This window comes from Cydia amplana, chromosome 2 (genome assembly GCF_948474715.1).
Source record: "Cydia amplana chromosome 2, ilCydAmpl1.1, whole genome shotgun sequence".
Lineage (NCBI taxonomy): Eukaryota > Metazoa > Arthropoda > Insecta > Lepidoptera > Tortricidae > Cydia > Cydia amplana.
Genome location: NC_086070.1, coordinates 3,661,449 through 3,733,537, shown reverse-complemented (window position 1 = coordinate 3,733,537; position 72,089 = coordinate 3,661,449). Strand labels below are relative to the sequence as shown.

Below are 72,089 nucleotides of genomic sequence, written 5' to 3'. Positions count from 1 at the left end.
TTATTACTGGTCAGCTTAATTCCACGGTAGAAAAGAAATATACCTAGTAGAATAAAACAAATTCAAACAATCGTAGATATTAAAGGCGTAAAAGTAACATTAAGGTAACATTTTTTTGAAGAAAGTTAAACCAGATTTTATGATTTCAGTACAAATCGTCCGCACCCATTTGGGAAAGGAGCTAGTTATATACAACGGTCACACATATTACTGCAACGACACCAGCGCTAACGGTTGGAAGAAGCATTGGAGATGTACCCGCTGCGGCGGTTCCAGGGGGTGCACTGCTAGACTGCATTTGTTGCCCGATTATAGTGTCCTCAAGATCGTTCATGAGCATAGTCATCCACCCCCACGCTTTATCGTTAGGAATGGAGTTTATACTAAAATAGGATAAAATTGCTTAAATACTTTAATTTAGTTCCATAGAAAATGGGATTATTAGTCCACCATGTTTTGTTACATGAGCTACAACTCTGTTACCTGTGTGTGTAGTTACTTATTAAAAAAACTGTTGTTCTATTTCCGTTAACGTATGTTTTTTGAAATTGGTAATGCTAGTAAGTAAGTGCTTGTAATAAATAGTTTACACTTAATATATTAACATATTACTGGAGATACAGACTCCGTACGGGTGCCATTTAAATATTATTTGAAATATTATTGGTCTTATTTTATTTATCACTATCACTACATAGTATAAAACAAAGTCGCTTCCCGCTGTCTGTGTGTCCCTATGTATGCTTAGATCTTTAAAACTACGCAACGGATTTTGATGCTGTTTTTAAAAAAGAGTGATTCAAGAGGAAAGTTTACGTATAATTTGTTAACCCGTGCGAAGCCGGTGCGGGTCGCTAGTTGGTTATAAAATTAAAAACAATTAGGGTGTGGTAGATCTATACTTTGCAATTTTACGAGTATGTAGGTGTTACACTGATTTAAACTTTCACGATTTTTACACATTATTCAATTGTACACCGGGACTTAATCGCGTATCAAAGTTTTCCGATTTACCTCCTCCGGAAAAAAAAATTTGGGGGTTCCCTATACTTAGAACTGAAACTCAAAAATTTTTTTTTCATCAAACCCATACTTGTGGGGTATCTATGGATAGGTCTTCAAAAATGATATTGAGGTTTCTAATATCATTTTTTTCTAAACTAAATAGTTTGCGCGAGAGAACTTCCAAAGTGGTAAAATGTGTGTGTCCCCCCCCCCCCCCCCCTGTAACTTCTAAAATAAGAAATTGATAAAACTAAAAAAAATATATGTTGTACATTACCATGTAAACTTATACCGAAAATTGGTTTGAACGAGATCTAGTAAGTAGTTTTTTTTAATACGTCATAAATCGCCTAAATACGGAACCCTTCATGGGCGAATCCGACTCGCACTTTGCCGCTTTTTATCTATATTGTTTTTTTTATTTATTAGTGACAGTAGTACAAACGCCGCTGGAAAGCAAATTTTGCTGTACAGACCAGGGATGTTGCGGATGCAGATTTTTTGACATCCGCGGATGCGGATGCGGATGCGGATATTTAAAGGCTCACATCCGCGGATGCGGATGCGGATGCGGATGTCAAGATTAGGTACTTAGAAAACGTCAAATATTACATTTTTAGTAATTTTTTATTAAAAAAACCGAAACGTTTAGTATTTGAGCAAGAATATAGGTGCGTTATATTTAATAAACAGTAACTTCGCCGACTTTTCTGGATCTAGACGATTTCGTTATAGGTAATGACGAAATTACCTAGCACTTACGCCGCCGCTAAGACGTTCCTGTACCGACTTGTTCGACATCCGCATCCGCATAAGCTCCGCATCGATTTTATGCGGATGCGGATGCGGATGCGGATGTTGAAAATAATGCGGATGTTCCGCGGTTGCGGATGCGGATGCGGATGTTCGCAACATCCCTGGTACAGACGCTTCACATATTACTGGAACTCGCCCAAGCCCAGTGACTGGATAAGATTTGGCGCTGCACCAGCGGCAAAACTTGCAGAGGACGCGTGTATTTCTCCCCTGAGGGTCTGTGTTGTGATGTTCAAGTCTTAGCTAACTCATAACCATAACTCCACCGAAATTTGGGATTCAGGATAGTACTTTAATAAATAAATAAAATAAAATAAAAATAGCCTTTATTTCCCTGGAAAGTAGGTAGGTACATAGTTTTTTTACTTATTAAACGTATTTTTAAAAACTAAATAAAACAAAATTAAAATACTAAAAAAATTAGGTGGTAACAATTGGTTTAGGTATTACGCGGTTACGCGGGAATCATCCATTTTTGGACGAAGGCCTCCTCCATCTCATGCCAGTCGTTCCTGTTTTGGGCCAAGCGGGTCCAGTGGTTTCCGGCCACTGACACGATGTCATCTTTCCAGCGGCGAAAAGGATGTCCGTGTTTCTGTTTGCCCTCTGCTCGTCTGGTGAACCAGTGCACAACACGTTGACTCCATCGGTTGTCGTTTAGTCTTGCGACGTGTCCGGCCCATTTCCATTTAAGTTTCGCAGTCATTTCTAGTGCGTCGATGATTTTTGTTTTAGACCTTATGTCGCTGCTCCTGATGCGGTCCTTCAGCTTGTAACCTAGCATACTGCGCTCCATTGCTCTTTGGAAAGTCCTTACCTTTTTTCTACAGGATGCTGTTGGAGCCCATGTCTGACAACCGTATGTGAGAGTTGGTAGTACGTTCGAGTCCATTATTTTCTTTTTTATACAGAGCGGAAATTTGCCTTTAAATATACTTTTTAGTGACCAGTATTTCTTCCAACTTAGGGTGATTCGTCTTTTTACTTCTTTTTCGGTCCTGTCTGACAGACAGGATAGTACTTTATAAACTTTAATGAGTTGAATCTTTCAAAGCCTAGACAAGGTGACAATCGCTATCGCTTCGACAACGAAATGCTTTGTGTCTCTATAACTCTTCCATATTAGTGCGACAGTGACAGTTGCGTTTCGATCGCTACGGAGCGTTAGCGATTGGCATGTTGGCTACGCGGCTAGGCCTCAACGGATACGTATGGAACACATCAGCTCCGGTTCTCTGCGTAGGTTTTAATACATTTACGAGTTTACAAGCACCTCTGAAGCAAGCAATGTTAGTGTAACTGTAAAGGGAGTTGGAGACGTGCCGCTGCCGCATATGCCTTCAGTAGGTAACTAGGTACGCAGTATACCTTAAGACAGTGTCGAGTTTGATAAAAAGTACCCATAATCCATGAGCCACAAATGAATATAAAGAATATCTGTAGAACTTTGTCATTATCATAAATACATACATAACATAATATCATTAGTTTCTAATAAAAAAGTACATTTAATGTTTTACTGGATTTTTGAATTGCTTATACAAATATGGTGATGGAATTGATAACATTGGGATTTCTATCAAATACTTCAAAACTCTAAAAATGCAATTCAATTTCAGTGATAATGGTTCACAACACTTCGGGAAAGCAGCTGCTAGTATACAAGGGTTACACCTATTACCACACTACGACTGACTCGAAGATCTGGCGTTGCACCAGTGGATGTAAAGCCCGCATACATCTCACACAAGAGGGGATCGTACTTAAATATCTCCTTACTCACGATCATATGCCGCCAAAGTTCATAATACGAGATGGTTTGCTCATTAGAATGAAAAACAGCTCATAGGCAATGGAAAATGATTGAAAATTTGAAATTATCTTAGTAATGCAACCTAAATATTATGAGATCCCAACAAATTAAAAGTTTATGTATATATTATATAGCTTTAAATTATTGTTTAATTATTTCTGAAGATGATTCAGTAAATATTACAAATAATTCATTTAACAATTTTGATAATCAACAAGTATTTGTTCTGATTATTCTCTTTTAGTTGTACCTTTCGTTTCTTGTTAGGTGGTAAATCTGTTCAATAATAAACAGGGCCCTTATTCGACATGTACAACTGTCAGATTTCGCGTCATTTGAAATTCAACTGCTGAAGTTCATTTGAAGTTCATCAAGTGCTGAAGTTCATTTGGTACAAACAATAATTTAACAAAAAACAACTTTGTTTTATTATTACTTTAAGGTTTATAATGGTTTGGTTTGGTTGTCACCTAACTGTGGATTGCTAATGTCAAATTTTGACAAGTAATGATTCCAAAGGTAGACTTGGTTCTCTATGACCTTCGGCACCATCTTGGAGTTTTTGACGTGCGAAAGGGTAATTTATAGCAAAGAGTAAAACTTTTTTTTTTCAGTACGTAAGTTTACATGAATTAATGACATCTTGTGAGCGATAGACCAACGAATGCGCTGTAGGCGATGCGGCGGCGAGTAGTGGAACTTACGTGACAATTTCCATCAATCAAAAAGGGACTACATTGCTGATGGTCGATAAAGGCTATTAATAATTGAATTTTAACAGCAAGAATGCCTTATTGACAAGCGATCTTTTTGTTGAACCCACACCTACACGTCAAATAATGCTTGCTCCACACATTCTCTTATAAACGCTCAAAATTGTAAAAAAAAATAAACAATTTACTCATCACCTCTCTCAACTCAAGCTGCCTATTTCTAATCCACGTTAACAAACCACAAGTTGTACCTTAACACATTTCGTAAACCATATATTCAGAAAAGTCCGTATTTTATTTCTAAGTGGAACATGAATATAGCTGGTCAAGCAGATCTTGACAGTAAAAAAGGCGCGAAATTCAAATTTTCTATGGGACGATATCCCTTCGCGCCTACATTTTTCAAATTTGCCGCCTTTTCTACTGACAAGATCTGCTTGACCAGCTATAGCTTGTATTACCTTTTTGGCATAAAAATAATCTAAATTAGTCAAAATATTTTGACTAAATATTGCACTAAAGTCTATTTTTTTATTCGGTAGACTGAAATGACAGTTAATAGTATGAAATGACATTTCATGTTCATACTATTAACTGTCATTTCAGTCTACGGAATTAAAAAATAGACTTTACTACTACCTACTATATAGGTACCTACCTTAGTAACTTGGTAACTTTGTGTCACCAACTATTTTGATGCTACCTACAAAGAGCATCAAAATAGTTGGTGACTGACAGGTCAGGCTCCGGTCTTAGTAAGTAATGTAGCAAAATACTGGTAAGTAATATAGTCATAAGACCTACTGTATTTGGCTATATTACTTACCAAGACCTAAAAGTACCTATTGTTTAATATGTATCTACACAGAGATGATTTTTAATTAAAGGAAATTAAATACATATATGTTATTCAACTACAAATAAAAAAATTAGATCTATACTTGGTCAACCAGAACTTGACAGTAGAAAAAGGCGGCAAATTTGAAAAATGTAGTTGTAGGCGCGAAGGGATATCGTCCCATAGAAAATTTGAATTTCGCGCCTTTTTTGACTGACAAGATTTGGTTGACCAGCTATATTTCAGTTTACACATTTTTTTTTCGTTTAATTTTAATAAAACATTAAAGTTTTTAAGCATTAAACTTTATTTAATTTTCTTCACTATAGATTATTTTCTGATATTCAAGTAGGTATGGTGTTTCAGGTTGGTAACAGGAAATAAGAAAACCACGCTGGTGGTCCACATCTGTAAGTTTAAATATGAAACATGATAAAAACACTTAAATTAAAAACTTAATGTCTTCCCAGCTTTGCTCGAAAACATATAAAAACTCAAAAATGCGCGTTTTCCCAGATATAAAACCTAGCTAGATCGATTTTGCGCCCCCGAAAACCCCCATATAGCAAATTTCATCTAAATCGTTAGAGTCGTTCCCGAGATCCCCGAAATATATATATGTCGGCGACGGATGGTCCTAATGGCGGTGGGCGCGTGGGGGGAGTACCTAGATGTATTACTTCACAGCCAAAGTAGTAGGTATGCTACAAACGCATGAAATAAACATTCGGACTTGTTAACCATACTAGTGCCTACCATATTTTAGGACTAAGCGATAAAAATAACTAATTGCTATTTAGTTTTAAAAGGTGTGATTTGAAAATAAAAAAAGATCGCATAAATCCGTTCAAATCTTTATTCAAGTGAAACTACACCGGCTCCAACCCTACACCTCTGACTCGAGAAGATTTAACCCGGCAACAAACTCGGCGGGACACATCTTTTCAAAACAACACATAGTTTCTTTATTTTACAAAAGTAAGCTTATAATGGCACATGAGAAATCAAAATAACACTTGGAATAAAACACTTAGCTAAACGGTTAAAGAACGTAAGAATCTATAAGCTTTCAGAATAATCCTTCAGGTGTAAGCCTTCAGGAACGTAGCGAATTAGGCACGAGCTTGGCTAACGTCCGATCTCTAGCGCGGTCCGATCAAGAAGAAGGAAGCCAGTCCCAGCGGCGGAGCCAACTGCTCCCGCCTCAAATTCAAGTTGGTAAACCTGCCTGACCAGTCTACCAACATAACGACAAAAATGCCTGCTCGTGCCTACGTTCACTCAAGATACGCCTCTTGACGTTCCAAAGCCTTCTACCTGTCATTTTCGTTCGACAATACACCATTAGATGGCGTTATACTCTCTGCGCAACTTTATTATTTAGTTACAAGCAAGTATTACGTAGCCAAACATTGCTAATGGATTTTATACAGGCGTCTAACTATGAACTGTAATGCTGCAATACGTCTTTCTGGTGTCTCGCTCCGACACGGCCGTCCTGCGTTGCACACGTCCTCGTGTGTGGGTGTATGCATTTGATACTGAAACAAAACATACAGCACAGTATCTCATCGCTCGGTCATTCCTGACCAACAATTTGGGTCTCACTCAAATTACTATTAAAATCAAACTTTATCATCAATCAAACCAGAAAAATAATTGTTCAAAATTACTTTAACAATCCTCAATTCTCTAGTCAAAAATAGTCCATCGAGCAACGACTAAATAAAAATACTCGTCGGTAATCATCGCCGCTATCTAACGGATACACTCCAATAATCATCGCTTCCATCTGGCGGATACTCTCAAATTTATGTGAAAACAGAACAATCCCAAACATCAAAAACACAAATCACAACAGCTCTAATTCATTGCTCGACAGTATCACTACTATTGTCGTCAATATCAATTTACGGGGAAATTATCTGGCATAAAAAAAAAAAATTGGTCATATGTGATCTAAATTTCTGTAAGACATCTTAAAATAAATAACATTCTGAATTGATAGTTCCAATTTTACTCATATGAACACAGTACATAAACGGGAATTCATTTTTAACAAAACACACCAGTCCTTCGGTGCATTGCCAGTCCTTCGGCAGATACCAGACCCTCGTCAGAAGTAACCATCTCAGCTGCGTAAGTGCTACTCCTCGCAAAGAGCATTCTGCACATAAAAAGCAGACCACGTGCACCTCTTACATGCTCCGGCACTTCTGATGCGGTCACAAAACAATATGCAGTCCATCGAAAGCAAAACAGTAGTGCCCAGTCCATCGGGCGTGCCTTCAGTCCATCGAAAGCAAAACAGTAGTGCCCAGTCCATCGGGCGTAATTTCAGTCCTACAAAAGTACAAGCTTTCAGTCCGTCGAAAGCAAAACAATGTTAACAGTGAATTCCAAAAAAAAAAAAGAAATTAAAAACAGGTCTTTAAATCATGCTACTCAGAACCATTGGCACTATCAGCGTCAACTGATCAACTGAAACTGAACATTACTGATCAAAATCACTAAAGATAGCTTTCTTCTTTAGCTTTAACAACAGAAACTCGCTCAAAGACTTCCATGCAGAAGTAAAACATCTCAAAATAATCCCAACGAAATGGGAACTGCTCACCAGCTTAATAAAGTATGATGCACGCGACCACGTCAAAGGTGGTGGTGGTGAGGTCCAACCCATGCACGGAGGCCGATCCCTTCCGCTTGCCGTTGCCGTTGCTGCGGCAGATTGCGAGAGACACGATGTGGTTCAACATAGCTGGCTGTTACTGAAATCATTTGCACGGTATCAGGTTTATCATGTATGCAGGCTAAACTCAAAAGGTTTATGAAATGCAAGGTGGCAGACACAAAAAAAACATGTTTCCAATGTATACGGGACTTCAAAAATCTCAGAATAAAATTTAAACTTCAATGAGTGCGTTTTCTTTCATTCTATGAACAAACAAACACGTGTTCCAAAAATAAGTAACACGGTAAAATGGGCCAATACGAAAAGTGACAGCTTATTAGTTACGTTCGACTGTTATGCTTCGCCATTACACTCAAAATAAAATTCACTAATAAACAATTAGAACGAAACCTGTCCTTTTATTTCCAAATCTCCAGCACAGAAGATACTGCACAGCCGCCTCTGTATCACGGGCGCAATGGCGTCCGCAAGCTCGCTCGGCTCCGGCTGCAGGACACTGTAACATTAATTTTCATATGCGTAGCTCATGTTTCCATAGTATACACGATTTGTGATCTATCACGGCATTACGAGCAATAATTTGTCGCAATTTTATTAATTACTAAACGTTACAGGGTAAAGATTACATAATCCTATGCATTGGCAAATCAGCAGGATCAATTTCTAACGGTGCATTGTATTTTCATGAAAAAAAAAATATTTTTTGAGGGTAGATGCACAAGTAAGCGATGAAATAATATCACGTCGCGACAGCCAATATTTGATTTTAATTAACAATATGGATTTCATACCAAAATAACTTAAGATCACTTAGATTTAAATGGATTTTAAAAATTAATTGTATGTTCAAATCAATTATTGAGGGTAGATTCACAAATGAGCGATGAAATAATATCACGTCGCGACAGCCAATATTTGATTTTAGTTAACAATATGGATTTCATACCAAAATAACTTAAGATCACTTAGATTTAAATGGATTTTAAAAATTAATTGTATTTTCATGAAAAATCAATTATTGAGGGTAGATTCACAAGTGAGCGATGAATAATATCACGTCGTGATAGCTAATACTTGGTTTTAATTAACAGTATGGATTTCCAATCAAAATAACTCAAGATCGCTTCGATTTAAATGGATTACAAAAATTAATTACAAAGAAACATAACGATCCCAGACATGACGTCACGTAACGACCGCTATGCTCGACTGCCTCAATCATAATTCACAATTTCACAATAATTCTCACCAAATAACAATGAATTACACTCACCATTCAATCAAGGTTAGACACGTGAGCTTACCTTACCACGTGTTCAGATTATGGAATGTAGGTCACCAGAAATACAAACCGGAAATACACCTGCGCTCCCACGTGGCTGTGTAAGCAATACATGAAACTCCGCATCGATCCCACTTGCTGATGTCGGCGACGGATGGTCCTAATGGCGGTGGGCGCGTGGGGGGAGTACCTAGATGTATTACTTCACAGCCAAAGTAGTAGGTATGCTACAAACGCATGAAATAAACATTCGGACTTGTTAACCATACTAGTGCCTACCATATTTTAGGACTAAGCGATAAAAATAACTAATTGCTATTTAGTTTTAAAAGGTGTGATTTGAAAATAAAAAAAGATCGCATAAATCCGTTCAAATCTTTATTCAAGTGAAACTACACCGGCTCCAACCCTACACCTCTGACTCGAGAAGATTTAACCCGGCAACAAACTCGGCGGGACACATCTTTTCAAAACAACACATAGTTTCTTTATTTTACAAAAGTAAGCTTATAATGGCACATGAGAAATCAAAATAACACTTGGAATAAAACACTTAGCTAAACGGTTAAAGAACGTAAGAATCTATAAGCTTTCAGAATAATCCTTCAGGTGTAAGCCTTCAGGAACGTAGCGAATTAGGCACGAGCTTGGCTAACGTCCGATCTCTAGCGCGGTCCGATCAAGAAGAAGGAAGCCAGTCCCAGCGGCGGAGCCAACTGCTCCCGCCTCAAATTCAAGTTGGTAAACCTGCCTGACCAGTCTACCAACATAACGACAAAAATGCCTGCTCGTGCCTACGTTCACTCAAGATACGCCTCTTGACGTTCCAAAGCCTTCTACCTGTCATTTTCGTTCGACAATACACCATTAGATGGCGTTATACTCTCTGCGCAACTTTATTATTTAGTTACAAGCAAGTATTACGTAGCCAAACATTGCTAATGGATTTTATACAGGCGTCTAACTATGAACTGTAATGCTGTAATACGTCTTTCTGGTGTCTCGCTCCGACATATACATATAAATAAATAAATAAATATACAAGAATTGCTCGTTTAAAGGTATAAGATATATATTATTAAAAACTTATAAATAAATTATTTGCCCTAAATCGTGGTAGTGACCTACCAAGTGCGGTAGGGTGCCCAGAAAGGCTGCAGGCTGACCGCTTGCCCCGCTGGATAACAATGCTGATCCGCATCATCAGAAGCATATAGATATAAAGCGCTTTGACAGCTCCTCATAGAGGCAACGCGCGCTAGGCCGCACGCCATAAATCTAAGCTAAAGTCTTAAATTCGAGATCATGAACATGAAATATTTGTTCGCTATAATAGTAAAATCATAGGTCTAATACCTATGACTTTAATATTATAGCGAAAAGTTAGCAGGAGACGGCCGTGCCGTGGTCGTGGTAGGTACAGCATGCGTGGACCAGACAAGCAAACCCTGAATTATTTACCTACCTATTTTACTATACCTTTGGGTCAGACTGCATATATAGAATATGCAGGTTTTTTAAGTAACAATCGTAAGGGCGTTTGGACAGCGAGAAGCATGTGCCTTTGCGCGTAATTGCATTGATCGACTGACCGCTGAGAGCCAATAGCATAAATCCGTTTGTCCCCCTCCCCTGGCCGTTCCCCTCGGTCGCCCAGAACCGGCACATACCACTCAGACTTCCAGGCACCCTCCTTTTAATAAAATATAAAAAAATACAAAAACAAATTCGCGTCGCTTACATACCCCACCCCAGTGCTGCATCAGCACTTACTCAACCTCAGTAGGTACATATGCGACGCGTGCAGCTGATCGACGTAGTGTTCCGGATTTGGTTTTTATCTGCACGACTCTTATGCGTCCGTCCCTCCCCGGAATTACTTCCTGTATTATTCCCTTAGGCCAAACGTTACGGGGTGACGCAGGATCCACAACCAATACCAGATCTCCCACTTGTAAGGGTCGTTGGTCTTGGTGCCACTTCTGGCGAGGGATCATCTGTGGCAGTACTTCTCGTACCCACCGCTTCCAGAATAGGTCTGCAAGTCGTTGAGAGGTTCGCCATTGTTTACGAAGATACATGTCGGAGTGATCAAATGAACCGAGAGTAGGTAAGTTGGAAGAACTGCCAAGTAAAAAATGATTTGGCGTAAGGGCTTCATCACTTTTCGGTTCAACTGTGACGTGTGTAAGCGGGCGGCTGTTTACCATCTGTTCGACTTCTGCCATGAGCGTGCTCAAAACTTCATCTCGCGGAGCCTGTTCTTTTAATACCACCTTAAGTGATGCCTTTATTGATCGGATAAGTCGCTCCCACGCGCCAGCCCAGTGGGGGCTGACTGGTGGCAAAAAATTCCAAGTGGTGCCATATTTCAAGGCTAAATCTTTTAATGAGGCGTCATTCAATTCACTGATACACTTCTTAAGTTCATTATCAGCTCCTCTTAAATTGGTGCCATTATCCGAGAAAATCTGCTGAGGCCAACCACGACGCGCCGCCATCCTTCGCAGAGCCATAATTAGTGCGTCGGCCGTGAGCCTCGTGACTATTTCTATGTGAACAGCTCGCATGGAAAGACACGTAAATAAAACTCCGTACCGCTTCTCTCGGCGTCTCAATACTGTTACTTCCATTGGTCCGTACAAATCAATACCACAGAACGTAAACGGGCGCTGGTGATGGGCCATGCGAGCAGGAGGTAAGTCACCCATTCTAGGTGGTTGCGGTTGCGCTTTTTTTATTTTACAGAACATGCACTTGCTGCTCACATGTTTCACAGTTGGCCGAATTCGAATAATCCAGTATTTCTGTTTCAGGTTGTTTACCACTGTTTCTCGATTCCCATGTGCGGCCGTCACGTGATAGTGTTTTACAATCTACTTAGTGACGTGATTACTTCCATCGAGGATTACGGGTTGTTTTGTCTCCGGTAGTACCTCCTGGGCCGCTCCAATTCGTCCGTCAACGCGCAGAATACCGTGTTCATCGAGAAATGGTGTCAAGGTAAGTAATCTGCTTTTCCGATCTAAATTTCTTTTATTTTTCAGGTTCTCCAGGTCTTCAGGAAAGGACTGCGCTTGAGAATATTGGATTAGTAAGCGCTCCGCTTTCTCTTTCAGGTCTCCATTAATCTCGCAGGTAAGTTTTTTACATTTATTTATAAACATAAGTATAGCGCAGGTAGCTCCAACTAATCTTAACCACGACGAAAACCTTTCAGGTTCAGGAACCGCTGGTAAGTTTTCAGGAAATACATTTACAATCATTGTATATTCTAGATCCATAGGGTTAGGTTTCGTCAGCTGTTTATTTGAAGGCCAAGTTTCCTCATTGCTATACAAAAAGTCGGGACCGTGAAACCATTCATTTTCCAGCATTCTGAGTTCACAGGTGTCTCGTGTAGCAATATCAGCTACGTTCATTTTCGTAGGTACGTATCTCCATTGAGTAGATTGAGTTAATTCGTCTAATTCCCCGAGCCGATGCGCCACGAACGCTTTATAGGTACGTGCATCGTTATAAATCCAGTGAAGCACGCAGGTCGAATCAGTCCAGTAATAAATTTTCTCTGTGGTCATTTTGTGCTCTTTGATAATGCTATGTGCCAGTCTCGCTGCTAGGCATGCACTTTCTAGTTCTAATCGTGGAATACTTCTATGTTTATTAGGTGAAATTCGACATTTACTAGAAACAAATGCTAATTGCCAGCTGTTATTGTTATCTAACCAGCGCCAGTACGCTACAGCGCATAAGGCTTGCGATGACGCATCGCACATCAAATGCAGTTGTAGGTTAGTATACATAGCCGGCGGGCGGCCTTCACTATTCGGTGCATTCGGTGCATCGTCTGTCTCACTCGCGCGCACGGCGGCTTGATAATATCGGGGCAGGCGCACTGAACTTACACGTTTCAATAGCTCGAGGAATTCAATCCACTTTTTAAATAATTCTTCCGGAATTATGTCATCCCAAAGTAATCCTTGTTTCCAGGTATCACGGATTATTATTTTTCCTCTTATTGTTATCGGTGATAGGAACCCGTAGACATCGAATATCGACATAACAACTCTCAGCATTTCTCGCTTTGTAGGTATCTTTTCTCCAGAAATGATTGCCTCCGGTATGCGTTTGAAAGAGACATCAAACCCAAGTAAGTCTTCCTTTGGAAACCAAACTAATCCGAGTGTACGTTCGCCATCATCTTGTTGATCGATTTTGAACCTTATGGCCGTTGAACCTAAGTTCTCTTTTGGTAAACTGTTTATTAATGTTCCACTGTTGCTCGTCCAGTTACGAATGTTAAAGCCGCCTTGTTTATGTATATAAGCCACTTCTTTAACCACTTTTATTGCAGTTTCTTCGTCCTCAAAACTATCGATATAATCGTCTACATAATGTTGTTTACATATTGCAGATACAGCGGCCGGCATCGATGACTCATAGCGCACGGCGTTCTTGTTTTTTATGAACTGGGAAATAAATGGTGCACAATTTGCTCCAAATATTAAAGATGTCATCTTATATGTTTTTATAGGGCCGTCAGGGGTAGCGGAGCCTTCAGATGTGTTTCTCCACAGGAAACGAAAAGCGTCTTGATCTTCAGGGATGATTTTCACTCTTAGGAACATATCTTGGATATCTCCAGTTATTCCGATTTTATTTTCGCGAAATCGAAGCATTATTCCGTATAATGATACGAGCAGGTCAGGTCCTTTATACAGGTAATCATTTAAACAAACCCCATTATTTTTGGATGCGCAATCAAATACGAGCCTTAATTTTTGTTTGTTAGGGTTGTCAACCCCGAAATGCGGCAGAAACCATGTTTTTGGCGTGAGCTTAGGGTTGCTGACCTCCATTGCGTAATCGTTATCGAACAGGTGATTTATTCTTTCAGTGTACCTTGATGCATAACCAGCATCCCGTTTCATTTTTCTTTCCACTCCCTTAAGTCTAGAAAGTGCATTACCATAGGATTCAGTCATGTTGCAATTAAGATCTTTCCATGGAAGCCCAACGTGCCACCTGCCTTCTAACAATTTAGCAGTTTGTTCCAGTCGCTCCTGTGCACGCAGGTCCTCGGAGTTCTGGCGTGGATTACATGAGACGCCCATGGATTCAACGGTAAAAGAGCGGCGTACTTCTTCGTGTATTTCCCGTAGCGCACGCTCATTTTCAACTTGCAGGTCCTCAGTTATGAATAAGGTCGAATCTAGCCGCTGGCCCTTGTCGCGCGGCGCTGTGGTGCGACCGTGGATACACCAGCCTAAGACAGTCTGAGTTATGTAAGATCCTTCGGACTTGCCCTTTATTATTTGCAGTGGCATCATTAGATGATAGTGATCCTGCCCTATTAACAGCTGAGGCTTCTCGTAACGAGTGTTACATAACTGATCTTTAATTTCAACCTTAAGGTCATAGTGCATAAGGTTCACTTTAGATGCATTTTGCGAAGGTAAGTCTAAGTCTGTAACACTGCGAGCACGTAGCGTAAACATCTGTCCATCCTTGTTTGACACATCAAAGTCCACTACCTCACTTTCGCACTTAAGTTCGGTATTTCTCCATGCCCCACTAACGCACATTTTTTGTTTGGTCCCATGCAATCCGGCGCGGGCGGCGAGGTCGGCGCTTATCAGTGATATCGTTGAGCAATTGTCCAATAATGCAGTGACACTAATTATACCGTTAGGTCCGTGTATGTAAATAGGTACAGCTTGTAACAAAACTTTGCAGCTTGTCGAGTTAATGTTTGTAACAGTCTCAGATCGCGTTTCACATACATCGGTGTCTGTTATTTCCGTAATGTTCACACTAGATTGAAGATTTGAATTATTATTAGCGCGCGAAATGTAATGTAACAAGCGGTGATGAGATTGTCCACAGTTTTCCTTATCGCAACAGGGCGCAGGACAGGTTTCTTTGTTATGGCGCGACACTAAACATTTATAGCACAATCCATGACGTTTCACATAAGCCCACCTGTCTTTGCGAAGCGATTTTTTGAACATTTTACAGTCTGTTAGGTCGTGTTTAGACGTACGACAAAATTTACACAAATCGTCACTTAGTTCATTCTGCACTAGCACGGTTTGAGAGCGGTAAAAGTCACTTTGTTTACGTTTAGTATCACCGTAAGTGTTCGCGAGGATAACAGCTGTTTTTGATGTTTTGAGAGCTTCGTCATTTAAAAATTCTGACAAAATAGCGAGCCGTGGTTTCTTGCCCTCGTTGATAAGCGGGTAACTGTAGTCGACCCATTTGGATATTAACACAGTTGGCAATTTTGACAGAATTACAGATATGATTTTCATCCCCCTCAGGTACTCATCATGGCCAATAGCTGTTACTGCTGCAACGTAATTCTTAACCTTCACGGAGAATGACACTATGTCCTTATGATACTCTTGAGACATCACCGGCAGTTTGTTGATGCTTTGCACAATTTTTGATATAATAATATCGGGATTCCCAAACTGTAGCTCTAGAGTAGACATCACCAGATCTGGTGCGGTGGCTCCAATTAACAAAGAGGTTACTGCTTCCTTAGCTGGTCCCTGAAGGCATTTTCGTAGCCTCCACAGGTTTTCTTTGTCGTTGAAGTTGCACACTTCAGTTGATTCGTCATACGCCTGCTTGAATTGGAGCCACTCCATTGGGTCACCGGAAAACGAGGGTAAATCTCGCGGCGTGCAGAGGCGGCTCAACATTCGAGCGTTAGGTCCGTTAGTAGAGGAGACTGCGGCTATGTCCTTGAGTGCAGTTGCCAGTAGGTGAACTGTATCTTCGGTGCCGTCGCGCGCTGGTGCAGCCGGCGGCGCGGGCGGCGGGTGCAGCTTGTCCAATGTATTTTCCGTTGGTGGCACAGGCTGCCCTTTCAGTTCTAGTTGACTACGTTCTAACCATTTCTCCACTTCTTTATTAGTTTGAATTTCACTAGCTTCCGATTGTGAACTGTATTCTTCGTTTTCTTCATCCAATTGTGCTAGGTCCGCCGCTAGCTTTTTGTCGATTAATTCCATTTGTATACGCGCTTTCGCTTCTGCCGCTTCTAATTCTAGCAACTTCTTTCGGGCCACGACTGAAGAACGCGCAGAACCTGATGCTTTCGACTTTCGAGTAGATTTTATAGATTTAACATCCATTTTGCACTTTCCACTTGCACTACCCACATCGACAGTCATTGTTTTATCGAGTAGCTCCTTTTTCTTTAATTTTGCAGGTTCGTCGCTTTGAGTCGCTTGGCAAACTGGTTCCTGTTTCGGCGTAGGTATTTCCTTGTCAGCCTTAAGCTCTTTTTGCTTTTCTTCTTGTTTCTTAGCACTGCTTCGTGTGTTCACCATTGTTCGTTTCGGAGTCCGGATCATTCAGAATTCAGAATCCGGTTCGAAGGACCAGCTTGTAGATGACGTGGTGAAATAATATGCAGGTTTTTTAAGTAACAATCGTAAGGGCGTTTGGACAGCGAGAAGCATGTGCCTTTGCGCGTAATTGCATTGATCGACTGACCGCTGAGAGCCAATAGCATAAATCCGTTTGTCCCCCTCCCCTGGCCGTTCCCCTCGGTCGCCCAGAACCGGCACATACCACTCAGACTTCCAGGCACCCTCCTTTTAATAAAATATAAAAAAATACAAAAACAAATTCGCGTCGCTTACATGTACGAAAGGGGGGGCTGGGACTTAGAATTTTTTTTGACAAAGTGGTATCATTATGACACTATTTTTAAATGATTGTAATGTGTATATCACGTCAAAATAAGCATCTTTTATTGGAAAAACTTTTCTCTAAAATAAAAAATGGCCGAGTTAGACGCGACCAAAGATTGATGTTTTTAAAGGGAGCTGGGACTTGTAAAATTGTATTATTATAAAAACGTCGGTTCTGGCGCTTCGCCGGCCGCTGCCGCGGCACGCTCGCTTCGCTCGCTCGGCTCGCGCGCTGTATGGTCGCAGTTCTACCTAACACTCCTCCTCGCTTCGCTCGTCGTCGTACCTACTCCGACCTGCCTTAAAAGCCTGGCCTGCCTTAAGCTCTATCTCCGCCATTTTCAGTTTTAGTAAAAAGTTTTCCAAGTAAAAGTTGCTTATTTCGATGTGTTCTATACATTAAAATCATTTAAAATATATGTCATAATGACACCACTCTCAATGAAAATTTTCTAAGTCCCAGCTCCCTTTAAAAATATCAATCTTTGGAGGCGTCTAACTCGGCCATTTTTTATTTTAGAGAAAAGTTTTTCCAATAAAAGATGCTTATTTTGACGTGATATACACATTACAATCATTTAAAAATAGTGTCATAATGACACCACTTAAAAAAAAAATCTAAGTCCCAGCCCCCCCTTTGCTACAGTCCAACCTACCTTTGTTCACCATTGTGTTCACCTATGTATATTTACTCTTCTTTCCAAGATAATCATTTTTTTTTTCAAGATGTAACCCGTATAATCGGGCTGTATAATTTGCCTCAATTTTTTTACACAATGTTGTATGTAATTTTAATTCGATAATTAATGATGTTTTACATATTTATCATATACTATTTTTCCAATTTTTCTTGTATATTACGTTGTTTATTTCGATTGACGTGTTTATTATTTTCGTTACTATGACAGCGGTTTTTTTTTGGCATTTAGCCAGTATCATGTCGATATAAAAACACATTAAAAATGCAACGGAAAGGTTGAGTCCTCCATACAATGACATTATTATAACTCAAACAAGAACCATCCAAAGGGGAATGGGGGAAATTGCGATAGGTATTTGCTTCTCTATCACTCTTGTATATCCGAGCGAAATTTAATGGTGGCACATAACGAAATTGGTTTCGCGGAAGGAAACCGCCTTTATTCATCAATGTTATATTTATTAGGAACAAACGTTGACTGCCGACTGTCCTATATATTACACTACTCTTTGCTGCCGACTTCTAGCGCTGGCGGTACACCGCGAAAATCAGTAAAATGCTGCAAATGGTGTTAAAGGTCTGAAAATCGGTACGATTGATCTTTAGGACATTTGAAACAATTTGACCCGAAGCGCCAACAAATAAAAAAAAACGAGAGGAGTTATGACGTCATGTTTCTTTTGTATGAAAAAAAATAATTAGAAACCTATCGTGTGTGGTATTCAACGAAAGGGCTTTCTGAGCCAATGCTAAAAATATATCACATCGTTACATTTCAGTCATTTTGTTTAAATTATAATAAAAATAGTTTTCAAAACATACCAAGTTTGGGCTTCTCCAGATACAATCCCGTTAATTTTTTTTTTGTAAAATATACCTCAAATTATCCGTAATATCCTCATATCTAACCGTAATAAAGCAATTTTGAAATTATTTACATTTAATTTTTTTTTTAATTTTTCAATTTTACAAAGTGTAATAATAGCCCTGCCGAATATAATGTCCGAATATTATGTCCGAATGAATAAATACGAGTAATAATGTCATTCGGGTAAAATAAGAGTATTGAAACTTGGTTTTTCTACTCCCGTACTTTTATTTGTCATTTAAAGGGTCGTGCACACACCTTTAAACCCCCTATAGTTCTTATCTTATAGTTAGCAGTATCTTTTTGGCACTTTTACGATACTTCGTGTAATCACCACTTAAAAAATATTGTATGGAATACATTGTTGCCAACCTAATTTTAATTGTCATTTCTGACAGACGAGTGAACCATAGACATGTTTTGGTTACTGGTACGATTTTTTTTTTCATCTTTATAGGGCTGTATCTCCTAAACCGTGCGTCGTAGAGCAAAAATAATCAAATTTTCGTTCCCCTTTAAGAAATCCCTAAGTAAGTCTCAGTATGTCTAACCAACAAAGTGAAGTGTTTTTGAAGAAGTGTAAGGAAACCCTCAGTGCACTAAAGAAAGAACACGTAAATACGACTTCTATGGTCCAGGATCTCACAAAGAAACTCACCGAACAGCAAAAGCTTATCGACCTATTATCCGACCAAATGACGAAGCTCGAAGGCTCGAAGAAGTCGTCTAAGCCTAGTCCAATGACGTCTGTCTCTACGAGAGCAAAAACAAAAGCTCTGGCCAATAACAACAGTGTCACTACTCCAACAGCCAATGACAAGTCGCCGCGGCACCAAACACCAATCAGTGACAGCGCGCGACCTACGGACAAGGCGACAACTGAAAATAACTCTCCGGCGCTACCTATAATTACCGACATAACATCGCCGTTAAAAGATCTTCAAACTGGAAATCAAACTATGCCCTCTGATGACGGTAAGTGTGAGCATCACAAACAAAAAAAGTCAACTTACAAAGGCAAAAAAACAACAAATCTGCTTATAAAAGGCTGCGCCAAAAACACCACTGTAAGCGGAGCGGTAGCAATGAAGTTTGTCCATGGATGCTTCTTCAGCACAGAATCTTGCCCTGAGAGTGTCATAGAGCACCTCAATAATATTCAGCCCGCCAATTACGCTGTCGAACTTATCCCCTCAAAACGCAATGACTATAAATCATACAAAATCGGTATACCAGAACCAGTTTATGACCTTTTTATGAACCCCTCATCATGGCCCATGCACGTTACGATCAACCAGTGGCAGCCCTTTCTTTTCAACAAAAAAACAAGGACAAAACCTAAGTCACCAACCAACCTCAGCGAACCCTGCGGCAAAGAAGATATGTAAAAGTCTAACCATCTGTCACCAAAACGTCAGAAGTCTCACAAACAAAACACAACAGCTGGAGCTCCTACTTGTTAACGAACTACAGTGCGATATACTTTGCCTAACTGAACATTGGCTCAAAGCGCCAGAAATTTCTGTAATTAATTTTCCAAGCTACCAACTAGGCTCTAGTTTCTGCAGGACAACTATGGACCACGGCGGCTCGGTTATCTACATAAAAAATGATATAGTATTCAAAGAACGCCTAGATATCTGCAATCTTTCAATCGAACATGTCTGTGAAATCTCATGTATAGAAATCTTAAAGTCAAACATGATTGTAATTTGCATATACCATTCAAACTTGAGTAGTTTCGAATGCTTTATCACTTGTCTTGAGAGCTTGTTACAAAAATTATTCGAACAGAATAGAAAATGTATTATAATGGGTGATTTTAACATTGATTATCTCACTGACTCCAAACAGAAACGCACATTGGATGACTTAGTCGGATCGTTCAGCTTCACGCAAGTAGTTACTTTCCCCACGCGCCAAATAGGTACGTCAAGTACTTGTTTAGACCACATTTACATTAACTGCCTAATCGCACCACAAGATTCAAACACATCAATAGTTACAACACATTTGTCAGATCATTATGCACAAAAAATTACAGTAGAACTTAAAGTCGACCGTACAGTAAACACACTCACCCGTAATTTCTCCGATCAGAGTCTAATTTCCTTTAAACACGCAATCTCCTCCATTGACTGGACTAGTGTGTCAAATAAACACAACGACGATCCAATTGCACTTCTTTCACACATAATCCAGATCTTAAATAGCAAATCTAACACTTGTTTTCCACTTAAAAATAACTCACGCACTCGCACTAATCTCTGCCCTTGGCTAACGAATGATATAATTATGCAAAAACAACTACTAAACGACCTGTTAAAGTTAGACGGCCCAGCCACAAAAGATAAACACTTCATTTTAGTAATACTATCATTAACCTTAAAACTAGAAGAAACCATGAAGCGTGCAGAGCAATCGTACTATACCAACACTTTAAAAAAGAGTACCAACCAACAAAAAACACTTTGGCAAATAGTTAATCAATGCACGGGCCGAGCTCCATCAAAACATCAATGCAGTCTCAGTGCATTGCGCGACAGTGAAGGTGTGTATTATGAGTCATTAGGCCGGTTAGCAAACGATGTAAACACATTTTTTCTATCTGCGGCCGCCGCCGTTCACGCGCCTACCGCAAATCCAATCGAAACAAATCGTTTATTACTACTTACCGTAAATCCTAGCAACGTCTCAATTTACCTACAACCTGTTACTGGGAAGGAACTACATGACGTCGTAATGAAAAAAATTGCTTGTAAAAATACTCTCGACATTTATAATATCTCGACAAAACTTTTAAAAATCGCATTGCCGTTCATATTACAACAATTAATATATATTTTCAACTTCTTAATTAAAAACGGCATTTATCCACAAGTTTTAAAAAACGTAAAAGTGGTACCAATTTATAAAGGAAAAGGGCAAATCGATGACATAAAAAACTATAGACCAATTAGTATAATACCAGCGATTGGAAAACTTTTCGAATACTGTATATGCCAACGATTATCCCTTTTCTTCGAACGTTTTAATATACTAAGCGATAAACAATACGCGTACAGGAAAAACAGGTCGTGCATTAACGTGATCCGCGAAATAATAAATAAAATTATGATGTCAAAAGAGAACTCGTCTCACGTCGCTATTTTACTGTGCGATATGACACGCGCATTCGATTTATGTAACCACGACGTCTTAGCGGGAAAACTCCACCACGCCGGCATTCGCGGTACAGCACATAAACTTACGATTGATTTCCTAAAACAGCGAAAGCAGGTGGTGGCCTTGAAAGGCGGCCAGGTGCAATCGGAATACGGGGGGGTAGACATCGGTGTACCTCAAGGATCGTCGCTAGCCAACCTGTGCTTTCTATTACAGGTTAACGACCTTCCTGCTAACGTCCAAGGTGATATGTACCTATTCGCTGATGACTCCTGTGACATTTTGACAGCACCCTCCATACAAAACCTAGAGGAACTCATAACTCAGGACATCAAGCGAATGCAAAACTGGTTCACCCTCAATGGCCTAGTACTTAACCTAGGAAAAACACAAGTAATGCATATTAATTTAGGTGGTAGACCACCTAGGCCCTTATCAATTCACATTAACAATACACAAATAGAACAAATTAAACACGCAAAATTCCTCGGGCTAACCCTAGACTCCGCCCTCAAATGGAACCAACACATAGACATTCTTTGTAAAAAGCTCTCCGGTGCATGCTTTGCTTTGGGAAGGCTCACTCATGTGCTACCGTATAAAGAACTACGCTCAACCTACTTCTCACTCTTCCATTCCATAATGTGCTATGGCCTGGAACTATGGGGCACAGCGGCAGAGTGGCATCGCGTTTTTGTACTACAGAAACGTGCCCTAAGAATAATAGCCAGAGCCCCACCAGGTACGTCAGCCAAACACCTATTCGCAGACATGAAAATACTCACATTACCCTCACAATACATATACAGCATAGCTAAACACGTACACACACACAAACACACATTTGCTACCAACAAACTTACTCGCACCCGTTTAGGAAGCAAGGAACGACTAATGTCAGCACCCCACAAACTAAGCAAGTCTTCAAAGACTATGCATGTCCTAGGCCCTAGGATCTACAATAAACTGCCGAATGACATTAAAATATCAGATAGTGCCAATATGTTCAATAAGAAACTAAAAAAATGGCTTAATGATAAGACCTTTTATACTGTTACGGAGTTCTTTGACCATGACAAAAATAATAACTAATCAATTTATTACCATTGTAATTTTAATTTAATGATTTAACAATATAAATGTATTTTCTGATGTTGACATGTAATATTTTAAGAATATTATCAATAAATGAGTATGAGTATGAGTATGAGTAAGATTTAAAAAACAAAAAAAGAAAAAAGGAAGAGAAATATTTACAGGGCTGTATCTCCTAAACCGTGCGTCGTAGCGCAAAAGTAATAAAATTTTCGTTCCCCTTAAAAGTCCCACCCACTGAACAACCTATCACATTAGGACATGAAACAATCATCATCATCCATTTTTATTATTATTTCATTGCATTTCAAAGTAAGCGCTTGGTCGTAGAAAAAGTATTGTATGCAACGTTGTTTAACTTTCAAAAAATACTCGTGGCGTCTTTATTAAATTTACTTACTCACGCCACTCGCCTTTTTTGACCTCTCTTAAACAACGGTTGCATAAAATACTACTGCATGTTCCTTTGGTAATATCTAAGCTTTAAGTAAGAAAAAGTTCTAATGAGTGGGGGTGGAGAACTCGGGAGAGGGGGGGGCGTTAAAGGTGAGTTTTTTCAGTTAATTCTTTCTTAATTCTTACATAGACAATTTTTACTACGACTTATAGATTCCGAGATATAAGCGACTTTCTGAAAAAAAACGTTATATATTAATTTTATGCTTTCTTTTTAAATATTTAATTGAGAGATTCATAATCACACTTTGTAAAACTGAAAAATTAAAAAAAACCTAAATGTAAATAATTTCAAAATTGCTTTATTAGGATTAGATATGAGGATATTAAGTATAAAATTTGAGGTATATTTTACAAAACATTTTTTAACGGTATTGTATCTGGAGAAACCCAAACTTGGTATGTTTTGAAAATTATTTATTGTATTATTAAAAAAAAAAATACTGAAATGTAATGATGTGATATATTTTTGGAATCGGCTCAGAAAGCCCTTTCGTTTAATACCACACACGATAGGTACAATATTTTTTTAAATTCCATAAAAAAAAAAGATGACGTCATAACTCCTCTCGTTTTTTTTATTTGTTGGTGCTTCAGGTCAAATTGTTTCAAATGTTCGTACCGATTTTCATACCTTTAACATCATTTGCAGCATTTTACTGAATTTCTCGGTGTACCGCCAGCGCTATATATATTATACTACTCTTTGCCTTTTCTTTAAACTTTTTTTTGACAAGTTTTCACAGACAATTAAAAATTTGACATTGATACATCAAGGCGGTTTGTTTACAAAGGGGCCTACCGGGAAGTGCGAAAATCGAAACTCAGCTATTTGCCTCTTTATCGCTCGAATATGCAAGAGTGATTGAGAGGTTAGATAACAAAATTTCGAATTTCTGACTGTATTTTTCTTTAAATATTTTCAAATACAATTAAGTTGCGTTGTTTTATCACAAAGTTAAAAAGACTTAAAAGACTACTGTCTGTATCATCACCATCAGATCAGCTCGATGGTACCATAAAAATATTGTATTGTCACCCATATTCATGAATCTAGTATTAAACTGGATTGGGCATGAGTGGTGGGGATAACTGACAGAACGGGATAGACTTATGTATCTTTCAGTAGGAGTAGCAGCGAAAGCGCTATTATTGTTTGTCCTTGTCACAGTCTCACATTTTTTTTTATTCCTCACCGTAAATTAGCATGGATGATTGGTCGAATTTATTTGTTGCCCACCATAACAAATAAATTCTACCTATCATAGCGTCGCATTGCGTATGTTTTGTCCCTCACGGAGGCACGCGTAGACCACTTCTATAGGATGCTACCTTCTATGCCCATATTACATATTATGTACTTATGTAAATTTTCAGCTTCATTGAACACCCGGGAAGTGGGTCAAATTTAATTTGCATGATTTGATTGGAACCGGGACAGATGAAACTAACTAAAAGCTTGTAAAAATGTGGCTTTCCAATTTCTATTGCAACTTCAGATGAAAACGTCCTTATTGAAGCATAAGGACCCTTAATTTATGGAAAGCCACATACAACAACCAATTCGAGGCTACTATGCGGCAAAATACGACTCAATACGAGTAGGTAGGTCAAATATGAGTAATAAAATACGGATTTATATTTGGCCAAATATTCTTTATTGTGACAAAGTTATTCTTCCTCGCGTTATCCCGATTTTGCCACGGATCATGAGAACCTATGGTTCGCTTGACAATTAATCCCAAGAATTGGCGTAGGCACTAGTTTTTCCGAAAGCAACTGCCATCTGACCTTCCAACCCAGAGGGTAAACTAGGCCTTATTGGGATCTGTTAGGCTGTTAAAGTTTAAAGTTAGCTACTCGTAAGTCTCGTAACACAACATATAAGTTTCACATTATAACAAAAATTACTTACATATATATTATGTACCTAAACATATTACTTTTCTAAAAAAAGGACTGAAATCTAGTGCTGCGAAGAAACGGTATTTTTGTTCGGCTTTTTTGTTGCTATTTTGGCATATGGATACATGGTAGAAGAAGTAAGTGTATGGAATCCTCCTCCATTTTGCGTGGTCCGACGCACCTGGCCGGGTTTTCGCGATTTTCCGTCAATGTTCAATACCTTATTTCTTACGAACACCTAAAATAATAAGTTTAAAATTAATCTCAATGTCTCCAGTTTGCTGTTCATTCAAACTGACAAAATCCAAATTTCTGAGGCAATATACGACCGCTGTCTTATATAAGCCATTAAATATCAACATGAATAACCCCACGTTGCGTTGTTACAAATTTAATTAAATAAATAATTATTTTATTATTTAATTTATATCAACTAATTAGGCATAGCGTCCAATTTAGAATATGGCACAGGCACTAGTTCTTACGAATTTTACCTTAATTTATTAATCAAAGGACCTGAGGTAAAAGTGAGACGAGGTTGATATGCAGATGCAACCAGCTAGTCGCCGACGCTCCGCTTCCCCCGGGATTAGCCCTTAAGCCTGCACCTAACAGACTGGCTCATAGGGGGCTATGAGCTCGCCGTTGCGTCAATTTTCATTTTTAGAAAAAAAAACTAGTCTACTAACTACTAACAACACAATAAATGCTTATTTTGCCGCATTCTTCACTATCTCTCCCTGTTTCACTGCCATCTAACCCAGAGGACAAAAATATAGCTTATTGTGGCTACTCCGTCTTCCTCATGACTCATGATATTTTACTTCACCATAAAGTAATTGGTGTAATATCAAATAATATTTTTCGCACAAGTTACAAGAAGTTCATTGCTAAGAACCACGACGATTGGTTTAAAATTTAAACTTTATATATAATTTGTTACCTAGTAATTATAATAAATCTGTTTTCTTTTTGACATTTAGTGGTATATGTATTGCTGTATGTTTATTGTCAAGTTTTTTTTAATTCTGGACAATTGTCATATATTCGTTTTCATGATAGATCTACACCAACGCAACTGCATGTCATGTTCTTGCGGTTTATTTTTATAACGCCAAGATCAAAATTTGACTGTTAACTCCATCTTGCGTCGAGTAGAGGAATCAAAAAACTATAGAAAATAGAAATGCAGTTTACTCTATGCCATAGAATCCCCTTTTAAATGTCATAAATCCAAACATGGCGGCCATACCAATAGACAATCAAGTCTAGCGATGAAATGATTTGTTTACATGAGATTCACTGACAGATAATGATCTTTACCTATTCGACAACCCACGATAGTTCAGATTCAAATGAACTTCAACATGCGACGTCAAAATTGGCATGTCGAATAAGGCCCCAGATCTAACACTGTCAGTAGGATAAAACGCGTCTATGTAATAAAAAGGTAAATCATCTAGTACCTAAATATTTTTACAAAATCCGCTGTGTCTATCAAAAATGACCCAAACCCATGTTGTTTTTTCTAAATTATTTAACCTACTGTTGTTGTACATTTTAAATTGATTTACACGTGATTTTCAACAGCCATTTTTGAAGACCTGTGTAAAACTTGTACCTGTGTAAATAAGAACTATTTACCATTCTAAAAACTACAGACTCAGAATCTTACATAAATGTATAGGTACTACATATATAGCTTATAGCTTAACCATCGATGGTGCAGGCCGGGGTTCAGGCAGCCCGAAATGGAGATGGCGATGGCGGGACGACTTGGACGCATTTTATCCGGATTGGCGGCAAAGTACAAACGACAGGGTTGAGTGGAGGAAAGGAGGGGAGGCCTTTGCCGAGCAGTGGGACACTAAAACAAAAAAAAAAGCTTAACATCTTTTTTACTTTGTTTTAGTTGTCCAAAACAGAGCAGGGAAGCCTCTTGTCATAATCGGGGGCTACAGTTTTTACAGTCAAGGTGGAGGAATTCACAATCCTAAGAGCATCTGGAGATGCACTAACAGTAAGCGGTGTCGCAGCGGCTTCCACATGATAGACGGTCATTTGTATAAAACCAACTTGGAGCACAATCACAAACCGCCTTTATTTTCTATACGGAACGGAGTGTATGTCAAACATTGACATTGTGCGGAATAAAATGTTTGTCTAAAGATAAAGATTATTAATTATGTCTAGTGGGTAGTATTTAAATTTATTGTAATGAATATTTAAATAAATTGTTATGAATATACAACACCGCTTTGTATATTTTTTTAGTTTCTAGTGTAGTTTTGTAAATTGTAACTTGTAGCTGTATTAATTAGGCCACTGTCCACTGTGGTCAGAGCTTGGAGATGCACGAACAGTAAGCGGTGCCGAAATGCATTCCGCACGATGGATGGTAATATGTATAAAGCAAACTTGGAACACTCAGCACGGTAATTATTGGAAACGGGTACCGAACACGTGTACTCGAAACCCGGACACGACTCCGAGCCGTACTTCCAACTCACGAAGGACCTGCACATGTTGTGCAATGTGCAATGCTGGAGCACGGGCATGCGGCGCCTTCTTTTGTTATAAATAATGGCGTTTTTATTAAACTATAGCAAGATGGTAGTGGCAATGGTCTTTTATTGTAACAATATTTATAAGTACGCTTTTCTTCTCTCCCACCTCGGAGCTGACAAAAGATGAAGAAGACTTGGTCACATTTTATTTATTGCCTCGACAAGTTTTGCATTATTAGAGAGCTACTTGCACACTCAGCCTTATTTTTATATATCTTGTCCTATGGATCTGTCATTTTTGTATTAATGGAAAATTTGAACTGTTATTTTAGCGTGAGGGATGTGATGTGTGCTATAACACAGCTTAACAAAATGGGACAGCGTGAATATTACCTAACTTGACATTTCCTTAAATTTCAGTGCAAATAGTGCGCAACAACTACGGCAAACACCTGGCTATCGTCAATGGATACACGTTCTACTGCAACGTCACAGGCGAGGCGAGGAATATATATAGGTGCACCAAAGGGCGTCCGTGTAAGGCAAGATTCCACCTCACAAGAGATTTGATGATGCTGCGAGCGATGTTGGACCACGTGCACTTGCCGCCATCTTTTATCATCAGGGATGGAGTTTTCATCAAAGTTTAACTACAAGACTAATAAAACGTTAGACCCGGTTGCACTAAGAGGTCGTTCGCAAAAAAAATAGAATTTTATACTTAAAGTTGTGATTGTCGTGAAATGTATGGAATCCAGTACATTCTACGACTCTTCTCTTTCCGCACAGACTCTATCTGCTGAGTAACTTTAGTGGTTGGAACAACAGGACTAATCTTAAACCCACAGACTTAAGTCTGTGCTTAAACCTTTAATTTGATTACCTATATACAAATAACCCAATACCAAACTATCCCTATTGTTTCCCAATCAGAATCATTATGACTGTTGAACGCTAAGGAAACTTAAAGGTTCCGGGCGGGGCGTGAGCGGGCCGCGTCGCTTTTACATATAAAACGCTCACGCCCCGCCCGGAAAACGCGCCTGTGTGACGGAACCTTAAAATAAATACCTGTCCTTTTTTGGGTCAAACGGTTAACTCCAACCAAATCGCTTAAAACGTAGCATAAGAAACTGACTATAAATTTGTCCTATGAATACTCTTATAATTTGGCTTTATGAGTTAAGACTATTAAAATCTCTGTGAAATAAATATTGATGAATTTAATATGCGCCTTACTTTTTTTTTTAAGTCTTAAATTATATATAGTAACTACGATATAGTGGAACCAAAGATACCTAACTGCACCGACTTTGACGTTATAAAGTGTGTTTATGTATGCATAAACGTCATATTTTTATATAGATTTGACGTTTATGCCGACACCTCCATACTTTGTCATTGTAAAGTCTCAAGACTCACGACTCTTCCATGATTTCCAGTGCAATTGGTCCGCAACTCCTCGGGGAAGCAATTGGCTCTAGTCAACGGATATTCGTACTACTGCATCATCCCGGGCAAGACGAAAGATATCTGGGCCTGCACTAAAGGTCGACCGTGCAAAGCAAGATTCCATATGACAAAAGATTTGGTGATGCTGCGTGCGACGCTCGATCATATGCACAAGCCGCCTTCTCATGTCTTCAGGGATGGGGTTTACCACAAAGTTTGATTAAAAGACCAATGAATGAAGGTTAATTTTGATGTAACTGATTTGCTAGTAATTAGAGGACAGCTGTAACGTAGTGCTAAGTAATCATAATAAAATGTATAGGAAAATAATGTAAGATATGATATGATATAATTACCTATATTAAAATTTGATAAGTCGTACTTGCATTAGTTGCATAAAATTTAAGGTTTGAATGTCATTTTATATTTCCACAGTAAAAATGTGATTTATCTGATACATTGTTCTTTGTTTAGTGAAATTACATCTTTTGTTCGCTTCAGAGCTTTGAGCGGATCACAAGTAAATAGGATTCCTCGGGGTCTGAACCAATAGTGTATTACTGCCGGATAAAAGCACCCTCTTTTCCTTCTACGCATCCGTATCCTGTGACGTTTCTCACTAGATTTTTTCAAAGCTTGTCACCTGTTTTATTCTTCCATTTATTTGGTGACAACCCTCCCCGACAGCCGTGGCAAGGAACTCGCGATATACGAAGGCTGCTCATTATACTGCGAGTCCCGAGTCCCGCTCAGAGACCAAGGTCGTCTGGCGTTGTCGCACCTGACTCTGCAGGGCGAGTTTACTCTGGAATCAGGACCGGCGCATGATTCTCGCATGACCAATTGACCAGTATGCTTGCATGACCAATTGACCAGTATGACCACGCGCCTGACGCGCCTCCGGTACATATTATCAGAAATGGGATTTCGAAAGGATCTAGGGTTTGAACTGAACTGAATATCCTTATAGGATAAGGATTTTCCATTTTGCAGTTTCGTCTTTGGCCTTTCGTGATCCGTGATATCGGGCCAAAGTCTCTTAGGCTTTTCTTGCGGTCTTGTGCGGTCCAGTTGAAAATTGTTTTGCCACCTCAGCCTTTGTGACTAGCAGCGTAACTGCTGCTAGTCACAAAGGCTCAGGTGGGCACACAGAAGTTACCTAGAACCCCTTTATTAATCTGATACCCTTTATTTTTCAGTTCAAATGGTCCGCAATTCACAAGGCAAGGATATCATCATACACGGAGGGTTCACATATTACTGCGAAGCTAAGAGACGGTACAAGGAGGTTTGGCGTTGCACGGCCGGAAAGAAGTGCAAGGCTCGCTTCCATCTCACCACGGACCGGACGGAGATTATCAGATCTAATTTGGAACATGATCATCTGCCGCCTAAGTTTAATGTAATTGATGGGATCATATACAGATCATATCATGTAGAGTCTGTGCGGAAATAGAAGAGTCGTGGCAGAAACGGGAACTAACATTTTCAATTTCATATGGCAATCAAACCTTTGACACCTGTCTTGTAAAAAGTAAACAAACTTCTGTCATTGTATATTTTTATTAACAAAAATCGCAAGTTTTATGTATAAAATATTTACAAAACACGATAAAACCGTACATAAAACCACAAGGAAAATTATATTTAACATTGTTCGGTTTTGTCAGCGGGAAGAAAACGGCTAAAAGCCGACTATCGACTTACAAAAAGTTGCGGAATGTGTTTCCGCTATTGACGGGTATTGATGTTGTATTTAATATTAAATAATTACCTATATAATAAAAGCCCCCTAAGTAACTTGTCTCCGGTACATAATCGGTAAGTATATTCATTCAAAATATATTCATTTTCATAAATATGCAGGTTATTCATGATCTTTAAAATAACTGGTAAATAGTCTTGATACTTGCCATTTTATGCATATTTATATGTAATTGAAGTGAAGTTCTTTAGCGGTGCTGGGCACTTTTTGAGGTGGGGAAAATGATAAACTCGAGACAGCGTAAGGCGATCACGTGACCGTGAGGACCGTAAGGACCGTAAGGGGCGTAAGGTTTAGATGGCCACTCACACTCTAAAAAATGAAGACCAACTAAGAGCAGTTTTCTCTTAGTTGACGTTAAGTTAATTATAACAATAACGATCTTATATAAATCAAAGAAACCTGATTACTTAAAACAATAAGTGTATCTGTGATTGAACTAATAAAGTAGGTATGTTATTAATCCTAACAATTGTATACTTTGCATCTATCATTAACTTGTTGGCATAATTATGTAACGTAGGTTGATTCAATCCTTAACAAATTAATTAAAACAGATAAATATGTTAATAGTTATGAACATTTTAATAGTTTATGTGATTATTTTCTCTTTGTTGATTTACATAAGACTTGGTATTTTAATCAACTAAACATATAATATTTAGAACAACGAAGATAAAACATTCAATCCTATTATGATCAAGTTATTGTATTAATTACGAAACTAATATTCCATTCTATTAAGAATTATTTGTTAAATCGATTTTCTTCATAATTAAATTAAATAATCAGTTAATCCGTTCAATCAAGAGATAAGTAGGGGGGCGCCGGTGCACCCGCGGTCCTCCCCGCCCGCGCCCCTGCGGCGCCTGTGACCGTGCGAGTGGGGAGTCAGTCTCAGCCTCGACGTTCAACATTCAACTACTTAGTCATTCAAGTACGCGTCAACGAAATAAATTTTACTTGTGCCTTTATTTCACGGCAAGCCTGGAACAGTGAACGTGTTACCTTTGCTTTGTGTACCTAATGTATAATAGTGTATGTGCAACATGGAGCAAGTGCTAATCGCGGCGACGGGAATAAAAGGCGCGGGGACGGGCCGGGATGGTTATGTGGGAATCCCTGTTGTGGACTAATGAGACCCCAGGTCTACCCAGTAAAACCCCTGTTGGCCGCCTCAAGGCTTTAAGGCGAGGCACGGGAAACGATCGGGACCATGCTTCCGAAACCCCGCCAGCGGCTGTCCGAACTGCGGCCTCGACTTCGGAGGAACTGTTTCCCTTTACTTCTCTAAGAGTGCGCCATTTTTTGCGCATTTGCCATCCCAGGGACCCTCGTGTAGGCGACAGACGTCCCCGAGCCTGCCGCCAACGGGTACCCATAAGGGGGAAATCGACGGTTGTACGCCAAACGGTTATTATATTTGTAGCCCGTTTTAAATGTTAATTATAATATATATGTAAGGTATGTAAAAGAAAGTTCGATTTTTAAATTTAAAACGTTTAGTTTTCTAAATGTTTAGATGAATAAATAACATCTTATTATATATATTTTTTGTTTTATTCATTTACCCCCTTTTCATAAAACTTTACTTTGTTAAATTTGAATCTCAATTGTTTAATCAGTTCAACTATGAAGCTTGTTGTTTGTTGTTGTGTTTTATTGTACTAGTACAATTGATGAAGAATGGTATATTGTACTAGACAAGCTTCATAGTTGAACTGATTAAACAATTCAGATTCAAATTTAACAATTTCTTAGTTCTGGCTAATAAGATGCATAAGTCGATGCAATCATGTTCTTAGTTGAACTTATTAGGGTCAAATAGTTGATACAGTAATTCTTCATGTTAACATTGATTTACATCTTAGTTGAAATGATTAAACTATTGAGATTCAAATTTAACAATATCTTAGTTCAGGCTAATAAGGTGCATTAGTCGAGGTAATCATGTTCTTAGTTGAACTTATTTGGGTCAAATAGTTAATACAGTAATTCTTCATGTTAATATTGACCTACATCTTAGTTAAACTGACTTGTTTGTATTAGTTGGTACAGTAACTTATCATGATAATAATTATCAAGCCCTTAGTTGATCTTGCTAGGATCAATTAGTTAGCATAATTATTTTTCGTGTAAATATTGAACAAGATCTTAATTGGTTCAGTTACATAGATATAGTAATAGCCATCAGAATTACCTTATTTGATATGTCTAAGTTCTTGTTAGGCTCGTATGGAATCAAGATGCTTGTTTACGACTATCAAGATATTGATAGGGCCAACCAAATTTTTTTTAGAGTGCATAATCAGGGAGCGGTGCTCGGGCCCGGCGCCCCGGCGCAGAGGCGGGCAGACTCGCGCGCTGTGGTAGGGTGCCGCGCTTCAATAGGATAGGTTTGGTTAGGTTAGGTTAATTTAGATGGCATTTAAATCAATAAAGAAAAACTCACTGTTATTTGACATTTATGTTGCGGACTCCTTTTCAAGACTGTTTACCTATGTTCAAATAATTTGACGTTGTCATGGCAGTATGTAAATAAACATGTCAATGAAAAAGTGTGATCTTATTTGAGAATGACAATAATATATAATAAATAAATAGAATACCTCCGCTAAACGTATGTATCGTGTTACCGGGCGTCAGTAACATAGTGAGGTGAGTTTTCACTTCTATCGGCACTCCCGGAGTGCAACCGTTGTTGCTTGTTTTTTGTTTTTTTCAGGATGAGTATAAGTACCTACGGTATCTCTAATAAATGACCGCTATGTAGGTGATATGCAAGAATTTGTAATCTACGTGCTGGATTCAAGCAAATCCAATACAGATGAAGATAGTTCTATGAGTGTCTCTGATTGTTCTGAAGCTAGCTCAAACATAAGTGATATTGAATATTTTAAATCAGACTTCGATTACAAAGAATAAAACTTTTTCTAATAAAATATTTCTTTATTTATCAGTTCGTTTACTAGTTTCTGTTAGTTACGAAATTATATTTCATATTGAGTGACTTTTCGGTGAAGTAAAATATCGTGAGATGAGAGAACCGGACATATCCCAATAAGGCCTACCTACTTATGCAGTATTTTTATATCCCAGATAGTAAAATTACAGTATTATTGCCCCATTTCTACCCGATCTACCCGGTTTTGTATTAAAATAACAGTTGGACTGCACAGATTAGGCAGTACATAAATGAGACTCTATCTTGTTTGGTACTAAAATGACAGTTGTATTGGGCAGATTCTTAACTAGTTTTAGCAGTATTGTCAATCGCTTTAGTATCTGAGACATAAAAACAAGTGTGTTTTAAAAAGAAAATTAGTGCCTGCGCTAAATTCAAGTATCATTTAGTGTCGTACTATAATCACAGCATAGCAAAAACCATAAAATAGCACTGGCGCGCCCTCAAATCCCACGACTCTTCTCTTTCCGCACAGACTCTATAAATATAGTGCCTGTTGAGATGACGTTCGAATGACAACTACAGCAATACTGTTGCAACATTACTGGTGCGGCATCAACACCTATATCTGTCAATTTCCCCGAGAAAATGTATTAAAATATAAAATTAATATAAAATATAAAACGTATCTGTCAATTTCCCTGATAAAAATGTGTGTCTTTCGCCGCCGCATTCAATTAATTACTTATGATTGTGTTGTTGTTTCAAACTATTGTATACCTAAGTATCTTTCTGCGAAATTGCATGGAAAAATTATGAATGATATCATTGATTAATTCACCACGCACTTTTGCGGCTGATTGTACCTAAATGTGATCGACTGATCGATATGAGGTAGTTTTCTAAATATGGTTTTATTCTCTATTACCTATGTATAATTTTCTATTTTGTGTTTGTGCTCACGAATAAAATACTATTATTCTATTCTATTCTATTTACAAATATTATAGATATTGGTAATTTATTTTCGCTCATTGTATTTGTCTCATTTTGCGACAAATAACCATAGATGTTTATGTTCAATGGCTCTAAAGTTAATAGAGTTAGACCAATACAAGTCTGCAACGATTTTGATAGCACACGCAGACTTATCTTGGTTTAACTCTAGTACAATAAATATATTTACTTCAGGTCAAATAACAAAGCGTACGTCTGTTCCAGTGTCAATCGTCACGGACAACCGCGGCCGCAGCAGACTTATAATGAACGGCTTTAGATTTTGTTATCATGGCAAATCTAAGTACTCGGGAAAGGTGCGTTGGCGATGTGTTGTGAGGAAATGCTCGGCGAGGGTACACACGTTGGATGATATGCCGGTTTTCGTCTATATGGAACATAATCACAGCAGACGCTGTGGAGCGCTGTGGAGACCCACAGCGCTGTAGTAGTAAAATTAATCGATATGATGTATGAGTAAAGATTAACAAACATGGTGATGGTATGATATGGAAATGTAACAGTAGCAATTACCTTTTAGTGTAAATTCATAACGTAGTACTTACTTAAAAAGCATTCTTTCACTTTCTGTAATAATTTCATTTAAACTTGTTATTATTGTTAAAGGTCGGAAAAACGCCCGTCATTTTGAAAATACAACCATAATTTAAGACCCATTTATGAGTCGAAAATGATCGTTAACAGTTTACGGACGTCATTGGGGCATATCGTTTACATTGGTAGAAGGTTAAGTCTCTGTTGTACAGAACGTGGGTTATATTTTCAAAATGACGGGCGTTTTTCCAAGCCTTGATTATTTATTATATTACCTACTAGATATTTAAGATTATCAGTCTCTCCTTCACTCACTGCCTCCACGGGACAGCTAGGCATAGTACACGTATACGTACTTATAGCCTATTGTGGAGGTCAGTAATAAGTGTCCAAGTGAATATTTTTCGGAAATAAACATTTTTTTTAAAACACTTTGGGACATTAAGTTTCTTATGTATGATACTTATATTTTTAATATATATCGTCGGGTGACAAGTAAAAGTCACTAACTAACATCATTGAAATTATTGGACAATAAACCGTGTTACAAGTGTAATAAAGTGCATTGTTACTTAAATTTTTTGATAGTACTTAGTGACTTTTACTTGTCACCCGACGATATACGAGTACATGATCGTGGCCAAGTATGCACATGACGCGAATATTACCCTTAAGATGAATGGGCACGATCGATTCACCATACAAACGTAATCCTAATTGTCCATCTTCTCTCTCTCTCTCTCTCTCTCTCTCTCTCTCAATATTGACATTATGGAGAATATTTTAGTAACAATAGATTCTTTTATCGAATATGAGTATATGATTGTGTCGGTATTCTGTCATCTTTGTTTGACGTATGTGTTGTCACTCGTTTAGTTTTAGTTTATTTGTAGCTTAGTTTTAAGTCACGTACCCACTGAAAATCAGCGTCATGGCTTGCCGTGGCATTATGCTGAGTGGGGATCCTGTTTAGCATCTAAGGTTGTGTTGTATGTGTTATTTTAAAGAATTGTTCAATGTTTTTTTAGATGTTAAATAAATGTATTTTCTTTCTTCTTTCTTTGGAATAATTATTTATTTTATCAATAAACTCTTTCCAAAGGTTAGGTTAGGTTAGTACACACTTTCTGACTTGACTTTAATAGCGCTTGGGAATAAAAAAGTACCGCTTTAAAAACTACGCCTTCCGAGGATGCTTTTCTCGCTAGTCTGTCTGCAGCCTCGTCGCCGTCGATGCCTAGTACAGTCAGCAGCAGAAGTTGCTAAGCGGGCGAGGTGTTCAAAATGACTTTCACACGCTCTTATTTTCTTAACAATAAAGATCAAGATCATTTTGAACACCTCGCCCGCATAGCAACTTCTGCTGCTGACTGTATGTGCTGGAATCCATTGAAGCGTAACGATTTTATTTTTGGACTTATATGCTTTTGCATTAGGTACGAAATTTTTACTAAGTATATTTTTTGATTCTTAAGTAGTTATCTTATCAAATCATAAAAAATTAAGTCACTGGTCGCTTATAGAAGGTTTAACAGCACAATTCGTCAAAGGCCGATGCGGAGCTCTAGTCCTAGTAATGGGGGGCTTCAGATTCCGGAAGAACTACGAGTCGAACCAACGGGTGAGGTGGAGGTGTACCACGCACGCTAAATACAACTGTAAGGCGGTTGTTTATACGGAGGGGGCTATCTTTTCATATAATATACTTACAACATACGATTCCCTTGAAAGTGTTTAGAAGCCAAGTAGGTACATAATGTAATATGGTAGGACCCATCCAACGTTTGTGATGGTGCATGCTCATGCCAAGTACCTACTAGAGATGTAGAGTATAATTATTTTCCATCGTAAATTCTCGGAAACGTTCAGAGACTGATTGAAATAGCAAGACACGTTCGTAAGTTTCCGTGAAAATACGATGGAAAATAATTAAGCACTACACTACCTGTAGTCTGTAGTAATCTCTCTGATCTGTTCGTCCGCTCAAATTATTTACACTCAGCTTCCAACAGGTACTTATTTTTTCGGTTCTGAACGATACAATGTTGACGTTGTATGTGATTACCAATAACATTTGGGAATAATAAGAATATTCTTTATAATATTTAAAAAATAACCCTTTGGCTTGTGTGGGGAGGTAAATCATGTCATTTAAAAGTTAGATTCAAGTGCAATAAATGAAAGTAATGTTTCTAGTCAGTATCTGTAATACGAGAATAGATGTCTGTTTATGAGTTTTATTTACGTCTGATATTTATTTTGTATTTCGAGTATAATATTCTAGTCATTCATTAGATTTGTCAAGTGCAATATATTTAATAAATGGAAGTTTGTATAGCGCTGTTTTGATTAAATTGAAAATAAAGTGCAAACATTTTTTTATCTTATGATATTTTTTTAGTTACTAAAATTTACACAAATGTAACGTAACCTTAGACCTAACTAAGTTAAGTATAACTTTAACAAAACATAATTATTTGACTTTGAACGTCTTAACACACAACACGCTCCACAAATGACCTCTACCTAATCCTTTACTTCTTTTCAGTATCCTTCGTGACGTCACAAAAAGGGAACAGAATGCTGAAGCTCAACGGATACACGTACTACAAGCACTCGGCGTCGTCGCGCCGTGACACGACCCGCTGGGCGTGCTCGACCCACTACGCTAAGGGATGCAAAGCGAGAGTTGTCATGGTGTATAACAACGTTATATCAGTTAGGGATGAACACACGCACCCGCCGTGCGTGGTCAACCCTTATAGCATCAAGTATCCATACTTGAATTAAATTGCCAAGCGTCCAGTAGACTACGTAAAAGTGATGCTCGGATAAAACATAACGGAACGTCGTAATCGTGGCAGTAATGACGCGAACGTCCCTCATTCTATCCAGGAAATTGACAAATACAACGGCAGTAATGAAGCTGCATTTGACATCTAAACACAAGGTGCCAATTGGCGATTTCAGTTACTTTCATTTCGATGATAAATAGTTATGATACAACACTAAGATAAAGATAAAATCGTCTAAGTATAATATGTCCAAGACAGGGAGTTATGATACGACACTAAGACAAATTTAAAATCGTCTAAGTATAATATGTCCAAGACAGGCTAAAAACCTCTGGAAGTTTCATAAACGTTAATTTCAACTCTGTTATTTCTGGTAAAGACAGAAAACAAGTTTTGTGAAATAAATACGACTTTACTTTTTATTGTAACACACAGAAAATATTGAAAGTTTGGTAAAATTCTGGTTTTTATAATATTAAATTGAAATATTTGATTTGATTGGTTATTAAAAATATTCGAATATCTTTCGTTATTAAGTTATTAATATGTGAACAATAAAGGTCTATTGAATAGAGCAGCTATTTATAACTTAAGATTAATAATTATACTACAGTGGCTTAGGATGTTAGTAATAAAATATCGAAAAAAACTTTTTTTGATTTAAAAAATATTAGAAAAAATAGATGCCATGATTATTATTACTTTTTAAATGTTTAACTTAAAGAAACTACGCATTTAAATGTGCTTTATATACCTATTTGATTTAATTTATAATAAGTATGTATTGTAACTTAATATTTTGTAGTTATATACTAAAACCTGTGTTCTAGTAAATAACTACATGTATTTTAACATTTTGTAGTTTTAGCCTAAAAGGTTTTTCTGTGATATATTGCTTTCTTTTCACTAAATAAATGTATTCTTCAATAATTGTACTGTTTCACGGCCTAAACAAGCATTTCGTTTATGTTGTAGTCAACCCCCGAAACTAACACGTTTACCTATTGTTTCTTTGACTACTCAATCCTTGTATTACTCTGTCATCGTTAAAGTCAAAACCTAGAACGATGTAATCTGTTTCTACCTTTAGGTACCGATGCAGGTCCGATAGTGACTCTTGGGTAGGTATGGCTCAGTAGCTAAATACGAAAATATACAAAAACCAGTAATAACATATACCTAGTGTCTGTCTTTTATCTCAATGAACAGTTAAAATGATACATATAGGTATATTAAATCGGGTCCCTCACGTATTTTTAAGAGGAAGACTTGTTTTTCTTCAAAGAGGATCTTCAACGATTTAAATTATTTAAGAGGCTCGGGAGAGGATTTAAGAGATCTTGGAATATGGGTTAAATGTTTAAGGGCCACTTGCACGAACCCACTAACCCAGTGTTAAGCGGTTAAACCGTTAATTCAACGTTAACCCAGTGTCAAATAGTACTAGTAACCATGGTTACTCCAGGTTTCACGGCTTAACCCCGGGTTAGTGGAATGGTGCAGGTGGCGCTAAGGCTCCTCCTTTGACCAAATCTAACCCTCCTCTTTCTTCCAGAATGCACCGCTACGTTCAGCACTTCCAGCAGAGGCCGGAAGATCCTCATCGTAGACGGCTGCAGGTTCCGTATGAACGGCAACGAGGATCCGAAGGCCAGGGTGAGGTGGAGGTGTTCCAGCCACGAGAGGTACGGGTGCAGGGCGTTGGTGCATACTATAGGCGACACGATAGTGTATTATAGGAATGAGCATACTACGTTCGCGCGGTAAAAGTCGCGTCGAATGATGGACCCTATTACAGTTCAGTTTTATATAAGGAAGACTTATCCCTAGTTATACAGAAATTTAGCGAGATCGGCCTGAAACTTAACTTCGACAAATGTGAATTGTACATTTCCGAAAACTTAGAACCTTCTTTAGCACCCCAGGTACTTCAAAGTTTTTCGAGTTTAGCCCCAAACATTAAAATCTTAGCAAAGGATAATCTCCACCTTCTCGGCTCCCCCATTTTCGATGAAGCTATTCCGTCTGTTTTGGCCAAATCTATTTCTAAATTTCGTGTTAATTCAGATCGCTTAATCAAAATTAGTAGTCATTCGGCCTTATTTATTTTAAAATTTTGTTTGTTGGTTCCCAAATTCACGTACTTGCTCCGTTGCTGCCCTATCTGGAAAGTCGCTAGTTTAGTCCAACCTATCGATAGTCTCCTTAAATCACAACTAGAATCGATTTTAAATGTCCGTTTTAACGAACCGGCCTGGACCCAAGCTTCTTTGCCCATTAGGTTTGGCGGTTTAGGAACACGTACAATATCGAGTGTTGCTCTGCCGGCATTCTTGTCCTCAATCCATAGCACGTCTGATCTCGCAGGTAAAATCCTTAAAACAACAAACTGCGAGATCGCGTGCTTGGATGAGGCCAAGAATGCCTGGCTAGCTAAACTGCCAGATGTTCCACCTAGACCCGAGATGCAAAGGGCCTGGGACAACTTAGCTTGCACCGCCGTTATGAAATCCCTAGTTGACACTTCGTCGGGAAGGGACCGCGCAAGGCTCTTAGCTGTGTCCAGACCAGAGTCTGGACAATGGCTACACGCCTACCCATCACCCAATACCGGCACTTTCATCGAGCCAAACACTTTAAGAATTGCTATTGGACTCCGGGTCGGAGCCGATGTATGTGTAGACCACAGCTGCGCCTCTTGTGGGGCCCCTGTTGATCGCCTTGGCCACCACGGACTCGCCTGCTCCTGGGGCGCCGGCCGCCTATCCCGTCATGCCGCCCTCAACGACATCCTGAGGAGAGCGCTCGTCAGCGCCGAAGTCCCTGCGGCTCTGGAGCCCCAGATCGCAAGGGATGACGGCAAGCGCCCCGACGGGATGTCGTTGATCCCCTGGCGGATGGGCCGCGCGCTGGTGTGGGACGCCACCTGCGCAGATACGCTGGCGGCGTCCTACATTTCAGCCACCAGCAAACAGGCCGGGGCGGCGGCTGACGCCCGAGAACGCTTCAAGGCGAATAAATATAGTTGTCTCGGCGCACACTACGAATTTGTAGCCTTTGGCGTCGAGACACTAGGTCCGTGGGGAAGGGGGGCTCGGGGGCTCCACAAGGCGCTCAGCAAACGCCTAAGGCAGGCCACAGGTGACCCTCGCGCAGGCAGCTTTCTCGCGCAAAGATTGGCCATAGCAATCCAGCGCGGGAACGCTGCCTGCGTGATGGGCACCTTACCAAAGGCGCAAAATTTTGATAGGTATTTTTAATTTTTTAGCTTTAGTATTAGTTGTACTTAATTCTAGTTTTATATTCATTTTATAACACTTATTGTGCAATAAATGAGTTTTCTGGTAAAAAAAAAAAAAAAAAAAATGAATAGCTGTCAAGTTAAATGTACTGAATTAATATAGGAATCGTTACACTGTTTGAAGTTCGAATATATATAATTATTTTTCTCAATAAATGAAATGAGTGAACACAAGAAAATATTTTGTTACTATGTACGCGTTGTACCGAAAATTATTATGATGGAATTTTGATGATACTCATACTCATACTCATTTCGGAATTATCCAAAATACGAAGTTCCCCGAATACACCCTAATTATTTTCGGCCGTAGCTCGTTTGGACTGTTTGTGCTGTTCGCGAAAACGTATTCCGTTTTATATTATAGCCTGACCAGTAATATATGATAATTGTCAAGAGGGCGCTGTTATTCTCATGTATAGGGTGACAATTCAGTGTAGTATGAAAAAATTAGTTCCAGTGAAATTCCGCAACATGGCGCACCCTCAATAGATCCTGGTTCACCTATAGATATGTCAGTGTCAAAAGTCCATATCGTATCTAGCCTCCTGAGTCCCCCTTGTCATTATTGCAGTTTTGAATTTGGAACCTTCTTCTATTACTTAATTCAAAATTCGATTTGAATTAAATCCTTTGTAAAGATCTCAGGGACTCAGGAGGCTAGGCGTAATATTTGACGTATCTTAAAGTTAAGTTAATTGGTATATTTATTTCATTTTCAGATACTTTCTACTTCGAAAACCATAGGAAAGGCGGGCAAGTGATGCACATGGGCGGGTATAAGTACTACCTCTTCAACAAATATAAGAACAAAATCAAGAAGATATGGAGATGCTCTCTTTATAAAAAAGGCTGTAAAGCGGTAGTGCATACTATTGAAAACTCACCGGTGGCAATTAAAAAAACCATACACACAATACCAATACCGGAACATGACTACTTCGTTAGATATTTACTGTTGACTACTTGTTACTACTTAGGGCGGCACGTATTGCAACCCTATAAGGTACAGAACATTACGGCCCAAAGAATCTGTAATTTTCTGGATGCAACGGGCATTAGTAATGAACTTTAAACGGCCGGTTACAATAGATGATCAATGCCTGATCGATGCGACACTCAAAGGCCCATTACAGCCCCATAAATAAAAAGATAATTTAAAAAAGTGTAAAAATGCAATTTATCCGATCGGCATTAAAATTATCTTTATATGAGCCACTGGGAGCTGACAGATTAATAAACAATTAAGCGAAATGAAATGAAAGTATTTTACTTTGCTTAGGTTAGAGGAATCCCATGTAGATTATTACGTAGCCTGATAGTATACTCATTTAAATTTAGACTTTTAAGACTCAGTTTTTACCTAGTACGAATAATTTTAGTCCAATTGTATCTACCCCTGACATGATATTTAACAATTTTGCAACTATTTCAGGTCGCAATTTGTGCAAGTTCAAAGTGTCTAGAACTGGCGGCATTGTCATGAGCCTGAACGGGTATAAATATTACGTCCACGGCGACTACAAGAACAAGAAGAACAAAAGATGGAGGTGCCCCAAGTATGGCTGCAAGGCTGTGGTCCATACCATCGATAACGTACCGGTATCTTCGAAAAATATACATTCGCATCGGCCAAATGATATGGATTCTCTAATTTCACATAAAATCAACCCAACATCAATAATAAAGCCAAGAAAGTAAAGATCGTGAAGCCATTTGGCCTTTTTAAACGGCCTTCCATTGTGTTGTCTCTTGTATAACTATAGTCAAATCAAAAATGTTGTCTTGGTACTCGTATGTTTTGGTTTGTGTTACTTAGGCACTCTGGCTGATTATCCAGGACCTAGCTAGGGACTATATGTTTATAAGGAGAAGTCCAATCCACTAATTTAACCCAATTTTTTTGTGTGTTTGTATTTTTATTTGTTTTGTAGTTCGCAGTGCCAATTAATAGTACTATATGATGCTGTGTAACTAATTGTATCATAAAATATAAAAAAAACCTAAATTGTCTTTATGTCCGCAACATTTTCGAAAAAGTAATTTATAATCCTGACATTAATTGATTTTGGGCTTGGATGCCTAAAATAAAATTACTGCTGCTGAATGTGTGTTGTGGTATTCGGTGAAAAAATTAAAGCACACCATTCTCCCACAGCACGAGTGTCGTTCGTAATCTCCAACCGCAGCAGCAAAAACCTGATCATCGACGGGTTCAAGTTCTACGAGAAACGCGACTCCAGACGAAGATCCCCATACGTGAAGACCAAGTGGGTGTGTTCCACCAACCGCGACTGCAAGGCTAAAGTCACCACCATTGGAGAAACTATCGTGTCCTACGATGGGAAGCATGACCATGGTATAAAGAAAGATGGATGGCCGTATGGTTAAGATACCATCGCAGAAAGTTACTATCTTGTTTGAAGAAGAGAAAGAAAGATTTGAAGATAGTGAATAGGTGTTATTGTCCGGCTTTCGGCTAAACAGTGTTAAAGGATGTTCTGAGGGGTTTCAATTTCAATATTTTTTAAAAGCTCTTGATGAATTATTACTCCAAATTAACTTGCATGAATATTATTATGTAAATTTTGACGTCACTTCTACACCCGGCCGTATGATAACGGAATATGGTTTTTTAATAAATATTTGGCATAAGTAGTGATGTTTAATGAAGTGAATATGGTCTTATTATTAACCTTTATTTGTTTTAAGCTTTTAACATTATTATAAAATATAGACAGTTATAATAACTGTCTATATTTTAACCCTCTAATCGTGGCATGTGGCAAAATTGTTATTACTTAAAAGCACAAAATAAACTTTACCATGGACGGCGAATAAAGGATGATTCACGCTAGACCAGGCCGGTGCTTCGTTTTCTATGGAAAGAACCACGTGATCACCGTTTCTCCCTATCAAGTTTAACTTCTCGCCTTAGTTAAGTGTAACCTTATGTTATCTTTCAGCGACCTTCGTGACGTCACAGCGTGGTAATACCCTGATAAGTTTAGGTGGTTTCACCTTTTACCACAAGAAGCGTGAGCAGACCATAGGGCCGCCATCTTTGAAGAAGAGATGGGTGTGTTCGACCAACTTCTGCCGTGGGTGTAAAGCTGTTATCTATACCGTGGATGACACTATAGTGTCGGTCAGGAACGACCATAACCATGATCCGACTTTTAACAATTTGAGAAATGACCTGTTTCCCTGGTGATTTGTATCATTGTGGCCTTTATGTAAATAAATAAATGGTATTGGAAAAAAATATGATTGTAACTATTGTTACTAACTGCGAAGTTACCTAATTTATTTTAATTAAAAATCAAGCTGTTGAATTTAAGTATAAGTAAATGTTCTTTATTGCTCCAATAATAATACATTGTATAATGTAAAGTTACAATGAAAATTTCGAAGCCCTTCCTTCCCTCAGTATCCTAACACACCATTCCAGAGGTTCTAGCGTGAAATACAAAAATCGTTTCTGTTTAACTGCTTCTCTATCGCATGCAAAGGCAGATACCGAATTTTTCCGCGGTAGGCCCTCAGGATATACATACAAGAACGCTCAGACAATCGAAGAGTCACCAATAATTATTATTATTTCACTTATGTGTGAAATTATTATACCAGACGAAATGAAAACCATTTTCATATTTTACATCCTTTTTAATAATTTTTCTGTATTGTTACAGTTTTCGAAATGGCGAAAAAAGCTGCGACAATATCTCTCAGTGAGCGAATAAGGTTCACTGAATTAAAAGCAGACCCGGTGAAGTACACCGAATATTTGGATAAACTTAGAAAATGGAGCGTGCAGTGTCGACAGGTCAATCACATGAAGAAACAGCTGGAAACGGAACTAGATACTAATAACTAGAACTCTTTACAGAAATATCATTCGGGTGCTTAAATATAAATCACTGGCAATTCAGATTGTGTCATTAGCGCGTGAAATGTTTTATGTTCTCAGAATTGTACTTTTTTTTAGTATGCAGTATGTTTTATTTATTACTCACACATTGACAGTTAGCCGATTAAGTACATACATTTTTAGTAGTCTCAACTTTAGGAAAAAACAAAATGTTGTAATTTATAAATAGGTGTAGGAAATTTACATCCTTAGATATGCTTCGTCTTCTTATCCTTATATGTATCGACTACTTATTTACAATGCCAAAAGCTGGTAAATGGTTTACCAAACATTAGATCGATCCCTCCATTTATTAATAAGCCACCATAATTAACCACCTCATCTCATCTCTTCCAGAATCGTCAGCACCTCAATTCGTGACGTCACGCCGAGGCCGCAAGCTCATCCAGCTCGGCCGCTACACGTTCGGGTTCCAGAGGCTGGGGGGCGCCAAGTCGCGGTGGATGTGCTCCACACACAACTCGAGGGGGTGCAGAGCTGTCTTACACATGGTCGAGGATGAAATCATCTTTATTAAGAATCAGCATAACCATTGATTGTGTGATTGTCTTTGGGAACAGATGGAAAATTTGAAGTATTATGAAGCTTTGATTTTATTTTTAAGAAGAAATTTTATGTTAGCGTTAAATAATTAGCGCTTTGTGATAAAAGAGATTATAATTGAAGAAAGGGAACACTTGTCGTTTTGGGGGGGAAATATGTTACCTTAATAATCTTAATATCCCATTAGACAGGTAAACTAAAGTAAGTGCCTAACCGCTTCACTCGTTAGTGACTGAATATTTTTCAACATAATATAGACTTTATAAAAAAACTTTGTAGATACTTGTGTTTGTTTTTCCTAATTAACATGCATCAACTTTATAGAGTTCTATTTTTTACATATATAATTAAATTACCTAATAAAGTTAATTGTTCAGAAAATAAAAGCATGTGCAGGTCCTTTTCAAACGCCGGCTTAACCATTTTAGCAACTGCTACTGATTGTACCTTATTTGGCCATATTCTCCAGTATTCTTCTCTTAGATCTTCAAAGTGAAACTTTATGCAATGAAAAAACATACTTAAAAAGCTATAGATATATGGCGTTATTCATAAACGGCTTCCAACTTAATCAGTTGATGATCGTCGTTTGTCCCTATCTGTCGTTATGCCATAGAGACGGACAAACGATGATCATCAACTGATTAACTAAGATATTTTTTTGTGGGAAAATGCTAGCTTAAAGTGGATTATATATGTCTTAGGGCCATAGGCATGCCACAAAAAAGTCTTCGTACTTTGTCGGGGACGTGACGCGTTTTCAGCTATTTTAATATCCTACATAAATCTGTATTTTATAAATGTATACCTACCGCTGAATTATAATTTTAAACACCGGTATGTGATGGCACATTTTTTGTTTTTATTTTAAGTAGTCTTACACCTGTGTGATTTATGTTTAAGTAACTACGTACATATGTGTAAGTAAAGGTTGATAATAGTACTGACACGGTATGTTTCTTCACAGGTACTTAATCAACAGAAAGGTGAGAATGCGAGTTAAGGTATTTATTGACTTTAATATCTTAGTTATTCCAATAATATCGCCTTGAAAGCAAAAAGTAAAGTCCAGTCACGTAATAACGTTTAAATTATCCCACTAACCAACCAACAATGGTGCTGTATTAGTCACCATGGGGTCCGCGGTCTTACAAATGACAGGTGCAAGCGACCCTACCTCGAAATTCCTATGAAGGGATCCTTTTGTATACCTGCCCTTGCACGCTGCCAGTTTTTGTGACTGTTACCCTCTCTGTTTACCTTACCTACTCGCAGTGGGTAAAAATATGACAGCGGGTAAACATATCAGTCAGTGGGTATTCGATATAAATATGACGCTTACGTCTCTCTCAGTAATATCAGGGTACGCGTAAGAGTGAGCCAGATAGTCGCTCGCGATATCGGGAGATGTGTTATTTTGACAGATAAATTCCTGATATTTCATAGTGTTACTATTTACTTTAATGGGACTTAATCTCGTATACTTGAGCTTTAAAATTACTACCGATATTTCAACAATAGCAACAAACCACACACTAGGCTACCAACAACAACCACAAACAACACCAAGGCCAAATGCGGGTAGTTTTAAATGATAGTAGTAGTTGTATGGTAGTTCAGTTGATGTGAACTTTAGCCAGTCTTTCGCCGAGACCACGGGGACAATGCTGTCCTTGAAACGTCGGAGGTATTTTCAAAGCTTACTTATGTGTGAAAATCGTGAAAGTTTAAACCGCTATTTCATAGTGTTATTTTGATAAATAAGTTTTTTGAAATGGTGCCTATTTCATTTAAGAAACGGTAGGTACGTTATAAGAAAGTGAATGCTAGAATTTATAGGGGCAGTTTAATGGTGAGTTTAGACTGTAATTTTGCAAGCGATAATAGATTTATGTAAGTAACTATTTGCTCGGTTTTGTGTTTGGAAAATGATTATTTGTTGTTGTTCTTATAGGTACCTACCTCGAGATAGTGAGCTTAATGGAATTTATATTAATTTGCTTTGTTTTTTACTACTATATGATTACCTTAATGTTGACGTATAAGTTAATATTTTTTTTATATTTCGTTATCTCTGATCTGGTTGTGCCTTTTTTTTCAGTTTAAGGAAACATACTCGTCCTAACCTAAATTACAAGTTTCTATGAATGGATGGGGGGTCAGTTTAGTTAGTTCTGGACTTACTGTAGCCTGTAAGTTCCAAACTAAACGCGCGCTTTCTGACCTGCATCCAGTGAGTGCGGGTGTTCCTCAGGGCTCCGTTCTTGCCCCCACCCTCTTCAATCTAAAAAGATTGAAGAGGGTGGGGACAAGAACGGAGCAATTGACAAAAGTCAACGACGTTCCCAAAATTCCTGGAGTAAATCATGCTGTGGTGTAGTATATACTTAGTACGTAAGCATTGCATATAAAAACATGTATCTTGCCCAATCGAGGCTGTTGTTTGATTGACGCCGTCCGTACAATGCCCTGTTTGTGTATGACACGGCGATTTTCGCGTCGTCTCCGCACCCGTTGAGGTTGGCCAAACTCCTCCAGCGTGCAATCGATTCCCTTGGGGATTGGTTTCGTCGCTGGTGGATTGAGGTCAATCCTGGGAAAAGCCAGGCCATAATCTTCTCCAGGAGAGGAAAATATCAGGAGCTGGTGGACAGACACCCACTCATTAAACTATTAGGACAACCCATTCTCTGGGTAGCCTCTGCCAAGTACCTTGGGGTCCACTTGGACCGCAAGCTAAACTTTTTCAAGCACATAAAGATAGTGCGCGAACGTGCTGCCTTTATCTCTGGTAGATAAAATATTCTCACGAACAGCAAAAGTAAGATGTCCCTGAAAAATAAACTCACTTTATTCAAAACCTGCATACGACCAGTTTTCACTTATGCGTCCTCTGTTTTTGCTCATGCCTCAAGGAAGAGACTAAAGTCGTTGCAAATAGTCTAAAACAAATTCTTACGCTTCCGCTGGCTGCCCTGGTTATATCAGGAATTTGGATCTACACAGGGATCTAAAGATACCCTCTGTGCGTCCTGTCGTGGCATCACCGAATGGGCATTATGCTGAGTTGGGTCCATTTCGTGATGCACACGTATTGATTTCTTCTTTTCTTGCTGTTGTTGTTGTCTGTACATGTCCGTACCTATATGTTATGTGATCGTCAGGATTAAAAATCTTTTATCTTATCTTTAATATAATTGTTAATAATTTATTTTTTTAATTTTGGGTAGATTAAAAAGATAATAGCATTAATAACTGCAAATAATAATTGATTATTATTTTTCAGCTGCCGTATTCGTCACATCACGCAAGGGCCTCCAACAGATCCTGTACGATGGCTACAAGTTCTCCACGCGCACCAAACGCGGGAACACACCAGTCGTCTACTGGTTTTGTTCGTCGCACCACTCGCGAGGCTGTCGCGCCTCTCTGCGCACTATAGATGGCTCTATCATCTTTGTTAATTCTGAACATATACATTGACGAAATATATATATCAATAATTTAATATTAAAAATGTAGAAAACTCCTTTATTCTTATAATATTATTTATTTAGCAGTTAAGGCGAGGTATGCCCGGGGAAAATTTTCAGATTCTGTCAAATTACCCCATTTCACACACAAGCACACTTCACGCACACTACCTCACTTTACTGGGACAGGTCAGTGACCCAAGCTGTTTTTTTTAAGATGCAGATGAGAGCATTTTGAGTTTAGTTTGGCCTTTTTAGAGGAACATGAACTGTAAAAGCGTTCCATTGAAAGAAGAAAGAGAAAGTGTTGTATATATAGAGCTGGCAACTCAGCAGCAGTCTCCCGCCATTATGGACAGCAGCTGTCAATGTCAGGTTCTGTTCCTAAGTGACTCGCATGTAACTCCTGCAGTAAACAATTTCTAATGGTCTGTGGTATAATTACTCGGTAACCCCAAAGTAAACAGTCTTTTTCCATAGAAATCTCATCTTTCTTTTTAAAATAAGGTTCATATTCTTCACCTAGATCATTTTTTTGTGGCCAGCCATCCCTACAAAATCTCAATACATCACATAACATTTTATCCTTTTTTGTTTCACTTTGAACACTTTTCCAATTTAGTGTGTTGATATTTGCATTATTTATGTAATTAATAGTGTTACACTGGTAATCTTTTTGAATTAAATCAAAATTTTTAAAACTTTCATCCTGACAATTTGTAACTCGGGATAAATAATCTGCAGGATTATTTTGTGACTTTACATGCTGAATTTCATAATCAAATGCACTCAAAAATATTGACCAGTATTGCAAACGCCGTGCTGCCATTCTTGGTATGCCATACTTTGGACCCAGTATTTTTGTTAATGCCTCATTATCCGTTTGAAGTATAAATTTTTTCCCAAATAGGTAGTCATAGAATTTGTTCACACCAAAAATCACAGCATAAGCTTCTTTTTCGAGAATGGGATACCAAGAATGACAACAGAAACAATACATTTTATCTTGCTTTCCTTGTCTGTTAATGTCAAACGTGACGTACTTAAATGTAAATAATCTAATTCATTTGATTGTTGTTGAGATGCGCATTGCGCATACTAAATAAACCGAATAAATACGGAAGTCTTCAGATGTAGGTAATACGTTATTTAGGTACCAACTGTATTCTGTCCGGCTTTCGATAAGGCGCAAAATCAATTCAATGACAATTTCAATGAACTCATAATTATGTGTATTCCGATGATGTTATTAGTATATAACTTACCTTAGCTTCAAATTGTATACACTATTATTTAGTTATTAATACAGTCACCTGCAATAATATGTTACACAACGAAAGACCTCAATAATATCTGACACGACCTTATTTGTAGAGCCATAAGAGCGTGTCACATATTCTTGCGGCCTTCAAAGAGATAGATATCTACACCTTTGGGTTCAATTGGCGTAAAGGACAGTTTGACGAAAATGAGTTATACAGTTTTTTTCAGAATTCTAAGCGTTCTGCATAGTTAAAATTTCGATACCTCGAGAAAAGTTGCTTTTACGACCCAATTTTTACACTATGAGCTTGCAAAAACAGCTTAGCTCAAGGGGCGTAAATGACCAGTTAGTTATAAATTATAAGTTCAAAGATAGTATCGTAAAGGTTATTAATTACACAATAATCAAATTAATTAACAAAATTATAATAAAAACAATATAAGTACGTATATTAAAATTAAAATCAATAACAATAAGTAAAAAATATAATATTAAAAATTAAAACTAATAATACATAAAAACAGTCAGTTAGACACCCTGTGCAGCTCATCCCAGTGTAGCTGGAAAGGGCCGTCTAGGCGCTCTGCCACCGTCTGAAGGAGGCTATTCGGGCTGCCGCGCAGGCGCCTCACCAAGGACGCAACGCGCTTGCGCATTATGGCATGGAAGCCATCCGTACGTCTCTCGCAAAACATCCCCGATGCACTGCAATGGCGCGGCAGCCCCAACAGCATCCTAAAGCTATTAATATATTCGATGCGTAGGGCGCTGAGAGCCCGTTTAGTGTAGTTGATCCATAGGCTGCAGTTAATTTGTGGCTTAGTAGTTTTTAGTACATTACCGTAACTTGACCCCCTAGGAAACTATTGATACTGGATAGGAATGGAATCGATTGGCATCCAAAAATAGCACGTGAAAAATAAAAGTTTTCATTGTCATACAAATTGTCTGGGAAAAGTTTTCCTCGCTTTTTGGAATTTTTCTAGCCGGATTTTTTCTGATTGCATACAAGCTTTTGATTCTCAATAGGAATGGGATCGATTGTCATCAAAAAAAGGTTTGTCAAAAATTTCCTTTTTCTCGCACCCTGTATGTTTTTTCCAAAATCTGTAAAAGCCAATCTTCATTAATTTGAAATCGAAGAAAGGTCTTCTAAGACCGTTTCCTCGTAGCAGCACGGGATCTGGTAGCTGCCCTCACTGACCTAAAAAGAAAATCCACCCTGTATAAGGCGGCTAGCATTAAGCACTGGGATATTTAGTTTACCGTCTTCATTAACATGACTACCGTGACTAGTAACTAATACACCCCGAATTTGGAATAAAATAGTCTGAGAATGTCACTTACGACCCCCTACTAAACAAGATACACTAAATTACCAAAAAATGTATGGGTGTAAAAGACATTCATAGTGTTTTTGACCAATTGTAAAGGACATTGAGTAACTTCTTTCGTATTTAATTCATACAATGACCGCTAATTCAGGGTAAAGTTACTAAAATTTTGAATACTTTTCTAATACACATCAAAAATGTAGCTTCATAAACAACAAAAATATTATATAAATATCAACATTTAAAAAAAAATCGCTGTTTTTCGCGTCTTATGAAAACTAAAATTTTGTCCTTTACGCCAACTGAACCCAAAGGTATCGATACTATTCCAGGTGACTGTACCTAGCTAATAAGAAAAAATTGCATGCTTCTACAAGTGAACTGTACGCATCCAGAATTACTGTCCACCTATCCATCACTACATTTTTGCAAATAAACATTTCTTTATCTTTATTAATAAATAAAGTCCTGGCAGGGTGGAAATTGGTGGGTGGAAAATAGGTACTATTATCAAAATTTTAATGTAGGTAAATTGTATTTTATACATGTAGAAATGTAACCGACCTACTTACTTACTGTATATATTAGGATTGCACATAAATTTGATATACATAGAATGTTGCACTATGCGGGGACTGATTTAGCTACGGTGTAAGCAGTACGGTACCGCTTTTTACACGACTGCCCAAACAAAAAGAGTGTATTGTTTTCAGCGTTCATGTTTGTATGTATTTATTACTAAAGTAAAAAGTAAACTAATCTGAAAAAAAATCTTAAAATTACGCAAACATTGTATATGCATTTATTTGGTACCTAGTAAATTTATATAATACTGTTTATATGTATCCAAACAACCACAAACACAAACCACTGCGGTCTGGTTTGGCTTGTAAGCCTCGTAGGTAAGTATATCTCGGTCTCAAAAGCCGCAAAAACTCGCTAGGACTGAGGCTAGACCATAGCCGCTTATTTTTTCTTGATTTCATGAAGGTTTGCAGAACAGCATGTAACCGCAACAAAATAGGCCGTAAAAATGTCGTCATATAAAGCTGTAGTACCACGTTCCCGACTATCGGGTCGTCCGGCCTGGGAACGAAATCATAAAATACCCGATAGTCGGGTTATCGGCACTGAATGTTAATAGGTAATATTTGAAGAACAAAAGTTCTCTAACATAAATACAAAATCACAAAATTGTCATCTGTCATCACAGTTCATTTACGTACAGAAGTCACGTAGGAACGTTTTTAAAATGACGCTATATTAATACCAGCATAATGAAAATTAATTCCAATCAGTAAAAATGTGTCTTCAAACTTTTTTCATTTTAAGCGGGATTTCAAGGAGCAAATTACTTAAATGATATTGTAATCGTATTGTTTTAAGATAGTTTACTGCGTTTTTCAACCATTATGCCCCGTAAATAACAGCAAATCAAATTTAAAATGAGACTCGAGCTCCACCCTATTTCTAGCTATTTACCCAATTTCTTTTAATACAAACTGTCTACTGGTATACTTTTTCGTATACGTACATGATTTATTTGTCAAGAGTAAGCTGTCATGGAGCTCCAAAGCGCGATGCGTCCGCCTTCGTCCGAGGCCAGCGGCCATCTGAATCAAAGAAGTTGCGTGCACGGGACCGCTGATATCATGTCTTTGAATATATTTATTTAATGTTCATTTGAAAAAAACAGGAATCACTGAGTTCCATCAAGAATAAGATTGCGCGTTATTAGAAGCAAATTTCATATCTTTATCTTTTGTGCCAAAATTGTTACGAATATTTCAAGTCCGTTTTAGACCTATGTTCGTGATTGTTTTCTATCGAGCGAAAGTCAAAAACTTAGGGTTCGAATCGTTGAGTTCCCTAGAAAAAGGCCTCAAGATTGCTTATACAACTCATGGCAGCTGTACGGTGATCCAAAAAAGCGCTACGAATATTTTAAAACTCCGTTTTCTGAACTCACTTCACCTTAAGGAGAGGCCATAGAAATTAAGGATAAGATTATTGAACTTTTTTTTCATTGAGCAATGGTCTTAAGTACTTCTTTTTTCAGATTACAATCGTTGGATTGGTACACGTAGAAAAATGTCTCTAGAAGAAAAAAGAGAACGAAAGAAGTTGGCTGAGCGTGCAAGGTTAACAAGAATTAGAAGCGACCCGATACTGCTTGAACAGTACAGAGAAAAAAGAAGACAGAGATATTACAGAGTAAAGGCAGAAGGAAGATTAGTTCCGATACGTGAAATGCCACCACACGTTCAAAAAAGATTAAGACGAAGAAACAGGGAATCTGTTTCTAAATACAGGAAGAGAATGAAGAATTATCCAGTTATAAAGTCTGTATCATCCTTGATTTCCTCAGACGAAGAAATTATCACACCTTAGTGCTGTATTATTGTCACACGTTCTGCCAACCAATATGCTTTTGCTTTGTTATTAGGTTAATAACCCCCTCCAAGACTAGTTGAATATATTTCACCCACTTCGATCGAGTTCACAACCATCTTTACTTAGACAACTGTTCAAGGATTGTATGGAAATAGTGATTTTGTTCAGCATAAATAATACTTACTCATCATAATGATAAATGTGTGTGAAATGTCGGTAGAGTTTTCTTTCGTGTGATCACGGAACTATGTTAAAAGTATATTTATTCTTTGTTACCTATTTGAATTGAAATGTATGCGTTAGATTTAGAAAATTATTTATTATGCTTAATATCCAGCTCTTCGATTTTTTCTGTGTATGCGCTAGTTAATTCCTATGATTCTATAGTCCTATCCACCTTAGAATTAAGTTCATATAATTTCCTTTTTTTTTATTAAAGTGCATTTTTTGCAATGATTTTTTTAATTTTTTTCTTTTTATACGGCATGACTTAGTTGGCATTAGCATTTTTTTCCCTGCACTGTATATGCGCTGAGTCAACAGAAAATTTTATGTTGTAGTGAAATTCATCACGTCTATAAGAGGAAACAAACTGCTACTTTTAAAGAACTATACATACTCAGTTACACGGCATGGCTTTAATTCCTCGAAGACTCGTTGGGTGTGTTCGACACACTGGTCCAAAGGCTGCCGGGCTACCGTAGTTATGTACGAAGACGAACTGATCACCGTCAGCGATGTACATACTCATTTACCTTCGAGAAGCAAAATATTTTAGTACTCTCTATAAACAATAGAGCTAGTGCAGATTATACCAGGGCCTGACCACTGCAACATATCCTCTTCAGTCTTAGAGTAATTTCTGCACTTTTGAATTTGAGACCTCATTCCAATTCTAATTCTATTTAATTTTGTCCTTTAAAAAAGACATTGAGACTTAGCAAAATATATATCTGACCGGCCAGGAAGAAGTATTTTAACTGATAAGGTAGGGGTAAGAGAAACACTTGTAGGAAATCCTCATAAAGATTTTCTTGCTCCGAACCAAATAAACTATGTTTCTTTTAACCCACATGATCTTATCTCTCTCTTTCCTGGCTGCGCCTGGCAGTAAGTCGAGTAGTCACAATACAAACTCCCCTTATTTGTTCCCATGGTAGAAATTACCGACATGCATGAATAAATCATTACTAATTGCAAAATTGTTTTTTTTTCTTTAAAAAAATTATACAAAAAGGCATTCTCAGAAAATGTTATCGTCTGCGGTGCTTGTTGTCACGACTTCAGAATGTACAAAAATGTGTTGATAAACCAGACCGCCGACATCTATTAGATTTTCTTTCATCAACATCAATTGTCGATGGAAAAGTCTTCTAAAACAAGTTAGGTACGAGGGGCGTTCAAAATATTCTCGGTATTGATATCTTACAACCTCTTCTAAAATTTCTTTCGTTACTGGCCGCTAAGGTTTATTCATTGACATTAAAAAAAAGTATAATTCGAAGCGAGATGTTCTTTTGTTTTTCTGCAATTGCTGAACAAACATGAACATCATGTGGGAATTGACAATGTTAACTAAATTAGAACATCGATGCGTGATAAAATTCTTGACAAAACAGGGTAAAAATCAAAAAACCATAAAAGAGGAAATGGATTGTGTTTACCGTGAGTCTGCTCCTTCTTTATCTACCATTCAAAAGTGGTCAAGCGAGTTTAAAAGTGGAAGGGAGAGTGTTGAAGACGACCCTAGACCTGGCCGGCCTGTAGTAGCTACTTCACAAGAAAATATTGATAAAGTGGAAAAACTTATATTGGAAGATGGTCGAGTGAAGGTAAAATCTATAGCACAAGTAACCAATCTCTCTATTGGTACCATACATGATATTATCCATGACCATCTTAATATGTCAAAAGTAAGTGCAAGATGGGTTCCGCGAATGCTGACTCGGCTTCAAAAAGGCATGCGTGTAGCTTGTTGTTCCGATTTTATTGACCTGTGCGGTGAAAATCCTGATGAGGTGCTGCAAAGAATAGTTACTGGAGATGAAACCTGGGTTCATCATTATGACCCAGAGAGTAAACAAGAGTCCATGCAGTGGCACATTAAGGGTTCAGCTCATCCCAAGAAGTTCAAGGTCATCCCTTCAGCTGGCAAGGTCATGGCCACGATATTTTGGGATTGTGAAGGAGTATTACAGATCGATTATAAAGAAAAAGGTGTAAATATCACAGGACAGTACTACGCTAACATTCTACGTCAATTAAAGGATGCAATCAAAGAAAAGAGGCGAGGAAAGTTAACCAAAGGTGTTATGCTTCTGCATGACAACGCCCCCGTCCATACTGCTCATATTGCCAAGGCAGCTATTGTTGAATGTGGGTTTGAAACTGTTACTCACCCACCGTATAGTCCGGACTTAGCCCCCAGCGACTTCTTTTTGTTCCCCAATCTTAAAAAGGATCTGCGTGGAAATAAATTTTCCGATGATGAAGCATTGAAGGCGGCAGTGGAGGAGCATTTTTACACCAAAGATAAAAAATATTTTTATGCAGGATTAATAAAAATAATTGATCGATCTTTTAAGTGTATGAACATAGGGGGGGAGTATATTGAAAAATAAAAATATCAAACTTTTCGTACTTGTTTGTTTTCATTCTCATACCGAGAATATTTTGAATACCCCTCGTAATTAACAAGGCTCTAGCGAATGAAATGAGTTTGAATTTTATATATAAGCTGAACCGTTTAAATAATCGCACATGTTTCAGTTCAATTCATCACTTCGAAGAAAGGAAACCAACTGATTGTCTTCAAAGGCTACACTTTCTTCGAGTACCGACGTCAAACTAAGGACACCAACATACGCTGGAAGTGCTCGACAGGCGCCAAACATAAATGCAGAGCTCGCATGATGATAGATGATGGCCGAATTGTTTTCTTAAATAACCTACATAATCATCCTCCGCCTAGGTTGAGCAACTGGGGGATTCCATAAACAGGATTTCGATTTCCTAAAATAATTTGTGTTTCTTTTTATGTATATAAAGGCTGTTAGCATATTTTGGACAAACTTTTTGTCCACTAAAGAGGTTAAATTTTATATTAATATTTTTTTATATATTGATAGAAAATATAGTTTTCCCATATAAATATAGATAATCGACTGGCTGGTGTAATCATTTTCAGCTTGGGAATTGAGATTTAAGTTTTTCTTTATATTGCTTGTAATTTTATGAATAAACTGTTTATAATGATATTTTACAATAATTGTTCAAAATAGGTTAATCATAAAATTATCAGTATCATGTTAACATTTTAAGTAGGTAAAAATAAAGTGACGAATTCTTTCAGTGGACTTCGTAACCTCCGCAAAGGGTAAGCGACTGCTCCGCTACCAGGGCTACACGTATTACCAGGAGTACTTGTTGACTGGAGGTGTCAAAGCGCAATGGAGGTGTTCCACTCATTGGTCACGCGGCTGCCGGGCTAAACTAAAGACAAATGCTGACAAGATCGTACGACTTAAGGGCAGCCATAATCATTTACCACCTAATTATTATAGTAGAAGCCCCTGGGAAAAGAGTGCGGAAGCCGAGTAGAGAGAGAATAAGAGATAAAGATGAAGATTTGTATACAGGTTGTGCCTTAGTTTGATGATAATAAACGACTTTAATTTCATATTCTACAATGTATCTGCAATTTTATTGTGTAACGGGTGTAGTTTATTTTGCACTTTTAATAACGAGAAGCTACTTAATTCTAGGGCAATCATTCGGGCTCCTAGTCTTAATAATGCCCTTTAAAATAGTAAATGTTGGTATGGGTTTCCAGATCTGAACTCTCTTTGTCCGCAAATGTGGAAATTATATTGGAACAACTGTTATAGAAATATCACTAGTTTACCATTAGGTACATAGTTTTACTAACATTTGAATTAAATTTCAGTACAATTCTTAAAGAACAGTCGCCTCAATGGCGTCCCCTGGTTTCACTACAATGGGTACATCTACCAGAAACACTACGTGAAGGGCATCAAGACTCGCTGGCGATGCAACAAGCAAGGCACCCACAAATGCCGAGCTGTCATCTACACAGTGGGCCCAAATTATCAAATTGTGTTAGTTAAAAATGAACATACTCATCCTCCAAAATATAGTTTGTAAAATACTTGGATATTTGAATGGACAAAACTGATTGTAAGCGAACGGATCTCAATATTCTGAATTCATAAAGCTACTTTAAGTACCTATAGTACTTTTTTACTTTTAATCTTTAAAATAGGAAGAAATATATGGCTGATAATAAAATGCTTAGAAATGTTTTCATTATCTTCCGTCAGTTTTTGATTATTTTTACATTTATTTTGGTTCAATATCGAATTGAGGTAGAATCGCAATTGTAAAAGATGGACGAACTTTCCGTTATTTTATTTGGTGGGGTATGAAGGGTAAGCCTTCATTTCATTATGTTGCCTTTCCTCCCTTCTTGACGTTTTGTCTGACCGTAATGCGTCAGACAAAACGTATCATCTTCCTCGAGTTATCCCGGCATATAGCCATGGCTCATGGGAACCTGGGGTCCGCTTGGCAACTAATTCCGAGAATTGGCGTAAAATGTCATTCAATAGAACTTGCTAACTATGTAAACAAAAATTACTAGTAATTTGATATTCAGTGTCAATTTTAGTATGGCGGTTTGTTTACATAGTTAGCAAGTTCTATTGAATGACACTTTAGGCACTCGTTTTTACGAAAGCGATTACCATCTAATGATTTTTGCCATTTTTTGTGAAAACTGGTTGTAGATGTTATGCGTCTCATTTTAACCTCAAGTAGATGATGTGATTTTAACAGTTACTTATTTTTCCAGCTTATTTGACAAGGTCTCAAAAGGGCAAGCGTCTACTGATCTACAAAGGGTTCAGCCACTTCGAGAAAAAGAAGCAAGGCGTCAAAGGATGGTGGAGCTGCTCAAAACAGCAGACTATGAAGTGCCGCGCGTCCCTTTGTACAAATAATTATCAGATTGTTAAAGTCAAGAATATACACAACCATGCGCCTAATGCAATGTATTTTAAATAATTTGAGAAATTTACATATTCAAAAACTATTATTGAATGTTGTTGTGTAATGTATGCTCCACAACAATTTTCTTAAAAGGAACGAAAGCGATTTTGTTTTCAAGGCACAGCACGGTGCGCCTTTCCCACGTTTATTAGACACTTGAGATCAAACGCTGGAGTTCTGAATAATAATGAAAAAATTAGATAGACATCATCAGCCTAATTCTGATTTTAATAACAGGTAGGTAGATCAGATCCATACCCAATCCAGATCTAATTGTTACCCTGTTATTAAAATTTGAATACGCCTGTATTAGTATTTTGTAAATTATGTGGCGTGGAATCTGATTGCCCGCTGAGAACGCTGATTGCCCTTGACGGGGCAGAAATCGTTCGTGGGTTCCAACTTTTTAACATCGATCACACTTATTTAGGTTTTTACGTTTGCTTTTTTATGTATAAGTAACCTTAAGATTGAGATATTTCTCTATGTTTGGTGTTTTTTTATTAAGTTACCTACCTATTTTATTTAAATATTTAATTCGAGTGAAAGGTTGTTTCATTGATTATAATTATAACTGATAATGTGTTGCAAAGGATTTTGAATATGAATGAATTATTGTACTTAGCTTAAATTGTCTTTCCGTTTATTTTCTTAAACCTAAACTTGTTGATATGCAGGAGCGGGGTTTCCTGATACCCTTTAATATAATAAATAATTATTGGTGAAATCAATAATTTTTCATTATTTTTTCATTTTATAATCTTAGTATTGGATTTGGAGTGGAATTCTACCGGGATTTAATAGAGTAAAACATTATTTCGGCAGACAGAAAAAACAAAATATATTCATTTCTTCAAGTACACTGACAAAATAGAAAACCACAGACAAAACAAAATAGTCGCCAGCTCATGGCATAAGGTTTACTTTACAACCTGTTTGGTTTATAAGTTCCAACACTTAGGAACACCATTGTACCAGGTACATTTTTCAAATTCCAATACAAAAATAATTTATATGAATATTGGTAACATATATTATTTTTCAGTCCGTTTCGTCAGATCTAAGCATGGCAAGCCTCTCCTCGTATACAACGGATTCACCTTCTACCAAAAATCGTGTCAGAACAACAAAATCCGCTGGATGTGTTCCAACCAGCAGAGTACCAGGTGCCACGGCGTAGTGTACACGATGGGCGATGGTGAAAACCAGGAGATACTGGTGGTTAAGGGCTTTCATAATCATGACGCACCCAATGTATGTGCATACAGAAGGTTATAAGGACCGGGTCGTATCTCGTCGCGTAATAATTGATTGTCCTAATTCCTAATGTAATGTTACGCATAAAACTCTTTTCGCATAATTTCAGCTTTTCTCCAGCTGAAACAGAAAGTATTTTCGAAAATATTTTGCCTATGTTGTTTAGAACAGGGTAGGTTAGGTTAGGTTTATTTTATAATTTTTCAGAAATGTTAATAGTTTCAGCACAATAACAATTATGCGAAATTAGGTTTATGCGTAACATTACATTAAGACAATCAATTATTATGCGACCCAGTATGGACCCGTTTTGGACATAATATGTAGCTTGACATTTTAGGTGCAATAAATGGTCAAAACCGTTTAGTACATGAATGAAGAGAGAATTCAGATGAAGAGAAAGTGCAAAATAATTCACGGGGTATTACCGTTTGCTTGTAAACCCGTCGCCGTTAATAATAAATAAATAAATAAAATAAAATAAAATAAAATGCATTTAATTCAGACAAACATGGTCCATATTTTGTTAGTACATCTTAATCTAAATTTAATACTTATAGCTAAGGTTAACTTAAAATAAACTTAAATAACTATCTTAGGTACTAAAGATAAATGCAGAGAGGACCAGTGCCTTATCAGGCCACTGTCCCACCTGCCAGCCACGACGGCCAGGAGACTGTGGCGGCTGTCGCGCACCCTGCGGAGCGTCGCGGCGCAGCGCTTGCGCAGTGTCGCGTGGAAACCGTCCACATGAGCATCAGCGAACATGCCGGACGCACTGCAGTACCGAGGCAGCCGCAACAGTACCCTGAACGCGTCATTATATTGTACGCGCATCGCGTTAAAAGCCCTTTGCGTGTATCGAGTCCACAGGCTGCAGGTGTACAGCGATGTACAGAACGCTCGAAATAATGTTATTTTTACTTGCGCTGTACACCGGCTGAACCTGCGAGCTATCATATTGGCCCTCACGGCCAAGGCCCTCCGCTCCCTCTCGATATCAGCGTCATCGCAGAAATCGTCGGTTACCAAGTGCCCAAGGTATTTAAAAGAGGTAACCCTTTTCAGTTGCATGCCATTCAAACAAATGTGTGGGATGTGTGATGGGCACTTGCTTCCCGCTTTGAAGACCATATACTCGCTCTTGCTTACATTATATTTAAGGTTATGCGCTAGGGCATATGACTCACACCTCTCAATAAGCAATCTCAGACCACCGACCGACGGGCTCAACAGTACCATGTCATCGGCATAGCTTATGTTATTGAAGCATACCCTATCTATATGACAGCCCACACGTGTACTGCTGAGCTCGCCGATCAAGGCATCGATATACAAATTGAAAAGTTTAGGTGAGGTCAGTCCCCCCTGCCGCACCCCGCACACCAGACCGTACTCGTCCGACAACACATTACCCCAGCGAACACAATTTCGTTGGCCAGCATACCAACACCTGAATATGCGTGTGAGCTCCTTAGGAAAATGCACTTCATCAAGCTTATTCCAAAGTAAATCATAGTTGACAAGATCGAAGGCTTTGGAAAGATCGAGAAAACACGCATAAACAGGTGTCCTTCTGCGTGTGTAGTACTCTACAGCTTGCTTTAGGCAAACGATGGCACTTTCGGTAGATAAACCGGCTCGAAAGCCGAACTGTGCATCATGTAATTTTATACATTTGTCCAATTGCAAATTGAGCAAGCCGTCGAGCACCCTAGCCACAATTGTTGCTAGAGATATAGGCCTGTAGTTAGCTCTGTTGGATATGTCACCCGTTTTATTTTTGACAATGGGCACAACAATGGTTTTGGTCAAATCAGATGGTAGGTACGAGTGACATATACAAAGGTCAAAAAACATTGCCAATACGCGGGGCAGGTGAGGACCAGCAAACAGCAGATGCTCGATACTTAAATGATCGTGACCGGGCGACTTTCCTCTCTTCATATCCTTTATTATTTTTCTTACGTCATCTGCACTGAAATGGATCTGAAAGTCACTCCCCTCCGATACCCCAATATCGAGCAACTGCCGCCGCCCGTCAACGGGCGAGACAGCAGGTTTAACGTTGAAATGGTCCTTAAATACATTTGCAATCCCCTTGGGATCTGAAATTCCTTCCACGCTTACAGAAAGTCCAGGCCTAGTGTCCAACTTTTTCGTCATTTTCCAAAAATTTCGAAAATCATTTTTCGTGTGATGTGCGGCAAGTAGGTCCATTTTTATTTGCTCTTGATGTTGTTGGACCCATCTAAGTTTAGATTTAAACATTTTACGACTAAGAGTCATAGCATCAAAAACGGACCCACCATTAGGCTTACCACACGACACCCAGTCCTGGAATCTAGCCCTGGCCTCCCTGTGCGCATCGCTTACATGTTTGTTCCACCCTATGACAATCTTTTTTCGGCATCCGGAACCTCCCGTGGCAGCTTTGCTGTGCACAGAAGCTATACATAATGATGATATTAATTTTAAATAAATTTGATCAATTATCTTACAGTGGTCCGAGTTATTTAAACAGCAGCTGCCACAGCAGTCCCTTAAATCGGAAGGAAAATCAATCATTTTTAAAAGTTCACTGCATTTATTGTCATATTTTTCAATTTCATCAGAGGTTCTTTCCCCCCAAGTTACACATTTCCCATTAAATATTGCACAGTTATTACTTTTATACATCTTAGGCTTAACTAAATTAAAATTACATTTAATTACAAGAGGGTAATGATCAGAACAATAGACATCGTAATTAATAAAAACATCAACAATACCGTCCATCCCAGCTGACGTGGTTACGCAATGATCCAACCACCGCTTAGATCCGTGCATTTCACTTAGGTACGTGTGCGCGCTCGAGTCTATGCCCAGTTTAACGATATCAGCACAAATCCAGTCCCGTTCCGCACAAAAACTAAGTAGCTCGTCGCAAAATAGTTCGTATGGGTGCGCATTGAAGTCTCCTAATAAGTAAACTGTTTCCACGCAACTTTCCTTCACTATAGCGTCCATTGTACTGACACATTGTACGAAGTCCGGCAAGTTATCGATACCATTATTCGGCATGTACACGCTAAACACTATTATGTGTTTATCACCCAACGCTATATTGATCGCGCTAATCCTAACGTTATCGCACTGAATAACCGACGTAGACGGAAACATCTTCTTACGCCACAGAAGTGCAGTGCCACCGTACGGCCTGCCGCGCAACATTCCCGCTGTCGTGTCCACCGCTGAGGTCCCGGTGCAGGCAAACTCGTCACTTATGGTGTTTAAATATGCAAGGTCACTTGGTATAAGCCAGTGCTCTTGAATGGCTATTATATCCGCCGTATTGCACAATCTTCTAATATCGTCAATGGATCGTTTAATGCTACGACAATTAAATGAACAGAGTGTAACTTCACTTAATCCCATAATTTAAATTACGTTTGTTTACTTGAGATTCGTCTTAGCACTCGTAGCACCCGGCGTAGCACTCGTAGGACCTGGCGTAGCACTGGTACGAGTAGTATCGCTCGGCGCGGTGTCGCGGTCGCGGCCGGTATTTACAAGTACATGCTTAGATGTAATAAACCGGCGAAATATTATGCCGCTCGGCCACAATGACTCATCTAAAAACATGCTCACTTTTTCTTGACATACGTAGAACTTATAGGCGTTATAGTTAGTGTTTTTGTTTTTCATCACTATTTGTTCTAGCGTCACTACGTCACTAGTTTTCTCACGTATGTAGTTTATTATGTCCGCTTTTGACGTGTCCTTGTGTACGTTTGTAATCATTATAGGTATCTTCGGATCGGCAGCTTTGAAGTTGGTCTTGATATCGGCCTTGCCCATCATGCCTACACGACGATTCTTCGGTGCAGGTTTTGACCTCTTCACTACTTTCTTCCATTCTCCCTCCTTCGCTATATCAGCAAAGCTCATAACAGGGTCCAAAGTCACTGGATTTGGTAACTCCTGACTTTCTGTTACTAATGGTACACTAACCAACCGGTTTTTTGTCATCGTCTCAACTTGCTCACCGGTGCACGACACTTGTTTACTCGGCGACTGTTTAGTTGCAATGGCGGAGGACGGCGGGGGTGAAGAGCGCGGCGGTGATGGCTGCGGCGCAAGATTCAGCGCATGCGCGGATGTGTTTTCTTGATCAGCGCTGACGCTGTTCGTATGCTCGGCCCGCTCGGCCGGTTTTCGCTTCGACGAGTGGGATGGCGAGATACCGGTTCCAATCGGGCTCGACTGAGACAGGAGAGTCTTGTTATCTTCGTCGTCATATTCTATGCTGCGCGATGACATGTGTAAGCCCATTGGTCCGCTGTTTAAATATGCACCACGTCTAACGTTAACATTTAAATTTGAATGACTAACGTTTCTATAGAATAGATCACTTTCGTTGGGAATCCTACGGCACTCCATAGCAATCTTTTCCAGATTTTCAAACTGCTCCTGCGTGACATACCGCGCTTTTATGGCTTGCAGTTCATTTTTAAGCACTACCATATCTTTAAGAAGCGAAGTTAGGTCCACAGAGTCAAAGTCTATCGGCGGTAGCTTGTGTAAGTCCCTGGCCACAAAAACTGGAAACTTGTCAGGATCTGTCTCTCGCGCCAGGTCGATAATATCGTCAATATCACGGCGTTGGTGCCCCTCTCTTCTTCGGTTTATCTTCCTTTTTCGTACCGGGACGGATAAAAACAGCAAATCCTTAGCTGTCCTTATGTCTTGAGCCGTAAAGAAGGCCAAACAAATTCTGCTCATGCTCTCATCGTCCATAAGATGTAACTTATTTATCACAAACGCCAACAGTTCGTTCACCACAATATTACAATTGTTGCACTTTAACGTATGCGCCATGGTGCGCTAGCTATTCGCGACGCGACCGGTAGTTACGAATGCGCGCGCGCAACTGATATCGGCCAATATAATTATACAATTTTGAATAATGGAAAAAGGTCCCACATACAAAATTAACTGCAAAAATGACTCTGTAACCATAGGAGGGTACCTATGTTAAATGATAATATATAATTATATATCCAATTTGTATCAATTGTTTTTTTTTGTTGCGTGGTAATGGTAAGTTAAGGTGCAGTGGGGCAATTTGGATCGCGGAGAAATTTCAACTAATCGAAATTTCCATGTTCTACATTAATAACTAAAGTGTCATATATATCTTTTTCGCTATCTGGTTCTCGCACTCGAGTTACATAGGTTTCAATCAGTTTTTTTGCAACAATACCTATTGTTAACCTCTACATTTCTTTTTTATTAAGAGATTCTTTTTTTAATTTCAGCTGTCTTCACTACATCGCGGCGAGGCAAGCGTCTGCTAACATACAACGGCTACACTTACTACGCCAAGGCCGCATTATCCACATACAACCACCAGGTGCGGTGGTGCTGCTCGACGCACGGATCCATCGGGTGTAGGGCTACTCTTTACACTTTGCATAATACAGTGATACATGAGAAACGTGGACATAATCATCCACCGCGTAAGTAATGAGCTATAGATGATGCGAGTGTATGCTTACGACCTCAATACACGCTTCTCAAATCAGTCGAAGATCGACGTTACGCTGTACGCTCCGCCGTACGCGTCGCTTGACGCTCGCCTTTGGGGGCCTACGGCGAAAATCGCGGGGGGGTGGGGGGGGGGGGGGGGGAAATTGCGGGGATCTTTCTCTTTTACTCTCATTAAAACGTAATTAGAGTGACAGAGATAAATGCCCGCAATTGACGAACTTCTATTTTCGCGGTTGTAGCCCAGAACCTGTACACAAGGCCCTCAGCACATGGTGCGTATGCGTAAGTGTATCGTAAAAACGTCGAGTACGAGACGCGTAGAAGTTCCGCGCACGGAGCGTCGCGTTAAACGCTTTGTTTCATCCGCCAGTATTACGCTACGACTGACGTAGTGACGACAAAAATCTCATACGCTACGCTACGACGACGCTTTGTGTGCGGACTTGTTTGAACTTGTTCGTTCTCGTAACGCGCTACGCGCGCATTACTATACGCTTAAGGGTGGAATCACATCTGTCAGCATCGAGCCGCATTTTATATATGAGAAATCGCTCGTTAGTATGAATATGCATACGCATCGGAAAGCTGAAAGCATGCGTACGCATCTTCATACTAACGAGCAATTTCTCATATATAAAATGCAGCTCGATGCTGACAGATGTGACCCTAATGCGTCTCTTACGTTAAGTGTGCTGAGGGCCTAAGTGAAAAAATAGGGTAGCGACTATTAACAACTTGTTAAGTATTCTTTAACAATCAATTATTATGTTTGAATGTAATGTAAGAAATGAAAATTCCATTATAACATAAATATATAAACAGAATATTAATTAAATTAATCACTATCCCCCTTATTCATAAACGTTTGCTAAAGATGACAAGCCGATAATAATCGTTTGTCCCTTTCCGACGTATTAGTATCATGGAAAGGGACAAACGATTATTATCGGCTTGCTAACTTTAGTAACCGTTTATGAATAAGGGGGTATAAGTTTATGCACAAATAAAATGTCAAGTAGATATAGTAATAATCAAAATATTTACGTATGAATTGAAGCTATTACTTAATAATTTACCTATTTTATTTATAAGGATATTTATGTAGGTACCTACTACCTATATAATTATTATGTTTAATTATTTAGTAATAGCAGACTCGTATAAGTTTCCCGTTGTCATATACAAGTAACCATTTTTTAATTGATTAAACTGACCAACTGACCAATCAAGAAGTTTATTTTTGGTTCCTACTTCCTTTCTCACAAGGCTGCCTTTCCACCGCTATTGGTCGATTCCCGGTGCATCCAAATTGCCCGTTAAAATACATTGTTCAATCTTATACGGCATAATCGAGGCGAATATATATTTGAACAGAAATATAACTTTTGTAATGCAAATAAGGAATAACGTGCTACTCGTAGTTAGTCAATTACACGCTATTCTTTCGCAGATTAGCAACCAATATTTTTATTTTTGCCTCTCTTCATCATTGCTAATCAAAACTGTGTTCCAGCGATATTCACCTTATCCCGAAAGGGCCGACGCATTATCAAATACCAAGGGTACTCATTCTACCAAACGAAAAAATCGAATTTTAAGACGCGGTGGCAATGCTCCACGCATTTCCCCCGAGGTTGCCGCGCTGTCATCTACACGACCGAAGATGAAATATTGACAATAAGGAATGATCATAATCACCCGCCGCGACAAGATAATGTTTGAAATCTTAATTTTTGCGATGTGTACAATATACTTATAGTAAGAATAAGTAGTTAAGAAGGAGCATAACCATCATATCATCCGTATCGAGATACATAATATTTACCGATCTGTAAAGAAACGACGCGTGGCACAAGGAACAGGCCTGTTCTTATTTCTATCGCACGTGTATCGTCATCCCGATCGTACAGTCATTGGCCGCTGTCATCATGAACGGGACAGCAATATAATGACGTGCGAGCGATAGAAATAAGAATATCTACGAAATTTCTCTTGCTAACAGTCCTTTCTCCAGCTGACAAGTGAACGGAAAGCATTAGAAAATGAAATATAGATTTTTCGAAACATTGTGAAGTTTTTTAATGCATGCAAAATTTTGTCTATCTATATTTCGGATCCAATTAAAGTGTTTTTTATAAATTATTTCGTTCCGTACAGTTAAACCGTCCAATTTCGAAGAAAGGGCGATAGATCGTCTCCAATCACAAGTGTACCAAATGAATAATGGATTGGTTTCACTGTATCTCTTTAAAAAGTGAATTGAATTTTTGGTAGAGACAATAATAACATCCGCATAGTTACGTTATTCGTTTGTAACTAATTACAAAACATTACGCGTTATGATGTGTCTTTAAAAAAGAAAATCACTGACTGCGAGAAGGTATTTACACATTATCCTTTTTAAAAATGGACTCAAAATTTCTTTAATGATATTTTTTATTCGCATAGCGTAAAATTAGTATAGAATTGTATGAAATTAAAAACAGATGTCCGTTTAATTCGCTTTAAACAGCAACACTGCTAACTATACATCGGTGGACCTTATTACAAAAAGCATAATGTCCACCGATGTACAGTTAACAGTGTGGGCGATGGTACTCGCAAAATTCATTTATTCATTATTATAAAACCTAATGCTTGCAGGTTTAGGTGTAGCTGAGTTTGTGACCTCGTCTCGCGGTAACCTCGTTCTAAAGCTGAACGGCTACACGTTCTACTCAGATCGCAGAAAAGCCCGCGGACCGAAACGCCGATGGCGCTGCTCGACTCACTGCAAACATGGCTGCCGGGCCGGCGTCGCGACCATCAACGACTGCATCGTGGCCATAATGGGAGAACATAATCATATATCAAATACGAGAAGAAATGAACCCTAACCACAAAATAATTAATAGTACTAGGTATAGAAGATTCACTCTCTAACAAAACGCGTTTATTACGACAGATATAACCGCTAGCGCAAGCGCGAGCAAGCGTCCGTTCCGTAGCGGTGCACGGAAACTACTATGGCTAGACACCAAAATTGGTGTGGGCCGCATATACTTGTTGGTACTTGTAGCGACTGCGAGGCGACGGGATCGCAGAGTGAGACGCGCCTGCCCTAGCTTAGCCCTTCACCTGCAGGCGTTATCGTAGTACCTCAGTCATCATTAGTCTACCAGTCTATTACGGACTTGTATAGTCAACATTCCACTGCAAGCAATAGCCACTGCTGCTAGCAATGTCTGCGACAACGTTGTTCATGATTATGTAAGCCAATATGGGAGCGACAAACAGGATCCTCGCAGGCGTAATGTGCCCGTGGCGAACAGATGTGGCGCTGATGATTCTTGGTTTACCTCTAGTCACAACCGTGATAAACATGGCTGCCGCTGTACGAATAATCATGATCATTTTGCGTCGTCAACTTCATCCATCGCATTATATGCCAATAGGAGGATTTCTAACGAAATTGATAAGAGTAAAGTCACTCTTGCGTACGGGTAAATATAGTGACAATTGTCAATTTGGGGACGGATCCATATGATGGTCGAAAAATATAGTAAAAGGTCACATGTAAAATACATAATCTAAGTAATTATGAATACTCTTACCATTATTATTATTACAATAGAATATAACACGTTCCATTATTGTGTAAGTATGTTTAATTATCTTATTACGACGATGTTCCTACATTGACAGTTTTGGGTTACATATAGGTAACTATGTATATGAATTTTTAATATAATTTTCAGTTACATAAATCTGGACTGTATTTTTTAATGACTAATATTTTATAATGATTACCAAAACAAATTAAATTCGTCGTTCTTTGGGTTTTCGTACTTAGTAAGTTTTATTATGTTTATTTATTTTTCCGTTAAGTATTAATGATTAAAAAATAAAACTTTACAAACATTTTTTCTTGAGTATTGGGCTCCTGCGTCATTCAAACCTAAAACAGTGACTATTGAAATATCTAAAGTCTCGACTACTCTCGCTTAACAAGCTGTGTATTTCCAGATGAAGCGGAATTCGTGACCTCGCGTCAAGGCAACCGTGTTCTCAGGCTCAACGGATACAGCTTTTACTCAGATGGCACGAAAATTCATAACACACACACCCGTTGGCGCTGTTCTAGAAAAAGTAGACGTGGCTGCCGAGTTGTTGTCACGACCGTGGACGATCGCATCGTGTTCATATCGGGCGAACATAACCATGCCCCCGGAACCTAAGTCCAAAAAGAAGTAACTTGAAAATTAAAGATGAAACATTTTCGTGCCTTAATATCTTATATAATTTTTTTTTTACTAATATAAAATTAATTGACATCAACGTAACTATGTTAAAATGCACGCCTTATGTTATAAACTATCAAATTTCCCTTGTGTTTAGATTTAGTTTACCTAATTGTAATTTTCGTTTAGTTATTAATTTAAGTTTAGTTGTAACATATACAGTGTGGAAAGATAAGTCGGGCCCTGAAGAGAAACTACCTTAAATCCTTAAGCTGGCTCATTTTACTTGATGGAGACATTCCTTTATTTTTAAAAAGAAACAAAACTGCATTCAAAGTATTTTTCTTTTTTTCTTAAATTTGGCTTGTCAAAAAAAATCTTGAGAACTAAATATTAGATTTTATGGATATTTTGTACGACAGACGAGTTTAAGACCTAATGTTTCTTGGAGAAATGTTATCATTAACATTAACTGTATCGACTAGTAGAATAAATTTGTGAGTTTTTATTTTTTGGAATTTTTAGTCGGTTCGAGTCCCGGGCGAAGTAAGCGAGTTTTAGAAAATCTTTGAATGCAGTTTTGTTTCTTTTTAAAAATAAAGGAATGTCTCCTTTAAGTAAAATGAGCCAGCTTTAGGATTTAAGTTAGTTTCCCTCCAGGGCCCGACTTATCTTTCCACACTGTATATTCTTCGTACGGAAGGTACCATGTACCTACTACGACCAAAATGTACCTTTATGTACTGATGAACATGATAACAATGGATTAAATGAATATGGTTTCGGAGTTAAGGATTCTCTGTGACCATTACCTTGCCCCTACATTTTACTAAGTACATAAGTACTTACCTACGTGTATAGTTACTAATACTAGAAAATTGGGAGAAAATAGACAATAAGATTAAAAGATTACGATAAGTTTGTAATTGATTTTGGGTTCTGCAGTATTTTGACTTTCGAACTGGTTAAACCTTTAACCAACTTAACGACTATTGTAGTAGCTGACTTGCCGCGGCGTGGAATTTTTGCGGCGGCTGATGATCTTATTGACTCTGATTAGCGTTGTCCGTGCAAAATAAACTCTCCGCGATGTTTAGAAAAATAATAAAAATTACCATTTTAGGTCCCGTATTTCAAACAACATCGCGCGGCGGCCGAATGATCGTCATGGGCGGCTACAAATTCTTCAGACAAGTGACTTACGGCCCGAAGACCCGCTGGTTCTGCTCCGGCCAAGGTCGCGGATGCAAGGCGGTTATCTTCACCGTTGATGACGAAATCATCGACAGCAAAAATGAGCATAACCATTATCCGCCCACTAAGATTTAATGTGTGTCATTCTCTTGCACTCCTCCGGCTCATCCCATTCACATTCAAATGTATAAACATGGGCATCTCATTCATAGGCGATGCCCACTCAAATTATTTTTCTGTATACGTCTCCTATCACTGTTTGTGTTCTTGGTTTAATAAAATTATAAATTGAACTTTGTTACCTTTAAACTATTGACGCTAAACCCAAAAATGTTGAAACTAGATGTGTGTTTATTGAATGGAATGTTACTGAAGACATTGTTAATCATGACTATCATGAGCCAGTAAATTAAAATAAACCTTATAAATAAGTTGTCGTATCTCAGTGAATTGTCTGGATTATTGTCCTCCTGTAAAATGTTTAAATACATTTAATTGGTTACCTTGCGCGGTGATGTGGTCGTAAAGGTGATCGTTGTGATGTCAA

At 38.4% G+C, this 72,089-nt stretch overlaps 2 protein-coding genes across 2 annotated transcripts; one reads left to right on the top strand and one right to left on the bottom strand.

The window, feature by feature from the left end:
• Nucleotides 1–64,031: 64,031 nt before the first annotated feature.
• LOC134656001 (uncharacterized) lies at nucleotides 64,032–65,456 on the bottom strand. The gene has a single exon (XM_063511521.1). The coding sequence runs from the start codon at nucleotides 65,454–65,456 to the stop codon at nucleotides 64,032–64,034; it is 1,425 nt and encodes a 474-aa protein (XP_063367591.1).
• An 88-nt stretch (nucleotides 65,457–65,544) lies between these two features.
• Nucleotides 65,545–71,677, top strand: LOC134655990 (FLYWCH-type zinc finger-containing protein 1-like). Its single transcript, XM_063511510.1, has 4 exons — nucleotides 65,545–65,554; nucleotides 65,897–66,097; nucleotides 70,134–70,235; nucleotides 71,472–71,677. Exons 1-4 carry the CDS (start codon nucleotides 65,545–65,547, stop codon nucleotides 71,675–71,677), a joined length of 519 nt encoding a protein of 172 aa, XP_063367580.1.
• Nucleotides 71,678–72,089: the final 412 nt, after the last annotated feature.

Excerpts from the sequence above, each read along its gene's own strand:
- LOC134656001 (XM_063511521.1), bottom strand. The coding sequence starts at position 65,456 with ATGGCGCATACGTTAAAGTGCAACAATTGTAATATTGTGGTGAACGAA.
- LOC134655990 (XM_063511510.1), top strand. Across the intron at positions 66,098-70,133 it reads TGGACATAATCATCCACCGC|ATGAAGCGGAATTCGTGACC; the intron begins GTAAGTAATGAG and ends GTGTATTTCCAG. Across the intron at positions 70,236-71,471 it reads AATTCATAACACACACACCC|GTCCCGTATTTCAAACAACA; the intron begins GTTGGCGCTGTT and ends TTACCATTTTAG.